A 72,089-nucleotide genomic window follows, 5' to 3' on the forward strand; every position below is an offset into this window, starting at 1 on the left:
TTATTTCAAACACTGTTACCTGGAATTTTCTCGTGCCTTTCTTTGTTTTAAATGTAGCGCCACAGGGGAGCCTGTGAGCCGGCTTCAACTGTACGACTCCGGGAGAACATTCTGTACTCCTGAACGAGCTAAGGCCCTGGGCCGCTCAAGATATTTACCTGAATTCATAATGTGTGTGTGTGTGTGTGCCATTTCAATTATGCTGCTTGTATATTGGGGGCACTTTTTAACACTTGTAAAAAAAATACACACACACACTGAGCACACACTTCATCTGTCAATGTGCACACCGCTCAAACAGGCCGGTAGTATCTGGGTTAATGAGTGTTTGTTTTTTGGCAACACCCAAGGATGTCTCATGCATGGAGCCTACCTACGCCTATTATGGTTTCTCTTAGTAAGTCTTTCAGTAAGCCAAGCAGATAAGCCCTGTGTTAGCCATATTTATTTGGATCCCTGTTAGCTGCTGCCAAGGTAACGGCAGGCATTGCAGAGTTTTGTAGAACTAACACAATTGCAGACGGTACAGACGAACAACCCCCACACCGAGAGGATAGAATGACCCAAAAGAGACTTGTTAGACAGTGTATCAGAACAGTGGCGTTGTGGGCCATCCTAGGACTGCCCTGGTATCCAGCTATCCTCACAGGCGCACTAGCACTGCTGAAGGCAGCGTTGGCAGATCCCTTCCTGTATCCTTACTCCCACAACTGTATGTCTAACAGCGGTGACTGACTCTCAGCCAAGGTTGATAATGCTAATCGTCACCCACGTGAGTTTATTTCCAAGAAATCTCAAATTGCTGAACTCGTGCAGCCTGACCGGGTGTGTGACTATGCCAAGTGACTGCTATTTAGTTTAGGCAAATGGATATTGGTTTATGTTGAAATTAGTTTTAAAAAAGGTTTTTATCCACCATGAAAGTCACATGTACTTTCAGTTCTGTTCCACTTAGCAGTAAATTGTGTCTAAACAGATCAAACCCTTTTAACCTGGCGGTACATCACAGCTATCAGTGGGATACTGAATACATTTTCATAATGCCGCTCAATAAATTACTGCCAGGACATCTATTTATTTCTTGACCTAATATGACTTCAACAGGAAGCATTGTCTGTCCTTGGAGGTCTAACATTGTATTTATTCTGGTGCGCATTAGGTGATTATAGTTGTCATCCAGTTTATTTCCGATGGCAGAAAATCTGTTGATAGATGTGATGATTAATAAGTAATTTACGTTTGCTTTTAGGCTTTGTTACTTTTCACTGTCATATTTAATTTGAAGTAAATACTATTTATTTATTTTTTGTCTGTTGGTCAGACAAAATACACATAAAAACTAAACTATGAAATGTAACAAAAATTTGCTCCAAACTCACTGTCTTTTTAATTTGCCAACAGTCCAAAACTCAAACATGTTACATTTACTGTCACATGACAGAAAATAAAGACATTTTACGTTTAGGAAGCTGAAACCAGATTATCTTTTGGCATTTTTGCTTGCAAGTGTACTGAAACAATTAATAGATTATCTAAATAGTTGCTGGTTAATCCAGCATAATGCCAGGTTTAGTTATCTGGTTATGGTAGTAGATTTTCACATGTCTTCTGTGTGGTTATTTATACGCAAAGCAATGCTTGTTGAAAATTGGCATCTACTTGGCAAGACAAGTTAAGTTAATGCAGTGTGACAAAGCAAACTTCAAAGTTAGTCCAGTTTTTAGCTCTTTTCACAAAATGCTTTGACAATCAAAGCAACTGCTGCAATATCAGCTATGATCAAGTCATATAATGTGATGATTAACTGTCTCTGCTTTGTCTTCACAGTGTAAGACTTTCATACTTAAGAATGTTTTGCACAGTTTATCCGGAACGTTTTGGTTCCCATAATAAACATAAAGTACACTCTGGTCAGTTTATTAAGGAACACGCTAAACTAATGCGGTCTTGAGGTTTAAGCTGTTTTAAAACTTAAGTCAGTTTGAGTGCCGTAGTGTGTTGCTGTTCCATTGCATTTTACTGAGAAGGGCTTATTTTCTTTTTGACCACCCCATTTGCATTAATGGATGTACCATGCTGTGAAAAATGCTGCAGATGAACATTGGGAAGACATTTCATCTGACCTTAAATGGCCAATGGTTAGGATTAATAATATTTATAACTATCTTTTAATTTATCACCTGAAACTAAGAATGTCTTTGTTTGTATCGTAAGCTTAAAATGAGCCCTTCATATCTACATAGGAAGCAGATCCTCTTCAGAGTCCGCACCGACAATGGACAAACTCCTCACTGACTCTAGAGGGGCTTTTGTGGTTTTGCGTTACCTGTAGGCCACCGTAGTTCCCAGATGCGCTTACTGAAACTGCAGTAACGTGAGCTGCAGAATGCAAAACCATCTGAATTCCTTTGCCCCCAAAGTAGTGTTATTATGGTAATGTTGGCCTCTGAGCGAGGTGAATGGCGTTACCACGGTTTTGAACTCGGCGGCTCACGTTACCGCAGCCTTGGAAAGAGAGAAGTGAGTGGAGGGGTATTCATTTGGTTACAGTCTGCACCAAATCCTACACACTGTCCCTGAAGGAAAACACATTTTGCCTCATTGCTTTTAGTTTCTCTAACGAAGCACTTGCATTGTAAGTATACCCGTACTGTAGCAGCCATCCCAGCCATCTTTTTAGAGCTATTTGTATGCAGCCCTGAGCTCCTGTGCCTGGTTGATGAAAAATGGAGTTTCACAGTGTGGTACGAGGGCAAGACAAGTAGGTGTTCGTAGTTCTGCACTGTTTGTCTGGCGGCTCTGTAGGTTGAGCAAACTCATGTTGACACACCCAGAGTTTCGGCAGTTATGTGGCAGTCAGGCCTGTGAGAGACTGCCTGGTGCTTCTCATGTCGCCGCCTGTCTGGCTCGTTATTATAGATACGTATATTGTCCCGTTAAAACCTTTTCATATAGCTGCATGTCTGAGGTCTATGGTAGATGGTTGGGAGTCTAAGACAAATGTTTCTAACGTTTTTTTTATCATGACATATCTATACAAGTTTAAGCACTTGTTTTATCAGTTGTGTGCGTGCGTGTGTGAAAATCTAACCGGTCTAGATACCTAAAAAGCTTCAAAGTTCTTTTTGTATGTTTACACAGCAACACATTAGCGGTGGGCAAGTTCCCAACTAAGTCTTGGACAAGAAAGAAAGAAGTGAAGTTGAAGACAGATCAAAATTAGCTGAGGGACAAAACACCTCTGTACAGTGGGGAAATGCTGTTTCAGTAAAACTAGTATTTTTGTTAAGTGGGAACCAAAAAAGGCAAAATGATCAAATTGACATCTAAGTGCTTTAGAAGGAAAAGCATGCTAGGAATGATCTAAAAACTGGAATAGAGATCCTGTGCTTGCTGCCAGTTTTTAGCCATTACATGCACCAATATCTATGAATCTGTCAGTTTTGGTGGATATCGGGCCTTTTTCACTATACAGTGTGTTGTTGTTCTCCACCGTCTTGTTCCTCCTGTCCACCTATTACTAATTTCCTTTTCTTTCATGTCCCGTGTTGTCTTGTATCTGTAGCTATACATATAACCAGTGGGAGGAGGATTGGTGGGGGTGGAGGCGTTCCATCTCGTGACAGGAACAGTAACATGGGAAATGAATATTAAACAATTTTGCGCACACACTCACACACTTCTCAAGCAATCAGGGTTTACTGTATTCATAGCAGCTGCACACTGACGCATATGGCAATCCAAGTATTGTGACACACCCATTCCATGCACAGACAGTAAAGTTGGCCAAATGGTGTTTTTAATCTGCAGATCTGGAATCAGGCTTTCGATAAAACAGTTTCCAGGATTTGAGTAACGCAGTGATCTTAAAGTTCCATTAAACGTGGGCTGGTATTCTTCTTCAAAAATATTTTTGTTATATTTGTTGAAATTCTCATGACATCCCGACGGCAATCAATGAATAATATTCTCTTGCACGCAATGATCACACGGAAGGAACCCTAAAGGGACAGAGTTGCAGACTTTGTGATTTCAACGCTAGATTTAGCAATTTTGGAGCTAGTGCTCCAAGCATCTTTCATTGGAGAATAGTGGCAATACTGGGCTGGGTTTTTAGATTGGATCTTTAAAAAAAATTATCTAGCATCTTTCTGGTTGTTTTTCAAGATTACTCTGTCTAGCTTTAAATTAGTTTTTTTTGTTTCCACCAGATCTAAAAAAAAAACTGTTTAATACCAGGAAGGCATAACACCTGTTCACTTTTTTAGCAACAATCTGTTGAATTTCTGTCTTCCTGTATTTTTCTTTTAAATGATGTATCTATTTGCATTGAATCAACAAGATTCAATGCAGTAAAGGGAGAAAGTATGAATAGATTATCAAAGACTTCACTGAAGCTTTTTGTGGTTCAGCTAGTTGGTGGTCCAACCACTTAATTTTTAATTTGGCACCTGGTTGTATGTTTCAGTTTCTTTAGTCTCACTGACTCTCGCTCTTTCTCCCCTTTTAAAAAAAAAAAAAAACAGCATATCGTATAAAGTGATCTTAATCTGCAAAGTAACTGATAACTATCTGTCATAGAAATTCAGTAGAATGAAAAGTACATTATGTTCCCTTGAAATATTGAAATATTCAAGTAAAGGACAAGTACCTTTTTAAAATTGTGCAGTACTGAAGTAAATGCATGTAGTTACTTTCCCCCACTGCCTAATATTGATACAGTTAGTGCCTGCTTGATGCCAGAATAAAAGTCGTGAAACTTGGTTATGTCGACTCGATGATAAACCCCAAAAGTTCTGGTCCCAAGACTCGGGAACTAACCTCAGTGCTCTGCTCTGACAGTCAAAATGTTCCTGAAGAAGTCCCTGAGGGTGAAAAGAGACACTGAACAGTCATTCAGTTCATGTACAGTCAGACAGGCCTTCAGCAAACCTTTCCCAACACTGAGCTGAAGTGGACATCGCTTCCTGTTTGAAGCGATGTCCACTTTTAGTTTTAAGGAATCATTTACTTAGAGCTCCCTTCTCCACCACTCTGTCACACCTCCTTCCTTTCCCTCTTGTCTCCTCGACTCTCTTTTGTTCTTTCCCTTTCAATGTGGATGCCAAACTCTGCTTCAAGTTATTTCTCTTCATATAAACCACAGCTGAAATGTCTACTGTGGCCTCCAGCTGGCCTCACCCAATGAAACGGATCTGTTTTAAAATATTTTCTTCCTGTTCTTTGGGAGTTAATGGTTATTTAACAGAATTACTAATACCCCGGTCTTGTGTTGCACGGTATACCGATACTTGAAAGGTAGTGTGATACCCGCCCTGCTGTAAAATAAATAAATAAGGTCCTACACCCCATTTTATTAGTAGAGGTACTTCAACAGAAGTGAATATAATTGGACAATATGGAAAGTTGGCGTGTGGTACTCAAAGGGCCAAAAAAAACATTTGAACATCCTCAAAAGCAATTTCTCTTTCCAGATATCATGACCTGGGTACTCAAGATAATCCGCAAAGCTTGTTGTGAGCAGTTTCTTGTGGAAACTATTTTATTTTAACCATAGTGCTTACACTACAGTTGAGAAGAAAAAAATATATTTTTGATTTTGGGGCAACATTTAAATAGTTGATTTGAAAGTTTTGCTATTTCAAAACTTTAAAAGAAGGGGACATTTCTTTTGTTTTAATTAATATAAAAAATTCCAATATTCAGAAGAAAATAAGATGCTTTCAAGATTAAAATGTTTATTTCCGTTATTGGCTTTCATAACCTTTTAATTCCCATAGGCCGGGAATAGTGTACTGGCTGAGGACATTGTGGGATTCAAAAGAATACACGCTAAAGTTGCCTGTTTGATGAGGCTCTGTGGAGACGTACTCCAGTCGATCAGCTGGTGTTTTCTGCCATGTATTTGAGTCCAGGACAGGAGTTGCCGTGGCAACTAGCATTACCCCTCAGGAGTAGCTCCAGTGAATGTACAGTAGCTTGTCCGTGATAAATGCTGCTTCTGGGTTTTCCATCTAGGCCGGAGAACAATGGGATCTGTTGAACAGACGGGTCAAAAACATTTTTATAGTCCAGTATTGCAAATCCCATATTTTCCTAATGGGGCTTTACAGTCTGTTCGGTGTATGGCACCCTCTGTCCCTTTGAACCTGGCTTGACACCTCTCCTTTGGTGTGTGTGTGTGTGTGTGTGTGTGTGTAAAATACAAACACATAGGAATACACACAATCAATCTAACAAAGCTGGTGTATTTCTCCCACGTAAACTCCCGTTATTTCCCTGCTAGGAAATTTATGAAAGCAGAGAAAATGTACCCTCACTATTTTTCTATTCTTAAGCCCTCACATCCCAGTAACACACTCCCTTCTCCACTGCTCTTTAGTCAATGGGAAAGTGAACTCTCCAGAGCTGTGTCCTGACAATTGCTATTTATGTCCCTCTCTCAAAGACGTACTCTGTCTGAAGGGGAAACTCCAATGTTGCCTGACCTGCTTTCCACAGTGAGAGATCCTGTCTGGTTAGAGGACAGGCGGCACTCAGGGCACTCCTTCACTCAACTGTGCTCTTCTGTCAGCGACAGTCAAACTTGACTCTTGTCATCCTTGGAAGACATTTCGGCTACTTTTATCTTGGGAATACCAGCTGTACTTTTCGCACAAAGCGCACACACACTCACACTGACTTTTCCTTTAGCGCCACCATGAGGTTGACATTTGTAAAGTGTCTTAAACGCTTTAATGGATTGCCAAAATGACGTTGGTTCATGACTAAACCCTTTTAATGAATTACCTTTCCATGAGCCTCAGTTGTACTTAGTTAAAAAGAAACAAACAAATATTAGCACGTTAACGTACCAAAGTAACTTCTGTTTATACTACGTTATTGTGTGTCTGCATGCATGGATGTATGTCATACACATGTTTGTCAGTGTATATATGGTCTGTGGGTACAGTCCGTGTGGTTATTTAGATTATGTTTTAACTTTTTAAACGTCCATGAAATACCAAACATTGCTAATGTAAATCAAATATCCTTGCGTTGTGTATCGGTTCAAACAACATGCTGTCAGCAATTTGATTGGCATCACATGGTATCTTTTTAAGTATCATACATTTCAACACATACTTTATACTTGTGAATTTATTTTATAGCAGAAAGTCATCTTTAGATGAATTCAATGTAGCAGCCATAGTTGGGATCAGTGGGGCAAAGACATGAGTGAAAGATACAAATCAGAGAATGTGTTTAGCTGAAGATGTCCCTCTTTAGTTGACGTTCCCAGGATAGACAACTCCGATGCTTTTATCCCGACCGTGGCGTCCCTGAAGCCTGGAGTGGTAGCTCGCTCACTAAATATATCCATATAAAGATTCAGATCCAGCTGTGGAAGCTCTCGAGAAGTTTGTGTGAGGGATCTGTGGGGTTCTGTGTCTTTCTTTTCTTCTCCAATTTTGTATCGCAATGACCATGCACACATTCAGAAATACCTCATCATAGAGGAGTGAACTCGGTTAACCCGGCTCTTTGTGGCGCTGAGGTGAGCCGTGCAGCCCTCGTGTGGTTACTATGGGCTGCTCCACTTAAACAGTCAAATCGGTGATTACATTTCATTGTTATATTGCACATCTCAGAAACATTTGTCCACATATATTTTAGACTTTGGTTTATGTCTCTTACTCAGGATTGCGTAGCTCACATTTCTTGATCACGAGAAGTGCATATAACTTAGTAAGTAACATTTGAGTTAATTTTTAAAAGATACAAAACATCTCCCAGTTTTAATGAGATGAAAAGGTAATTAACAACAGAGCCAGGAGGTGACCCCATGTGGAAGACTGACCGTTGTGCAAAGCAGCCTGTACTGGTAAAACACAGATCGCGTTGGCATTGAGGTCTGGCTCACTGCCTGGGGGCATGATGGTGTGGATTCTTTCAGTCTTGTGTATCAGCAGTAGGTTGGAGGTGGACAGACAAGGTCAGCCTGTTGTAAAGGCCGGCCAATTTATTACCACAGAAATATGAGTTGTATAAAAAGGCTCACATTTGACCAAGATGGTTATGCTTTGTGGACTCTTAAGAGAACAGCTTAGAATCTTACTGTTGTTTTGCCCTGAGAAATAAATGTGCTGACTACATTAATGTGAAAGAGCTACTTCACGTTGCCGTGTATTTTTTTAAAATATTTATTTGTTAGACGAGGGTGGATGGATTAGAGCTCATCTTGGGGTATTGTAGCATTGGCCCGGTTTTCAAACAAATGTAGGAATTTCATACTCTCATACTTGTTCTACTGATTGTTTATAGGGTTGTTGCCTCATTTAGCAGGTTTCACATTACACTCTTTAATTTTCCTAAAAGTCTGCACACATGAATTATCACCACATCTTATGTTAGTTTTTTTCTTTTCTTTCCAGTTGTTGGTGAGCACTGTAGGATACTAAAATGTTATGTTTTGCTCCAGGGTGATGTCAAGGGTGGAAGGGACTACAGTTGTAGCTTTTCACACTGTCAGCAATTGCCTGTATCTATTTATGATCCTCTTTCAGTTGTCAGGCTAACCACATGTTTCTTTTTGTCTTCCTTTCAGGTACTGGAGAGAGTGGCAAGAGCACCTTCATCAAGCAGATGAGAATAATCCATGGGTCAGGCTACACAGATGAGGATAAGAAGGGCTTCACCAAACTGGTCTACCAGAACATCTTCACCTCAATGCAGGCCATGATCCGGGCAACGGAGACCCTTAAGATCCCGTACAAGTACGAACAGAACAAGGTGCGTACTTTGTGTACCAGGTTCACAGAGCTAGCTCAAAGTTCAGTTCACAGATTAGAATGAACTTGTTTACTTTCATACTTCACAGTTTTGAACTAAATTCCTAGTCCCAAAGGAATTAGCTAGTTTACATTAATTTCTTCTGCTTTTTCGGATGCTGAGTGTCAGGTGTGATAAGTCTAAAAACTGGCGCGCACATAAAAAAAAACAGGCGCACACACAGAACAGTATACGCAAGCTAGGAAAAGCATCTTTCCGACTAACTACGTGCACGAATACGTTTGCGCGATCTTTGGGCTGTGACTAGCGGCCTTCACGCTCGCAACTCGCTTACTGGTCAAGTTGACTTTTTTTAATATAATATTTTGGCCTTATTTGACAGTCTAGAGTCAGACTGGAAATGGATGGAGAAAACTGGAGTCAAACCTGGAAGGTTGTGGTATTTTGGCCGGCACTGTAAGTTTATTTTGAGACTTTGGAGACGGGGGTCGGAATAGACGGTGGCTGATGTCTCCTTTGTAAATCTGAGTGCCATATTAAAAAAACAAAAAAAACAGTGTTTGAGTGTTGTTTACTCTTAACACGTTCATTAGTTTCAAACGGATATGTTCAGTCTTTTAGCAGTTCATGCAAAACACTGGTTTAAGAATGAAAATGTTCTTTTGTGATGTGTTATTAAAATGGATGTCTACACAAATACTTGCTAGTTTGTGAGGCCAGTAACCAGTAGGCTTAATTGTTCAGTCCAACACTCATGTCCAGTTCATCTCAGGCAAACTACATTCAATTATAAATAATCTGCTCTTGTAGAGTGAACTGACAACTACAAATCATTATGCTGAATCCAGGTACTACATACTGTGTATTCTAGAAAAGGGTAGTTTAAAAGTGGGAATATGAATATATAATGTCTGCTTCTAGGAATATAGCACTGTAGAATAAGTAAATGTGGCCAATATAGAAAGACATTAGACTTCCCAAGGACCTTTTGGAGTCAATAATTGGCTAAGGAAGCACCTGCCAACACCCACTTTGAGATTTGGTGGCAATCCTTTGTGAATTTCAATTTAATCTTGTATAAAATACTCAGTTAATTTCCATGTTGTTAAAGTGTGCTTTTCTTGCTTTGTTTCTTGTTCTCCCAGAACAATGCCCAGGTGGTGCGTGAGGTGGACGTGGAGAAGATTTCATCATTCGAGCAGCCCTACACCAGTGCGATAAAGATGCTGTGGGCTGACCCTGGCATCCAGGAGGCCTATGATCGCAGGAGAGAGTACCAGCTGTCCGACTCAACCAAATAGTACGTCTACGATCTTTTAATCTACTAGGTTGTGTAGATGCAGCATCACTCAATGTGCAATTGTGAAGATATCCAATGTAATATGATGTAGTTGGTTAATAACAGTTTCCAACTTATAGACGCGTGGAATGAAAAAAGTTGCCAGATGTTCATAGACCTTTTACAGCAGGTTCCTCACTGCAGTTTCATGCACTCGACCCAGGGAAGGGAAGAGAGTTGAGGCACATGGGAAGAGTCATGGTAAAGGAAATGTTGGCAGATTTATAAACGACTCCTAATGATATCCGAGCTAATTCCAACCTACATCAATCCATTTCAGACTAATATGGCTCCTTTTAAAAAGTTGAGGATTGGGGGTAAAATTAAAGCTTCTACATGTGCATACCTAGTTTTACTACTAGCTCATGCAATATATATTTGTTTCAATGTTGTTTTGCAATTGTATGGGTTTTTTACAACTACTTGACAACTACTGTGGAGACGATTGGTTTGCCGACATCTGCATCTTTATCATATGTTCCCTTCCACAGTTACCTTAATGACTTAGAGCGACTAGCATCAGCGGGGTACATGCCCACTCAGCAGGATGTGCTGCGCGTTCGAGTGCCTACCACCGGTATCATTGAGTACCCATTTGACCTGGAGAATATTATCTTCAGGTACTGGTGTCAAGCGCTGCCGATAATGTCACTGGTTGGCTAGCTACTCGACAGTTGGTCGGCCAGTTGAAAACCGTCGATGCTGCTATCTCCTGCCTACCCTATAGCTCAGCACTTTAACACATCCCTGATGGTACACTCTCAAAGACTGGCCTCAAGACCTTTCAAGTCTCGCTAGAAAGGCATATGTATTTCAAAGTTTGCTTCTTGTGTGCTAAATCATCTTTTTGGAGCAGAGTTAAAAGTTCCTGCTTCCTTGAACCTTCGGATTGAGCACTTTAGTGGAAGCAGATGATACAATTGAGGAAAGTTTTGTCTTTGGGAGCTCCCATCAAGGATGAAGCTAAGTTTCTAAGAGAGAACCTGGAGGTAGAGGTACAAAACGTCACCTAATCCCTTCATAACTCTTAGGAACGGCTTTCTGCAGTTACATCTGGACTGATCCACTTGCTTTGGGAGGGGGTGTGCTGTATCTGCCGTTATGCTTCACTTTCTCTTTCCCCTTCTGTCTGTCTTTTGTTGTCCTTCCTGTCTCTAGCTATCTAAGTGATCTGGATCGTATTGCTGAACCGTCCTATCTACCAACTCAACAGGACGTGCTTAGGGTTCGAATCCCAACCACTGGGATCATAGAATACCCTTTCGACTTGCAAAGCATCATTTTCAGGTAGAAGAACAACATTACTTTGACTAACCCCACTTCTGTGCCCCACAAGTGTTCTATTTTCATTTTGAAATCAAAAGGCCACCTTAAGTCAACATGTCACCCACAACAATCTTTAATGTCCTCATTTTGTCTGAACATATGTCCCCAGCCCATGGTATTAATTGTAGTTATAGAATGTATTAGTGTTGTTCCCAGTATAGTCTACTATTAGACAGTTTGATTTAAGAAGTCTGATTCGACTATCAGTCTTGCAGTAAAATAGTCACACTGGCGGAAAGGTTCTGATCATGAAACAAAGGATTGTTCCAATCAGGCTGTATGGGGGTACTGAAGGTATGTCTCATTTTGATCGTTAGTAGGTCAAAACAAGCAATTTGAAGACTTTTGGGAAATTGTGGTGGACATTTTTCACTTTTTTTTTTTTTTTTTTTTTTTTTTTTTTTTTGGGCAAATCTTTAGACTAAACAGTTCATTGCAGAATAGCTTATAATGAAAATAAACATTATTCTACATGTTAACATATTAACTGCAGTTTCTAATTTGCCACAGTAAAAACAAGCCCAGATGATTGTCATTGTAAGAGAAAGTTGTGTAAATCATTATGTACAGATGCTTCATGACAATGCTAAAGCGGTACGCTATGAAGTTTGCATGTTTAGAAACTAAAGGGCTCATAAAGACGCCATTTTTATAGAATAGTTTTTCTGTGTAGTCCAGACACATAGCCTCCGGGACTTGGCACAGAGTCTTAGGACCCGCCACCAATACGGAGAGCAGCTTCCCTTCCTCCATCTTTCGCAAGGGAAAAAAAAAAAGAAAAAAAGATGAGAAGATAGAGTTGGACACAGTGAACAAGAGCGATTACAGAAGAGTGTGAATCGATAGGAAGCCATCATGTCAGCCCCCTCCTACGCTTGGCAGGGCTAGAAATAACTCTGCTTGCAATGAGGTTGTGCTGAAGAGGTTCCCAGCCTGCCTGCTGCAGCTAGCCGATAGGCTCTGCTCGGCTCGGCTGTGCTGCTGATGGTGAATCACTACATGCTCTCAATGTCTCATGCTCTCATCAGTCTTGTGTTAAATGACCGAAAATACAAATATGAAGTGGGAATGAATGTAAGACCTCAGGTTGTATTGGAAAAAGAACACACTTATTGAGGTGCCTTAGTTTTGGGATTCATGAGGGTGAGTTATCATATTAATTTAATTTTAAAATGGAAGAGACTCGATGCCGGTGAGAAGTTTCTCAGGCTCAAGCTTGTGTATAATAACGAGCACATGTGGCGTTATACTGCCTCTGCTTACAGTTGACAGGGCCGTAGCTGCAACAAGGAAGCCTTTCATATACACATCTCCATTAGACTTGCTTCCTTCTCCGTTAATTGGCTTTTGAAGTCACAGAAAATGTAATTTCACTTGGCCTATTCAGCATAGGAGAGCTTAGCGTACTAAGTAGGTCACTCATCCTTGCTAGAGAAAAAAAAATGAGGTCGTCTGATGTGAAGGGGTTTTATTTTCGGCTGGCTCTTCTGGAGGACATTTGTCAATGCCCTCTCTTCTTCTGGTAGACTTACTGAGTTCACCTTTTGGGATGTGTGATCCATGTTTCACTGTCTTTTCAATGATATCGGGTGAAATGCACAGGAATGGAGACTTGAACTGGCTCAACTGATGAGTACAATCACAGTTTAATTCATCGTCTGAGATTGCAATTTCAACAGCAGTTTAGTTGGTATATATCGACAATCTGACTTTTACCCTTTCTCCTCATTCCATTCTTATCTACAGCATTAGCATTGCAGTCTAATTTTAATTTAATTTTCTTAAACTCATCGAAACAAAGTTGAACATTTCGTTAAAACACAATCTCCTACCTCGGAATTGAAACCCATTTATCAAGCTCATGATTACATTTCTTGCATTCTTCTTGATTTTCACATTTAATATTCCATCTTTTCCTCTTCGGTTTTCTTTGAACAACCCCCCCCTTGTCCTCCTCCGAGCTCCATCTGTTGCTCCTCTCATATCCTTCACATGTAGTACTTTTTTGTAGGCACTTTTAAACAAGAACATATTTCTGCTGCAAGGACTCTCCTGCATCTACTTTGGAGAGAAAGGAGAGAGGGGTTGCATTGTTTGTACACGCATGCACACTTCCTTGTAGTTATTTTCGATTCAGTGTAGAGAAGCTTTGCTCTGTCCTCTCCATGATTCATGCTGCAGATTCTGTTCATGTTTCTTCTTTTTATATTATCAGTGCAAAAGGGGTGTTTGTCTTGAACTATGCGAGGCTCATTAGATCAAAGTTATGTTTAAGTAGTAGCAATAGTGAGGGTTTGGGTGAGACTACATTGCCCTTGAAATGTATTGATTGGCCACTACTGGATACAATGCTAGGTGGAAATTAAATATTTAGGACACACTATACAAGACCAATGCCTCTTTGCACTGATACATTTTCTACTTGACAAACATAATCCTGTCTAGAAGTGACCCCGCTCCTTTTACTTGTAGCTTTCGGGTTTCACAAAAGTTCAATCTTTGAGATAATGTGATAGATTTAGATCTAATTCTCATTTCTTCTCTTATGTGACTCTTTTTCCACCACCTGTTCCATTCAGGATGGTGGATGTGGGGGGTCAGAGGTCAGAGAGGAGAAAGTGGATCCACTGCTTTGAGAACGTCACCTCCATCATGTTTCTGGTGGCGCTCAGCGAGTACGACCAAGTCCTGGTGGAGTCGGACAACGAGGTGAGACGGCGACAGTAGTTCTGATCTCTGAATGCATACACAACATTTTATCAGGCTGCATTCATAATGAGGCTTCAAGTCTTGTCATATTTTAACATGACATCACAAGACATTCTCAGGTTTTCTCTTTTAAATTCAGCATCTTAAACATCTTACAACTGTAATGTGATATTCAAACTTAAATTGAAAATATTTACATTATTTGGACAATGAAATGTTGTTCACCAGCCGCACTACTTAACATTTTTATATTAAGCATGGATCAATTGACTGTAATGTGAAAGGTGTGTCTCATTGTAAAGATCCTTCAGACAATATTCACCAGACTCACAGTGACCATCAGCTCCATAAAGTGTTTTAGCAGGTTTCAGCCTATTGTTTTGGTTTTACAGACCCTAGCTTGAATGTTTTGGTTCATTCACACGGCTCTCATAAACCTGATTTCCATCCACTGCAACAGGCAGCTGTTTTCAGTAAAAAAAAAGAAAAAAAGCTCAGATGCTTATAGACCAAAAGAGATGAAAGGAGAGGGAATATTGGGCTTATGGTGGTACAGTGGCCAGATACACCACTTAAATTGAATGCTAATGTTGCTCCGTGTCTGTTGGATGTGTAAACATGCTAACATGTTCACCATATCAACTTTCTACGGTCATAAAACGTCAATGTTGTGTTCAGAGCGTAGTCCCTCTCTCTGCAAACTCCACGGATATAAATGTCGTTGGCTCTCTCCTCTTTGACAGTTTAGATATAATTATCTCTAATAAAGCTAATGTGATCTCCCCCTGCATGCCCTCTGCTCCTGTCCTGACAACAAACCCTTTCTCTCACCAGAGGCCTGTTTCACGAAGGGAGCTCAACGTACTCGGTATCTTTTAAGTTATCTGCCTGAACTAACCCGAACAACCATGATCCCGCCAAGCGGTTCCACGAAGCTGGTTATCAACACAGTAATTCAACCCAGGTTTTTTTCCAATCTGGCTGTGTGTGCGTTCACATAAAAGGGGCGTTGTTTGCAGCATTTGACCAATCACAAACATACTAGGCAAGTCTGTCAACCAAAAGGCGCGGTTTACAAATAAAGAGAAACTAATATAAAATATGTAGACCATGGTGATCTATCCTGGTAAGAAGTGAACCTCCGTCGTGGAACTGAAACCCAGAGTTAACCCTGAAGTTGCCTCGATAACCCCAAATCCTTTTTCGTGAAACAGGCCTCGGTCATATGACAAATGGGTTTCATAATCCAGGCCCAGCTGCCTGCTCGACTCACTACATGTGCGGCAGCTTTGTGGTTAACCGTGTCAATGTTTGTCCACTCTGGCAGGAGTTTGTTAATGCACACATACTGTACTTTATCTTCACTGGGCCTGCTCAGGTTATTATACACACAAGGACATTTTTGCAGGTTTGCTTTTCCTGCTTGTAATATTTTGTGTGGTCGGCCCCACTGGACAATTTAAATTTTGTTACTGAGCTCCATTTCTAAATGCTTGACGGCTGAGACGAGGCCGGGCAGCCTTCGGGCATCGCAGTCTGCAGAGATTATCCTGTCGTGTTGACGGGCTCGAGACCGAGACTTTGACCCTTTGGACCAGTCAGAGCCTGACGAGATTGTTTCCAAACATCTTTGATTTCATCGGGTCAAGTCTGGCCGGGATCATATTACGTCTCGCCAAGACTAAAGCTGGGGAGTGATGTTTGCAAGGACTTTAGCTCAGAAAGAGGAAGAAGAGTCATGTTTGACAGCATCTCTAAGCTCTTAGTAGTTTACGTGAGTCGGTTCCCAACTCCACTTGCTCCGCTTTGTGTTGGCAAGACTGTTTTCTTTAGAGGAATACATATTATGTTTGGAACGTGCCTCGACGTGCCATTTCTTTGGGGTTGTTTTGACAATCTTGAGTGTTCCCCGACTGTATCTCGTCCACTACTACAATATCCTGTATTCTCTGTAGATGCTACATTCCAATTGATGTTATCCAGCTACAGTCCATCACTATTAATAAGATAATAATTTGTATCAGACAACGTCTGACAAACACAAAACTAATACAAGACTATTTGCTTCTCTAACTGGCCATTGCTCACAGCTAAACTATGCTACCAATGTTGGTAATCCTAACGAAAGTAACATATTATTGCAGGTTTTAATAAATAAACTTAAATGTTTCCTGTGAAATGTTTCTTTATGTCTTTGTCTCGTCTCTGAAACTTAATGTTTGTTTCAATTGGCTGCATTTTTATTATCGCTGGTAGTATTGTTCCTATCTACTGGATTGTTTCTTTTAGTTTATCTTTGAATTAAGTCCCGTTGTGGCAGAAGTCCAGGGACCCTTTCACCAAACATGAAAGGTTTATTGGCACTGGAATTTGGTTCCATTGGTCATTGCTATTAGCGCTGTTTAGCTTCAAAGTTTCATCAAATATAGCTATTGGTAAATTGTAAACAAAGTAGCGAAAGCAGCTAAAATAACTAGGAAATATGAGCTTTACTTTCTCACATTCAGACTTTCCACCAGTAAAGCAACTGGAACGCACTTTTCAACACTGCTTTGGCAGAGTTTTGGAGACACACAAAGGTCTGTTCATTGTTGGGGCTGCTAATAGAATGTTAACCCCAACATTTTTATTAGAGAATCCTGAAAATTCAATGTGTACCTTGTGAAATGTATATTAACCCGTAGCATATGTGCACAGGCCATACATGTTCAAACCTCTCCTGCGTTCAGGTGTAGAGTGAGAATCGAGCTGAATTTGAGAAGTCTTGTATTCTAAATACATCCTAACCTTGTGTTCATGTTTCTCTTTCTGTCTTGGTAGAATCGAATGGAGGAGAGTAAAGCTCTGTTCAGGACCATCATCACATATCCATGGTTCCAAAATTCCTCAGTCATCCTCTTCCTCAACAAGAAGGACCTGCTGGAGGAGAAGATCATGTATTCTCACCTGGTTGACTACTTCCCAGAGTTTGATGGTAATTTGACTCATTTTATATTGTCTGCCAATCCCTGCATGATTGTGTAGTGTAGGACCAGACCATGTTCAGCAGTGAATTATATTCAAGGACAATAATTAACTTTTTTTTACTATTTTAAAAGGTTGTTTATCATTATGAACATCAAACTGGCTGCTTCTAATCTTAACAGTGAGAGTGGCTGTATCCCAAAAGTGTCAGTATTATTATTTGCACACACTGCCAGGAACCTTTCACTTACATTTTTTATTGTACAGTGACACCATGTGGTTATGATGCTGTACTACAACGTAAACTGACATATTTGACTGAACAAGCTAAATACTATTTTTATTTATTTTTTCTGTTAAATTATACTAATCAATGACACAAAAAAAAACAATAAAGGTTAAATTATGCTTATGTGATGCTAAACAAATAATACTCTGCTCTTCTTCCAGGCCCCCAGAGGGATGCCCAAGCAGGTCGGGAGTTCATCTTGAAGATGTTTGTGGACTTGAACCCAGACAGTGACAAGATCATCTACTCCCATTTCACATGCGCCACCGACACGGAGAACATCCGCTTTGTCTTTGCCGCCGTCAAAGACACCATCCTGCAGCTCAACCTCAAAGAGTACAACCTGGTGTGAAAAGAGAAACGGAGAGGGGGAGAGAGAGAGAGAGAGAGAGAGAGTGAGAGAGCAAGACCTGCACCTCCACCCCACCCCACACACACACACACACACACACACACACACACACAATGCAGAGTCCACATCTAAAAACACACACACCTGCATGAAACGCACTGCTGCTCAAAGAGTTGAGCGTTGCTTCATTCTTTACCAGACCAACACTACCTATGTTGTGTCCCTACTGTCCACTGAGCTCCCTGGTTGTTTTAAAAATAATGGTTATCTTCTTTGTGGCTCTGATAATTGCTTTCCTTGTACAAACACAAATATAACACTCCCACCATTTGTCCCCCTCTCTATTTTTGGTCTGGTTCGGGTCTGCTCCGTGGCTCCTCTTGGTCCTCATTCGGACCTGGGCCCTGCTCACATGTTTTCTTTCTTTACACTACATTATCACCAGTGATTGTGTGTTCGAGCTGGGTAGAGGGCCTTCTCTGGGTAGACTAGGCTTTAAAAGACCAAAGGCTCTCCCCCCTTCTTATTTAACCCATGCATGCTATACACTACAGCAGGAGGGCATGAGGCCAGGCTGCAGAACCAGGACTCTGCACTTCTGCAAAGGGCAACTAATTATGATGATGATGATGATGATGATGATAGAAATATATTATCAGGCAGTGCTGCGGTGCAGTTAGGTACTTGGTTCCCCTGGGTATTGAATTGTGTTTTTTGATTTGTTTGTTTTTGTTCACTCTGCCCCAAATCAGAGCACAGAAGCTCTGTTGAATGTAAATAATGTTTTCATGCTGCTCACACAGTGAGGGCTCGACGGAGACGACTACACGTTCTCTGTAGACTTTAAATATTTTCAGCTATGTTAACTTCTTGGTTGTATTATTACTGCTTTTGATCTCCAGTTGCAATCTAATTGAATATGACTACTCCAAGGAATGCAATGCTCCTTTTGAAAGTGTTAACATACATGGTGAAACTAAGAATTAAGAGACAACACTATCGATATTTACATACTGTTTATCAACACACATTGTATCACATTGCCAAATTAAAACCACCTACTTTTTGTTTCTGTAAATATAATTATGTAGCCAGTATCCTGTTCATTCCTTAAGTGTGCAGATACTAACAAATGTATTTGGAAACCGTTTTTGCCAAAATTAAGTGCTTCAATAATTAAGCGGATCCTTCAGACATTGATGGAATAACAACTCGCTTCGTGTGGCATTTCTTCATGCCGACTGTTTGAGTCACACACACACGTATTAATTAGTACTGTGATTTATTTTCTCTGTTTTCAAGTTTTAATGGTGAGAATAATCTTCCTGTGCACAACGTGCGAATGATGATGCCAGATCAGTACAGTGCAATAGTCGGTTGTAGATGAAGTTTTTGCCCTGCAAGTTAGTTGGTCTTTGATCATCCATATGGCTTCTCTCTGTAATCCACTTTATTTTGCCATATTATTGGGCCAATGTTTGATGAACTGTAATGGATAGCAAGAGAGTAAATGGTTCTGTTTTGTATGTCTTATTTATCAAACAGATCTGAGTATTGTTAATACAGTAAATGAGACTTCCTCCCTAGTTTCAGCTCAAAGTTTTTCCAACTGAGGAGATGGGAGGAGATTTTATACTGCTGTGAAATATCAAAACAATTTTATGGACAAGTGTTCTATCTTTCTAATGATACTTCATGTATTTAGTTATCACAATTCTGTTTTGAATTGTTTGACAATGGGTGGGAGGGGGGGGGGGGGGGCTTTTCCATGTTGGGTTTGTGCTTTATGCAAATAGGAAAATGAAAACAGACAAAAAAACATAGTGGTTGAATATTTACCCTTCAAGGATGCTTGCATTTTTTTTAAATTTCATTTTAATTTTTGAAGGATATGTGTTGGATATTGGTACCAACCCCATATCGTGTCTCCGGCCTGGTAGTTGTTTGAATATTCCATTAAGCTGAACGTTGATGGGTGGCTATTTTTGTCTTCACAATGTAATTCAGGTAAGTTTTCATCACAAGGGCTACTAGCAGCTTTGGTAGAAATGACATGACTCGATGAACGGCAAAAGAGCAAAAGGTGCAATTAATTCACGAAGGGGGAGGGGGGGGGGGGCAATGAATGAACAAGTGTGTTGACATCCTGTTGCGGGTGGTGGCCGCAGGTTCAGTGAGGGAGGAATGCAGCAGTCCAGATGCCTACATGATGTTCCCGAGGGGAAGTGTGGTGGGTGTCTGGCTGTTTGTTCACCATCTTTTTGCCTTTAGAGGAGGAGAATGGCTAACAACAGAAGAAGCGGGGTTTCCAAGGTGCAATAGCACGTTTTTAGTGTCCTGGCTATCGCTAAACTAACCATCCTCTTTACTGTCTTTAATTATATGCTGATCTTCTTGGCTTTATAATATTTTCCACTATGTGGTTATGCATATTTGGCTTATCTTCTCATTGGTAGTGTTTTTGTGTTTGACTTGGGACATTGTGACCTTTTTTGTGCACATTGAGAGGGCTGAAAGGGTCAGATTAAACATCAAAGAAATTATTTCAGATCCTGCCGTACTCCCTCTGCATCCTAAAAGAGTTTGCCAAAAAGGTTTACAAAAAAGAAAAGCAGTACGATCAGAGTTTTAGGGGGACTTACACACCCTTTGTATTACTTGGCCTTGGTTTTATTCACATGTACCCAGTGTGTGTGTAATCTTCACATCTTTAGTGTAAATGTGTACATTGTGTTGATAAAGCCATTAGTTTTAGACTGTGCATCCTGAGACACTTAATGAAGAAGGGACGTGTATATTTATGCTAAGTGCCATAATTTTCCATGAGCTGAGACACCGTTGGAGATGTTGCAACGCTCCGACTTTGACGAGTCCAGTTATTCCTGCGGAGATGTCGTTTTTTTCCAGCGTGCGTTGGTCATGGGTTAATCTTTGGTGCTTCAGTAAACATTTAAAGGCCTTTTCTTGACCAGTTTGTCCCGTGTACAGGGCGCCGCTTTTCACACTCACTCGCTAACCGAATTCACAATTCAGCACACCTTTCAGTTTGCAATGAAGAGCATGTATTTTGATATGCGGATGAATAAACTAGCTGTCAAACTGTAACTGAGCTTGGAAAGAAGTTTTGTGTCCTGCTTTACTGCTGGGATAACATGGTGATGTCTGTTTGTTTTTTGTTTTTTAAACCCTCAGCTTGGCTTTTCAGGAAGCGCACTTCATTCCCCTGAACTGTGGGTTCCCACCTTATGGGCAGGTGTGTGTGGGTCTTTCTTGTAGATGAGAAGTTGTGCAGCGAATTAACTTCTGTGAGGATGATTAACAAAAGTAAGGTGGCCACGACAGGCTGGCATGATGTTGCCCTCTTTTTAAAAACTTTGCATCCGATGTCACACTGACTATTTGTGCACTCCATGCCTCGTGTAGTCGCCCCCCCTCACAGCCGCAGGACCAACACAGAAAAAGTCACATGGTTACACCACCAGTAATGAGAGCCAACAGCAGAGATGGGTAATTTCCTTTTCCATTGATTTGTACTGCATTTGCTTTGTTTTGCGTAGATTGCATTGTTTTAAAGGGTTTGTATGGCGATCCAGTTCAAAACACTGTGCCAAACCAATTCAGTCAGCCACAGAAAAGCTATGAAAACTAATAATTTGTCGTAACCTGACCCAGAGCTCTGAGGTAAAACTTTTTTGTCGATCCACTTTTCTTTTATTTTTTTTTACTCCCCCAAATGAAGCTTGTGTGTTAAGGCTCAGTATTAATGTATTTATTGAAACTTGCCAAGTGAAGGTACTGAAATGTCCATTATAATATTTTGGTGGTTATAATTGAGAGCGAGTAAGTGAATGAATGAATCTGCTGTGTGTTTACATGTCTGACATTCTCCGCTCTCTTATCCCCCCCTTTACTTGATTGGACTGTTCTCTCCCCGGGTCGAAGGCACTGAAACTGCACCACTGCAATGGGCCTGCATTCATGCAATTTACATGTCCGTTCAAGCGCGCTCGTTGGTACTCTTTGAGGTGTGTGTGTGTGTATGTATGTGTACACTTTAAATGGCTATTGCTTATGCTTGAGATCCATTCTGATTAGAGGGATGGACATACAGTGATATTAAAAGCTCTCTTTGCATCTTTTATTTTGTTTCTTTTGTAAGGTTGACACACCTTAACACGTGTATTTAGGACCACTTAAGATGACAGACTTTTTTAAAAGAGTAAAAAATAAACTGTGTAGTGGTGTACAAATTGAAAGTAATGTATTTTTGTTTGATTTTTTTTTTTTTCTTTTTTAAGTATACCAAATGTAAATTATGTACAATGTGTGCCAATCCCCTTTCTTTGTAAAGCCAGACTCTTAACAAGTGCCAATGTTGTGAAAAGTCAGAGGGCCTGTGAATTTCATGGTCCAGTTTTTAAAAGAAATAAACACTTAAGTATGTGATTAATTAACTAAAAAAAAGGACAATTTTATTCTATATTTAAGATTATTGATGAACTGCTGTTTTTAAAGATAAATGTCATTTTAATTGCATGTGTTTGTCAGGTTAGGGAGGGAGTGGGTGGGTGAGATACTGTATTCATGCAACACCCTCGTGCAAAGGGTCCTAATGGTTATTGATTTACAGTATTTTAGCCATATTTCTCTTTTGTATGTTTCATTTCAACCACTGTTGCCTGAACCTCATTCAAACATGAAAATGATTTTCATAGCCTTCTCCTTTAAATGTTTTAAATTGGAATAAAGTATGTTCCTATACTCTCTCATTGCTTCCTTGTACATTTTCTTTGGAGTGAGAACGTGTTTTTTATTTTTACATATTGCGATTTGAAGGATTATACCATTTTTACATCAACTACAAGTTGTGTATACTTTACATAACTGCCACAATTGTTCAGACCACTCTTTCATTTTTAATCAGAATCTTTCGGTTAAACATTGTACTGAAAAGAATGGAACATAATGTTCCATTCTTTTCAGTACAATGTTTAAATTAGGACTTATCACTTGAAATGTGCACATATTCTGGTTTGGTTCCCTGTAGCAGCAAATGTGATTGTCCAGTCTTTGAAAAACAGTGAATTCCTGCTTGTAAATTAATGTGAACCTCAATTATTAAGGTTTCATCACTGACGGAAAAATACAATTACAGGTGTAGCGAGAATAATTAAGTTATTGGAAAAGATCTTAAAGCAATTTCAATCAAAATACAGGGTTTAGAGCATTAATATTGAGGCAAACAACTATTTGCTGTGTAAATATTCGATTTTTTTTTTTAAATAGAACATTTTACAGAGCTTCTAAGTATTTCAAAAATTCTGACTACGGTCAAATAATGATATGACAAATATAAATGTTGTATACTGAAAACTGCATCCTTTTATGCATGCAATATTGATTTGATTAATTACATTTGTTTGTGTCCATTCTGTGAGGTGGCTGAGTCATTTACAGCCATAGACCTAACAGGTTATATTTATATACTGATACTTCTTTACACCATGACACTACACACACATCACGCCTCCAGTGACGTGAGGCTGTGTGGCGACCTGTCCACGCGAGGCGCTCGTGGCCCAGACATCAGCCAGCTGACGGCGTAGATCTGCGGCGTGTAGATCTGCGCTCCCCCGCTCGTCTACCCGCCGTGTTTCTGTGTGGGGCGTTCAGCTCTCTACCCTCCAGCTCCGGGAATTGGACTGACTTTCTAGCTCCACTGTCGCTGACAAATCCGCTGGTTCTCCTGCGACTCCTCAGATAAAACGTTCAGAGTTTAACTGAAGCCCGAACCGCTTAATTTGAAGTTGATTTGCCGTCTGAGCGACAACCCGGAATTTTGTTTTCCTCGTCCTGCCGACTCGCGCGACTTCTTTGTAGCCGTTGGACGGAACGGGGTTTCAACTTAAAACGAACCCGCAGACATTTTGTTATTTCTGAGAATTACAGCGGTTTTTTTTTTCCTCCTACTTTTTTTCATAAGCGTACTCGCGGCTGGTCGAAAGAGCGAGCGAACTGAAAAGCTTTTTTTTTAAAGGACCACCACAAAAGCGAAAGAGGACACCATTTCTCTCCCTTGCTCACTAAGCTAAATCCAAACACCGCTGTGTGCGTAACGTTTTTTCTTTTTTTTTAATTTACATGCGTTGAGCTCGCATCGCTGCCGCTCGTGCGTTGAAGCGGAAGGCTTTGCAACTGCGATGGATCATTTTGACTGACAGCTTTTGAAGAATTAGCTAGCTTAGCCAGCGAGGAGCACTTGGTGGCGGTTTCCTGTTCACAGACGCAGTAAATACGGGACAGGTACAAGCCGAATGGTCTTGCATCACCTCAGACGAGACACCGACTCTTTCACCTCGCGAACGACGGCAAAGTGCATCACTTATATTCGGCTTCATTTTTTTTTCGGGGGGGGGTCGCTAGCTCCCGTTAGCTAGTCATCCTGCTAACGCTGGACGGCTCCTGTGTTCGGCTAGCTTTGGACAAAGGACCAACGCAAGGAGACATATAAACACGGGGCACTCAGTTGATCGTGTTAAGGAAGGAAAGCAACAAACAAGGAATTGACATGATGTTTCCACAATCAAGACACTCAGTAAGTGGTTTTTAATTTTTAATTTTTAAATTGATTTTTTCCTCCAGAATTTAGATACTTCCTCCAGTAACCACCAACTGATTTACCCAGGCAGGTTAGCTAGGTAGGGACATTATGCATGCGAGTTGTTTAGTAATTTAATTAGAGGTTTTATAATAAACTGTTTTTTGGGGTGTGGGGGGGCAGTAGTCACGTTGTTTTATAACTGCAGTGTTTAGTTATGGTAAGTTCTCTAGAAGATGTGTTTGTTGGGGATTAGAGAGACACGATGGGAGAAACCCCCGTTTTATATTTAGGGTTTAAACTTTTTTTTTTTTCAGATGATGGTAACCTCCAAATCAAACAACTCTAATGAATGCTGTCATATTTCACAGCTATATGAATTTTACACCCTGGTGTCAGTGTATTTTCAATGGGGCTGCCTTCTCTGAAATGCCATAACCACACAGACAGACAGACACACACACACACACACACACACACACATATATATATATATATATATATATATATATATATATATATATATATATATATATATATATTACGGTTTTGGCTGTGGTTTATTGTAATTACCAAAATACAAATGATGTTGTCACTGTCATCGTGTGGTTATTGTACCACTCACAAAACTGTGATGTGCAGGTGGGTGTTTGTATGATTGTAAAAAAAGCACACACATCTCCTCAATTCCCCTAAATCTCAAGTTCCCATGGTAACAGATTTTAAGTCCAGGGCATGTATGTCTCAGTGATGAAGACTCTGAGGCCATTGGTCAAACATTTATGTTAAGTGACTAGAAATATCCAGTTGTGTCAGTACAGCTCTGGCGTTGTGATGAAAATAATGTGTTTTTCTGGCCAACTCAATTGGCAAGAAACTTGTCTGAAACGGAAATTTGGTGACATACCTGTATTTCCACCTCCCTAGTTTTGGCTGCCATTTCACCTTTCCCTCACAAGGGCAAATCTAACAAAAAGGCATTTGTGTCGGCCCGGCGCAGGTTAACACAACAGCGAGAAGACTGTTCTGTTGCCAGGGGCTGTGCCCTCTGCTTCTCCCTGGCAACGTCTTGTCACCACCACAAGTACTTTAGCTGCTCAAAGCGGAAGAGTTGTTTGCCGAAGCTGGAACCTGAATGTCTTTTGTGACTTGAATGGGTTTGCCCTTTGGCGGTCAGTGTGTGTGGCAGCCTGATTGTGGCACTGCTGCTGATGCGTTCCAGGAGCTGATTGATGTGTGTTCCCAGTCCAGGGCGCAGAATGTGAGGATTTGGGAACCTCTGGCCCGGCTTGTCAAATGAGTGAAATCCTGTATAAGCTGTGTTTTCTACCTAGTTCAACGTCAGTGTTCTGAAACTGATGATCTAAAAAGATCTCTTTTTTTCTACGATTTCAATTTCAAATAAAAAAAAAACTACTTTGGGCTGTGTTCTCAGCAAACATATCCTCAATATAATATGTTACTCTATTAAATTAAATCTTATCACGGCTCTGTTTTAGTTGAAATGGGAAAAGATACATTTGGGATATAAAAGCCTTCCTACTTCTGCTCAAACTCAACAGTGACCATTTCACATAAGCAATCGGTTACATGCTTTGAACAGTAAGAATAGATTTCTTTTTGGTTGTGTTTTAGTCCATGTCACAGTATTTGTAATGTATTCGACACACTGAATGCGGTGTGACACAAAGTTAAAAGCATTATGGGATAGCAGGTAAAAATAACAAGGCAAAATTCAGTTGGAAGGTTTGGTAATGATTTGCAGAAAGTTTTTTTTTTTTAAATGTAGTGGAAAAGGAAGTTCAGTCTCTATTATTAATTTCAGGGAATCACTGGAGTGAGATTCCACTTTAGAGCCCACGTTTCTCCACCCTCCTTCCTCTGGTTTAAGAGGTGGTGCAGTCAGCTCCTGATGGGGTGAGAACTCAGTCAGCTTCTCCAAGGTGAGAGAGGCTTGGCCACTCCCGCCTGCATTCCTGTCTGATAGGAGGTTATTGTTTTAATCCAATTGAGTGCCCTTATCCTGCTTGATTTGAGTATTAAGACCCAACACACATAATTAAAAATGGGGTTGGGGAATTTAAGATGTCTGTTCAGTCGTTCTGCAGCTGCTTTGGTCTCAACATGTTCCAACAAGCCATTTCCAACCCTCCACACGTATACCTGTATACCCCCCCCCCCACAAATCTACTGTAGCTTTAAACATAAATATACCGTGCACGCACACCCACACACGTCTTCCCCCTTCAATTCCTCTTCTTCCTCAGCTGCAGCTGCTGTCACAGGGGCCCGAAGATGGGGAGAATGTGTGACACTCGTATAGATATGAGTGTCAAAGATAAGGAGCTGGAGGATGAGAGAATAACAGCACCGCCTCATAATAACAGATGATGGATCTCTCAAACTTACTCAGTCAGCACAGAATCTGCTTTCCCCCTATTTTCCTTTGTTCTCTCTGTAGTAACATTAGTGTTAAACTTATATATATATATATATATATATATATATATATATATATATATATATATATCTCTCTCTCTCTCTCTCTCTCTCTCTCTCTCTCTAATAAAAGACTTATATTTCCACCAGGTTATGCACAATCAAGGATTCGCTCATGTGTGATGCGTCTAATTTAAAGCAGCAGAGGAAGCTGTATTGGCGCTAGTGGGGATGTGTGGTCACATTGTATTACAATAATGTTAAGGCGTTTCCTGTGTGAATCATAGAAGACGTTCCCTTTGCCTGACCACTTAAGGCAATTAACCGTATTTTGTTAATATCAACTGTATGTAATCTGCCTCATGGCGTTTAGCGGACTCATGTAGAATAAGAGAAATATGTTTCTGTCTCACACTGGGTCATGCCATGTTTCCCCATTTGTATTGTAGCTACATTCTTTCCAGAGATGCTCATTACGGGTTCAGTGTCCTCTTCCTCAGGCTGACATTTTGTTTGTTGTATTGGGTACATATCGTGTGCTCAAACCTAATAGTCATGCCTAGTGGAAGTGCTTACTTTTTTTATTTGCCAGGATTTGTAAAAAAAACAAACTGTTAACATGACGAAATCGCAATATCGTTATTTTATCTCGAAAGCAAAAACTATAAGCAATGAATTCAGACTTAAGTTTATTTTAGATAGGTGTCCCATTTAGACACGGTAGACCACGTGTTACGAAGGATTTGTGTGTCTTTTAAGTCAATGGGTGCATTTTAATCCACTGTCGCCGGTTACGGGCACAGTTCATTGGTTTAATAGGAAAAAGCCTCATTTGATAGCGGCACAGTGCCTGACCCAGTTGATAGCATTTGCCATATTGTTTGGGTGTTGATTAATCCTAATGCAGCTTCAATAAAGCTGGCTGCGGCGTGAAAGTGGAGCAACAGAAAGGCCCGGTGCCAAAGCCGGAGAGTAGCGCAAGTAATATGGAGGCAAAATCTCTCCAGTCCCCTGAGCCCATGCTCCACTGTAGAGATGGCCACAGGTTGTACACACAGACACACTCCCTCCTCCTCCTGCTTGTCTCCCTTTATCATGCGTTTCCTCCCAGATCTGATGTAGTGGTGGGAGGGTCAGGGGCAGAGGGTGCACAGGCATTATTAAGCCCACTTGAATTAACAGGACAGCCCCCAGCCTTTTCCTCTAAAGCCTCCAGCTGGGGGGAGCTTAATCCCCATGGTCCCCTGTCTCGCCCATTAAACAAACTCCCCCCACCACCCCTTCTCTGTCGCTCCGCTGCACACACACACATACACACACACACACACACACACACACACACACTCACAAACGCGTGTGTGTGAGCAACAAGCTAGGCTGTGTGTGTTTGTCGGTGGGGGGTATTAGACATTGAAGCGCGCACACGCATTCGCACACAGAAGAAAGCACGAGCGCAGCATCGAACATACACTTTAGCTCTCTTCTCTGCTGGTAATTATCGCTCTAGTACATGCAAAGAAATAAAAGGATTTTTCCCTTTCACTCATCAACAGCAAGGACACGCACACACATACGGACATTCTTCCCAGCCTCAAGGGTCTTATCTGCTTTTTGTATCTGGGGAACAAATTGAATGTGGGGCTTGACACACGCAGACCAGCAGATGTCTGGGTCGTTAAGGTTAGGCCAGCTGATTAGCATGACAAACAGAGCCCCGCAGAGCCCCCAAAGACCCCCACCCTGCAGGAGGCCCTGCTGTTGAGTGGTCGAGTCGAGGCCATGGGTCACAGGTGATGTTGATTTTTGTGAAGGGCCACAGTGGATGATTGTCAAATTGCTTTGGGGTTGGTTGAAAGAGAGGGGTGTAGACCGGTGCAGCCCTTCTCTTCTTGAACACACACATACTGACTTGGACTCAAGTAGGCAGAGAAGTTACATTTGAATACACATTCAAACACACTGACTTATACCCCTTCATGCAGAAGACCGGTGTACCCTTGTATGCACACTTTCTATTTAAATAGTTTTTTTTAAGGCCGTTTGTGCCTTTTTACTCGATGGCGCCAGTAGAGAGATGATGGGGAAACGTGGGAGAGAGAGAGATTCAACAAGGGTCTCCCAGCTGGACTAACCGGGGATGTGATTTGCAGTTGTCATCTTAACCCCATAAACACAGGGTGCCCCAGGTATATGCACTTTCAACCTGTGTGACTCCATACATGAGACTGTTGTCACAGGTAATCACTAGCTGGGCTTCCGCTACTGTAACTACGATTACAGTGGGGCGTTTTGGTTAGGAACAAAGCTCACCAGCGACAGCTGTTGGATAAAATGTGATCGCACAATAGAAAAACAGCAGGTGTAATTTCAGTGTTCATTCTCCTTAGAATTTAACTATCACAAGCACATGTTGCCTCACAAGCGTAGCTAGCTATTCAAACATCTAGAAGCCACAGAGGCTAGCAAGAAGTTAATGTAATGCAGAAAATGGAAAGGTATAATGACAGAGAAAACAAGACTGTTGGGAATATCAACATTTTCCTCAGACATGATTAAAAAAAACTAAAATAATAATATACTTGCTTATTGTGCGCAAAATATGAACTTCCATGGCCTCCGCTATTTCTGTCAATGTCAGCAAACACGTCGCAACTCAAAAAACATTTGATTTACGTGGTTGTGAATACCTCAAAAGGCTGAGGGAGTCATATGGACTGTTCTTGGAAAGACACAAAACAAAACATAATTTGGTGACGGGAATAGACAATTTCAACGAAATTCCATTGCTAGGCAACAGCTTGGGTCCATGTTACTTCCTGTTAATTGATGTGCACTGCAACCAAGAAATACCTAAAAGAAGGAAAGGTAGTTTAGTCACTGACCTTGCATTGGTCCTAAGCTGGTATTATTTTTGTAATAGAGAATATTTGTATATAATTAACCAACCCTCAAACTATTCATGTTTTTTTTTATTAATGTTCAGGATGGCTAATATTACTAGACTATTTTCACGCGCGCGCATTCTTTGCACCATCCCTTTGGCGTTCACAGCATACACCAGAGCAGCTTCTGGCTTGGAGGAAATACTGGTTCAAGGCGACAGAAAACATGTCACCACTCTATGAAGGATTCAGTCCCTGCTGGGCCAATCAGTTACACAACTTTCACCTGTGGTTATTTGTTTTGTTGGACAAAAATAGCTATTAAAATAAAATAATGCATATAGACTCAATAAAATCGTAATCAAATCATTTACAGATTAAAAGACCACATAACCAAGCTGTGGCATATTCATAAGGCGCCGGCAAGGCCAAGGGAATACAAGACTGCTTAGTGCGTGGTTTATTGGTGTCATGAGAAAAAAAACATACTATGTAAAATAACCAAGAACTTTGTCAACATTAATGTTGCCATGTAATGAGAAACCCTGCTTTTCCCTTTCATATTGATTCAAATGTTATATCTCTGCCTCGGTCGTTTATCCTTACACAAAGTACCGCAGTGATCAGAAAGAACGTGAAATATAAATAAAATCAGATGTGACCTGAGTTGAACCATGTTTTTGGTTTAGCTATTGATGTAAATATATGTGTGTTTCTGTGGCTTTTATGGACGCATGTGTGCGTGTACACGTCACTGAAGAATGTTGTGCATGAAGAGAAAAAAGTAGAATGTTAATGAGTTTGTGCTTGTGTGTTTACGTACACGCTCCCACACGCAGTCAAGAGCTCATCGGGGGGGTGGGGGTGTTTTTTGTTTTTTTTGTGTGTGGGAGTGAAGATGGGGGTGTGTGTGGAATGAAGCGGCTGCATCAGTATTCAGCAGTGGCTCCCTGCGAGGAGTGTGTGGGAGGTGGGAAGGAGGGAGGGAGGGAGGGAGGGAGGTTGGTGGTGGGTGGGTGGGGCAGCCCTTCCTCAGAGCAGAACGGTGCGATGGGCTGGAACAAAGCGGCACAACGGGGGGCTGCCGCGGCCCGCCTCGTCCAGGGCCCCTAGACCTGCCAAAACGCAAGGCGTTGCACCAGTTCCGACAAGAGAATTAGCTGCTCTGTTTGTGTGCCTCAGAGCAGGAAGGCCCCGACTGAAACAATGTGCCACCTCGTCTCCACCAAGATCTCAGCCAGACACCATGAGGGTTCACAGCAAGGCAAAGAAAACCTCCCTCGTTCAGGGGGGTGAGGACAGACGTCCACTTTGAGACAGCACTGGTTTCTATGGTGTTGTATTCACACTGCATGTTGGCAGGTATTGTCACCACCCTGCTGTGTGGTCGGTGCCCTGCTAGTCCTGAGTGCAAGCGGTCCCATCCTTATTAAACATGCTTGATATTTGCAACGGGACACCCTGGTAACTGTGCCACTCAGGCTAATTACTTCTCTTTTTTTTTTTTTGCTAAGGGGTATTCAAATTGGAAATAGAAGGTTAAAAAACAACAACACCACGTAGGGGTCGCATTTGCTTGGGCGTGTTGCTACAGGTACTTGTAAGAATGCAGTGTCCAGGAAGTCCATATTTAGCAATAGATTTAAGAATTGGCGAACACCGAAACGGAAACACTGCACAGCGGTATACGATACTACAAGACATTTTACAACTGGAATGTCACCATTAATCCCTTTTTGTAAAAAGCGTTTGAGAGAGAGAGAGAGAAATAGTAGAATTACACCGTTCATGTCACAAAGTGTTCTACCAGAATATATTGATTTGGCCAATGCAGGGGCTTGCTGGATGAAATGGCAGTGTTATTGCAAAAGTGTTGTCTTTGTCTATATACTGAAAGGCCTGCTGTCATAGAGAGAGGGACGCGCTAATTATTAAAAGTTTAAATCTTTACTTTCTCACCTCTGCACTCCTGGCAAACTGCCCGAAGTGGACTTGGTTGTTGGGTTGTCGGTTTCAACAAAGTGTCGGCCCATTCGTCCACCTTCCAGTGAAGGGAAAAGCACGCTAAAGCCTCAACACACAGTGAGCACCCTATAACTACTACAATTTAAACTGGAACTTTAGTGCGGGCGTCGAGCAGATGAAACGGAAGTTCCCTGGTGTCAGCCACATGCCGGCACTCCAGCTTTCTGCTTTCATTGTTCACTTATTTGTTGCGAACTTTGGGACTAATCTTCCTTCCCTGCCTCCATGTCTTCCCTTCTTCCCGGCTGTTGTAAGTAATAACCTTGGTTTTTACAAGCAGGCATCAATCATCCGCACAACCGTACTGGGTGTAATCTTAAAGCCTCCCTTCTGCGAGGCTGGCTTTAATCTCAGCCATGGTCTCCAAACCTACAGCCCTGTCGGCCTCACCACTTTCCCCACTCTTGACAAATTGCCCATTTCCCTTGGCTTTGCAATCTCTGCACTATTTTCCTGTGCGTGTTGTGTTACAGTATGCGGGCCCCCACCTTGTTTTGTGTGTGTGTGTGTGTGTGTGTGTGTGTGTGTGTGTGTGTGTGTGTGTGTGTGTGGGGGTAAAGTTTATGACATTTCCGCGTGTCTGTGTTTGCAGGGCAGTGTGCCTTAAGTGTCACGTTTGTGTGTGTTGGTACTGCGCGCTTGACTGGCCTTGCGCAGGGGGGTCAAGAAGACGGTCCTGCAGAGTGGGGAGGGAGACCGCGCCAAGCCTATGTTTGCAAGGGCACTTCACTCGAAGTGATAAACGTAGAATAATCCTCTTTAAAGCGTCTTAACGAGGTCAAATCTGTTGGGCTGAAGGGGGGGAGGTGTGTCTAAGTGTGTGTGTGTGTGTGTGTGGGTAGTTGGGATAACGCCGTAGAAATGGGGGTAAGCCTTGGCTTGGTTCGTGAGAGATAATAATCAAAATCAAATTCCTGGCCCAAACAGGATTAGGCTCTCCCTGCGCTCTAAAGCCCCTGTCCAGAGCGGCTGAAGACACAATCCTATTCCTCAGCTTCCTCTGATACACATACACACACACACACACACACACACATACACACACACACACACTGAGCAGCTAACGTAGCAAGGCGCACTTGGCCCAGACAGAGTTGGCCGGGTAGAGCTTGGCCGCGGGCCAGTTAGCCCTGTCCCTCTCTCAGATCACTGGGCACATACGCTTTAGTCCAAACACTAATCTGGGATATTTAGATGGAATTGTTTGGTTGCGGCTATTCTTAGACGGAGGATGTGATCTTGTTTGGTGCTGGTGTATTAGCAAAAGGCTTAAGCCCTCAACGTCTGGCTCGGTAAATCATGTCATGATGGATTTTTGCTGAGCGGTTTGCCCACATGTTAAACACATACCCCACATGTTGGAGTCACCAATACACAGAGACAGACATAAGTATTTCCTTCAGTAGGGTGTCTGCTACACGTAGACTCTTATTTTAGAGGAAATGAGCCCAGAATTGATGGGAGTATCTTGATATGGTTTACAGAGTTCGGTTGAATTACTCTCACCCTATCTAAACACCACTTTCTGGACCTGCTTTCAGCCCTTTTAACAAAAGTATTTGTCTAAACAACTCACCTCTAGGCTTGAATTTACTCCTTTTAATTTCTAACCTCTCCACCAAACTCAAAAAGACAAATGATTATTTTGCTTTCAACAGCAATACTTTCCCTTCTTCTCGGTCATTGCGTTATCTTTGAATAGTAATGTGTCTGGGTCTGAGATGGACAGAGGAGGTAGATGGCTCAAATGGCATCCATGGGACTGTTTCTATGGAGCAAACGGACAGCCTGGCGTTGAGAAATAGGCCAACCCTGTGTAGATCTTCGGCATTCATTTAAAAGTGGGAGAGAGAGAGAGATAACATCCAGTCATTAGTGAGTGATTACAATGCCACGGCCCTATCCCTGCACCCAACACACAAACACACATACACCACACTCCAACTGAGACGTAAACAGCCAGGCAGGGCTCCAGGAAATACAATCCCCACACTGCCGCAACCCTCAGGCAGGATTTATACTGAGGAGGATGTTTTCCAATGCATCCTGCTGTTATTGTCTGTGTGTATTGCAATTGTCTGTGTGCTCTGCTTGCGTCTAAATACTCCACTGGATGTATGTACTGTATTCATGTATTGTGTGTGTGTGTGTGTGTGTGTGTGTGTGTGTGCCCCCCCCCCCCCTCCTCCCCCAAATCTACATCCCTTCCCATCGCCATTGTCGACTGATCTATGGAGCAGAAACAGCCTTAGCCTGATTCTTATTTAAAATAGACATTATGTTTCACAGTAGATTTCACATGGATTGGACCAGATGATGAGGCCAGGAAGGGTGGGTGGGGGTGTTATGAGTGGGCTTTGGGTTGGTGGGTGGGGGATGGGGGTGGGGCAGCAATTTCCTGAAACGATGAATCCCATTTATTCGCTGAAGACTGTCTCAATTGCCTCACCAGCGCACAAAGCTTTTTAATGCTTTAATTACGTCTCAAAGGAGCAGGGCAGAATCAAATTAGAGATTGTCCTACATTTTGTGTGTGTGAGATTTTGCATTTGAGCAAGAGTGTGTGTGTGTGTGTGTGTGTGTGGGCTGTTGTATCCGTGTGTATGATTCATGGCAGTGAATATTTGTTCCTTTTGGCAGCCAAGAATCATACATATAGGTTTATCACACCCCACACACAGATGCGCACACACACACCTATTCAATGTTGAGGCTCTCTGTTTTACACACACATCTTTCTCTGTCACATTCACACTGTCTTGGCTATTCCTCTGTAACGCAAACAAAAGGCTGCACACAAACACACACGTTAGCCTAGCCTCTCGCTTGCAGAAACACATTTTTACTTACACGGCGTGTAGGCACCTTTTTTTTTTTTGTCACAGCAGATGGCACGTGTCACAATATTACGGCAGTATTTCATTAACATTATGGGCATCCATCTGTTGTGGGCTCTCAGGCCCCCACATAGCACCTTGTTTTGGTCACTGACGGAGAGAGGGATAATAAACATTGTTAGCTGTGTATATTGCGTGGAGCCAGGATAGGCCCGCATAGTCTGGTTGCGGAGTGGCAAACATATCAGGACAGCTCTGTGAGAATCGTCCTTCAGACTCCTGGTCTTTACTGAATGTTTTATCCAGGATTTAGGCAGCTTTGTGATGACCTTGATTTAATAGTAAACTGTACATCATTAGCAAAACAACACAATCTCATATGACTGTTCCAATACTTGTGTCTCTGGCATATCTTATTTATATGTATGTATGTATGTATGTATGTATGTATGTATTTTAATATTAAATTGTTGCGGTTCCCTTCCCGTCCTGTTAGCAGGGTTGTAAACTAGCAGGTTTGTAAGCTAGCGTGTACATTAACATCACCTCCAGCTATGCTTTCAAATTATTATCAGTATGGCCACATTTAATCTGTGGTCAGAAAATACATACTTTTTTTCTGATCAATGTTTGAAATCTTTGAAGCATTTCAAGTAGAAGGTGAAGTGTGACAGTTATCTTGTTGCCCCAAGCAACCAGATGCCGACTACTGTCAACTACGTTTTTTAAGACTGGTTGCAACCATTACACCCGCGTTAATAAAAAAAAAAGCCCGAAAACCATTTCATATACAACATATGTTTGACTATATATTCGTGTTTACGTCACTACACTTATACATGGAGTGTATTAGTACTTTGTCCACAGGAATATTACCATTAGCCCCAGAGACCGGTCGGCTTAATGCCACTCCAGAGGAGGACAGAATCTGTTTGTTGTGAATGCTCGGGGAAATTGAGAATGAGGTGCACTTTTTTTGTTTTACTGTCCCATCTACGAGGACATAAGAGATATATTCTTTCATAAAATTACTTCCTTTTATGTTTATTTCTTTTCGCTGGAAGACGATGCAAAACTTGAGTTTTGCTTCAGGAAAGGAACCTTTTTTTGTAGCAGATTTTATTTGCCAAGCCAGGAGAGAAGCAGAATATTTTCTTAAGATCAGGCGAAGGTGAAGTAACCTGTAATTTCATAATTGAAGTAACAGGCCAGTCCTCCAAAAGTCCAAATGTATTAAACAATTCACATGTTTTATCTAATGGAAATATCCTGCTCCAAACAATAGTTGTTGGCAATCGCATAGTCAAAAAACGGGTTGCTTTCTGCCATACGGTACACAAAGAGTGGTACGTTCATTTAAAATTGAAAGTTCTTGCTCTCCTTCTCTTGCTCTCCTTTCCCTTGTTGTCTTCTGTCTGTTTTCCCTTGTCTCCCTCTGTATTCCCAGTGGAACAGGTTGCCCAACCTGGGGCTATTGACCAAGAGAGACTTTGGTATTTTAAACGTTTGCATACTGCGCTACACAGGAAGGAAATCGGATCTAGGGCAACAACTTTACCCTCAGGCACAGGGGGGGGTAACCTGTAGGCAGACACACACACACACAAAAATACACTCGGTGTGTTGAGAAACCATACGAGTACATGGAAACGGTTACTGCAGTGTGAGTTACATGGTTGCCTGTAGCTAAGTGCCTTTTGTTGACACAGGCTCTGTGTGGTACAGACCCATATATCCGAGCTGTTGTTTGCCGAGTTCGGTCCATGCCATACCGGCCGAAGTGATAATGGAAAAGGTTATTCTGCTTTACAGTCGGTGCTTCTGTCTCAGAGTATCGGCTTTGTTTGTGTGGATTGGGGCTTCTGTGTGAGGCGGATGCATGATAATGTGAGCACCTCTCATGACATTTGAAAGCGTAATGGCTGAGGTCACTGGGCTTGTCACTGTTTTGTGTGAATGTATGTTTGTTTTTGTTTTTTAGCTATCTGTCTCTCTCTTCCAACCTTTAATGCATCTTGTAACATAATCTAAACTATTACATTTGATGTACAAACCGATATATTATCAATAGTATATGTATTTTCCCCAGACTGCTTCACAAAGAATTCATCCCCAACCCTAAACCCTGTTGGAGCAAAGCACTGTCTACTGAGCCAGAAAGCAAAAACTAATTCATCCTTTGAAGTAAGCAGGTTCATTCCTGCAACCTGAAGCAATCCTGTTGCTTAGCATATTCTCTGGCCATGGTTCTGTGAATGCGAAGCAGCCTATTTGTAGTTAAAAATGAAGCTGAGCGACATGCTGTGGGGAGCAGGGTACAAAGACAGGTCATTCCTAACAGCGGCAGGCTAGCTTCCCGTAAGTGCAGCAATCAGATTTCTGATGGCGTTTTATGCCTGCGCGATCGTAGTGGGAAAATGTCGATTCTTTTTTTTTTTTGTGTGTGTTTTTTTTCTTCTTCTTCCTCTTTCCCCACCTGACCCATTATGCAGCTTGCTGAGAAATAATGAGATTTTGTCCCTATTTGGGTTTGATGCTGGCTGTGCTCTAACACACAACCAGGCCATCCACTGCTGCCTGGGGAATGTAGTGTGGACAGAATTACAATAAGGGCTAATGGCAACATCCAGGCTAGGTGACCGAGCGATGGTGTAACTCACTCTGTGAGGCCCAAACCAAGTCTTTCTGACATGACGAGAGTGTCATTTGGTGTACAGTTTTATCCAATGTGCCTTTCAGTGAACACTCAAAGTTTGGAAGGCCAAATTATGAAATGAACCACTAACCCTCAGTAGGCTAGTGCTGTGTTACACAGGACATTGGACACCATGCACTCGCAAAATAATCAAGTTTGATTATATTCAATTACAATTTTGATTAATTAATGTCCAAACTGTCTTCTTGATTAATTGATAATAGTCAATAAAATGGAAGGACATTCTGAAAAGTGCTTCCCATAATTTGGTAATGTCTTCAAATGTGTTGTTTTTCCAACCAACAGACCAAAACCCCAAAAATATTCAGTTAGTGCAATTCAAAACTTAGGAAAGCAGCAAATCCTTACTTTGGAGAGGCTGTAATCAGCAAATGTGTGCATTTATTGCTTCAAAAACAATACATTAATACGTTAAGCGACTAATCATTTGATCTGTATGTCCACCCGCTTTTTTCCAGTTTGCTACGTTCAAGTATTGTAGTCATTTATTTTTCTTTGCAGACAGCAAAGAAGAGAGACAAGGAGAGAGGAGTCGAGGCAACAGGCATGTAACAAAATGAGACATCCGTCCTTCGGACGTTGCGTCAATTAAATATGACGTGTGGCACAGCTGCGCCATCTGTCCATTGTTTAGTTATAGCCCACCGCTGTGTTTTATGATCTGTCAGACGAGCATAACAGTGCTCATGACAACTTAAATATTTCATTTTAATTACATTTTACAATTTTGTGTGTATATTCCAGCTGTGTGTCATGCCACTTTCATACGTCATGGGTGCCCATAAAGTCTTCCGCAAAGGATACACCTGTGCTCTGCTCATGGCTCCTCCGGCAAGCCTCCTCTCTCCTCAAAATGCATTTTGGGAATTGAGACGCTTAAGTAGATTTGCGGGTCACAGACAGGAGGAGAGCAGAGATGTGGAGGCACAAAATGGAGAAAAGATCAAATTGGCAGGTGTTGCATTTGTTGTAGTTGTGCTGTGTTGATGATTAGGAAGCAAACCATAGTTTTTGGGTGCATTGTTTCTTTTGATAAGTTTTTTGTTGTACTTGCATTAATATGGAATGGTACCTTACATTTACTCCACTTATGCTTCAAAACAAGGACATCTATGAGTGAACAGTTGAGTGTGATGGCGCAATGTAGGAATTTAAGAGACTTTTTATTTGGAGCTAAATCTTTTCAAAACATCCAAAGACTCAACGGCAATTTCATTACAAGAGAAATGTCTAAATGTGTGTTACCATCATTATTTATACTAGAAAGATGTACTCCAGAATGAGCATGTAGGTTTACTTAACCCTAACTGAATTATGAAATAACAGTAAGGAATGTTGGAATAATAAAACACATTGGATTATAACTTAAATGGACTGTTACAGCTCGCAACATATGCTTTTGTTCGTTATGTCCGTGGGTAATAGCTCTCCAGGTGGCTTCTGCACTGTTAAGTCTCTGCTGGAGCCAGAGCAAGGACAGGACGAGTCTGGGTTATGTCTATAGAAGGTTAAATAGGGGTGTGTCGACATCCATTTATGGCTAATTATGTCTGTGTGTGGGTTAGGCTTGTGTGCAGGCTCATAATTTCACAGTAATTGAGATATATAACAGAATAGTGCATACGCAAGGGTATAAAAATTTGTCCCGACACAATGGTTTGCTTTTGTGCATGTACAGTTTTAGTCTTGAATCAACACAGGGATTCAAGCATTTGGGCCCTTGTATGTGGAAACATACTTGCTAACCGGTTTCCTCGTAATATCGTAGCCGTTAAACTGCGTCAAATTGAAAACTGCTTGATTTCATGTTTTTAATCATTTCTCTCCCTCTTTCTCATCTTTGTCTTTTCACTCGATTTTGACTTTGTTTTTGACTCGTATTTTTCTCTTTGGCAGGCTTCATCGCAGCAGCTGAAATTCACAACCTCTGACTCCTGTGACAGGATCAAGGATGAGTTCCAGTTCCTCCAAGCACAATACCACAGGTAAGAACAGAAACACTTGCACATGCACACAGATACGCAAAGGCACACAAATACAAAGGAGAAGCAGTTCTTTGAAATATGTAGCGTATCTCCAGGCTATACATGTATCACTTAGTGTTTTCCTTTATGGCACACATTTTTGAAGCGGTAGCCACGATGTTAAATTGCAGATCTGAGCTGCAGTATTGCTGCCGTATCTTAGGTTTTAATGCGAATGTATGGCTTTGTTCAACACTTAATTTCACATAATGTTGTCCCATACACTTGTAAACTGTCCTGTGTTTTAATTTAACAGATATTTCCTAGGAAGTTACCTGGAAAGAAATCTAGAATTTTACACGCATTATAGGTCAAATAGAGACTGTGTTCACTTTGCACTTTCAATTAATAAATTCCTATTAGATGCTAAGCCACTGTTACTTTTGGTCAGTGCACAGTAGATCAGATTAACACGTAAAACGGTGCATTTGTCTACAGGCAAGCACAAAACTCAACATCTTCATATTTACTTTATTTAAAATGTAGCAGGTGTTTCAAGAAAATTCCTCTGGACATCAATAGTTGCTTATTAACTCGACACTAATAAACAACTAAAGTAAATGTAAGAGGACTCTCTGTCTTTATTTACCCAATTTGTATCCCAAATTGTTTTAGTTCTTCCCAAAAAACTTAACATTTTGCTGGAGATTGATGGACATAGCAGTCAGCTGTGATAAAATGAAGGCGTCTGCCATTGTTCCACTATTCCTCAACTCCACCACCACACTGCACACCGAGGCAACATCCTTTATTGACTCATACCTAAATCAATCTCGTTTACCCTTGCCCATTGATCGTGCTTTACTGCTTAAATACCGCTACAGTGCCAGTAGTCTGAGGCACTTCCAAAGTGCCTAGTTTGACCTCAACTGATCTGTTTGATAGCAGTTTTAAAGAGGGGGGACGCCACAGGGTCTGCATCTCTGCGAGAGATCCTCTCTTTGTGAGAGGGGAGTCTTTGAAGCCCGCCTTCCTTCCTGAGGAGGTTGTTTTGTTCCTCTGTACCAAGAACCTTCCAGAGGCTTGCCTCTGCCGGTTACAGAGACGAGCGAAGGCAGATGAAAGCCTGACAAATTGTCTGCAAAATTCCTGCTCTGGTCTGATCGCTCTTGTTTGCGGAGGATTCTGAAGCAGCAATAACACCCGATGCGTCTTTTTTTTCTCGCCTTTGGTTTTTGTAATTCCCACAACGATGAGCAGCACCGTTTAACCCTCTTCAGAGAGCCAGGGCGCAGTTGAAAGAATACCTTTTTTGTCTGAGCATACAGAACATGCATACAGTGCCTATTGACTCAGGAGGGGGGCTTGGGAGGGGTGAGGCGCTTGGGAGACACAGACGAGGCTTTGTAGCGCTTTGCTGCTGTGCCGTGCTTGTCTGTTGCCGAAGCCTTTAAAAGGCAAATGTACCGCAGGCGATCCCCCGGGTATAGTAGCAAGCATTGTAGCTGTCGCTGTCTTCCTCCGCCCACCCCCTCCTCCTCTTCTCCCACCTCCCCTCCACTCCCCTCGTTCACATGCATAAATAGATCAGGGAATACATAAATCAAAATAAAGATGACAGCAGGAGCGATTTAGAGACGGAAGAATCGGCAATAAAACTCCATCAAAGTGTCGTTTGAGAGCAGCGGTGCAGGCCCGGGGGCTGCTGAGCACCAATCAGAGGAGGCGCAAAGCCAATCCCAGGTAGGCTGGCAGCGGGAGGCCTGTCGTCATGACAACCCACCACACAGCCTACGCATGTACACGGGGATAGCAGGAAGGGTTTTATGTAGGAGAGAAGGGGAGGCTGCTTATCCACACACAAGAATAGGTGGCAGAAAGAATTTGCCCATCAACCCCGACAAAGAAGCACACACCCCATGACTGTTGATCAAGTTGAGTATCGGTCAAGCGTACACGATCATCTTGTAAAGTGCTCCCATCGTAGACTGTATGTAAAGATGGACATGGTCAACATGCCCACTCAAGTTAAAACCGCTTGATTGCCCCGAGATAGTAAAAACAAAAGGCATCTGGTGTATTACTGTTAGGCAGAACAGTAATGGCATGATTTAAAATTGTCCATAACTTTTTTCTGCATTTGAAGATCATTTTGAATAAGGATGATGGCATATGAGGCCATTGCTTGACCTCATTACATTTTAGAGGGAAGAAAAACAACCTCTGAGACTTTTGTGATGGTAATTGATCACAGTGAATGAGTGACTGACAGAACACATCAGGATGCTGATATTAGGCTGTTAACTTTTGCATTTGAAAAGAGGGTCTGTGTATTGAGTGAACTGAAAAATGAGGGTTTTTGGGAGCACCTTGAGTGCTCAGGAGTCCTGTAATGACCCAGAATGTGACTGTGTGCTCTTTTTCTGAAATAAATATTTCAAGCAAAAGTTTCTAAACTGGGGTGGCATGGTGGGACTGTCAACATGCAGAAAGTATTCCCTACAGCCGCGTCTTTTCTGAATGGAGTTTGGAGGGATTCCTGGGTTCTCTGATAAATTGTCCTGTGAATATGTTGTTAGCCCACAACATGTCCCCAATACATGCTGAATAGGCTCTATTCCCTCTGCAGAGATAGAACGTGGATGAATTCATTATTTCAGTATGCTGCGAACAACAAATAAGACAAAATAAATACCAGTAGACAGAGTTTGACCACTTTAAAAAGTTTGGCACTCAATGTCCTTAAGCCTTAAATTATTTTGAATTGAAGTTTTTCAATGTGGACCGCAACAGAGATATTTTTTTTTCCAGAAAGCAGTTATCCACTCCATTTAAAACTCAAAAAACCTTCCACACAGGTTTTCTCCAGAAAAATTGGACAAGTAGAATTTAAGCCAAAGAACAGCCCATCAGCAATTATAGTTAAATAAGACATATTCCAACTATATACTATGTAGTACATAGTTGCTTTTGTTTAAATTCTGAGTGACAAAAAAATGGTTTTAGTAAAAACGGCGTATGCAAAAGTAGCCGATGAAAGTATAGCACATCATAAAAACTCCTCCACTTTAATTTACTGTCGCCTAGATCTTTTATGGTTACTTTGATGTTCAGTTACAGATTTATTTGTTAATTACTTTGAGTTTCAGGTTCAGTTACAGATTTATAGAGGCTATATATTGCGGTTCCCCTCGGTTATTCAGATTGATTGTTATATCGTCTTTTGACGGTTGTTAAACTTATACTGACGGATATGTAAAGCATAAGCACAAGCATGAACTCAACTCTTTTAATATCAAATAAGATACTTATTTATAGATCTTTCAGTTCTAATGTCCGTCATCATGTCCAATAAACCACGATGAACACTCAACCAAAACTGAAGTTAACCACAGCCAACACTGCAGCTGCTGCGATAATTATAGAAGAAGCACAATACTGTGTGTATGCGTGAGCTCACATTATTGGCCCCGTGTAACACCGTGTTCAGTCTGCCAGTTAAGACTAACAGCGATGAAGATTCAGGCAGCGCTCGCTGTAATCGAGCTGTCATTCCCGCAGACAGCTGAGAAGAACATCCCAGCATAAATATACACACCATCAAACAGGTTTCAGACTTATCCTAAATCTGAAACTATCCACCGTGTGCCTGCGCATATCTTTATTTGATCGGAGTCTTATCCTGTCCTCACATCGGATGATGCCTTCTGAGACTGGCACGTCGTAACTGGCTGCTTCAGTCAAAAGGCATAGAGGGGAATTTTTTTTTTCTTCCCCTCTGTCTTTTTCATTTGACGATCTGGGTGACTTGTTGACGCGTCCTCCTTTGTCCTGTCGCCTCGCGTGACATCAGCGCTGACATGATTACAGCTAATGGCTGTCACAGGGACTGGGTCGCAGGAAACGCTCCCAACACTATATTTAGACTTTTTTACTTCACTGCCTCTTCTCTGATTTAGAAAGCAGACATTTTGGCTCGACACCATATCTGGCGTTCAGTTTGACCTCCTCCTCTCAATTGACACCTTGTCAAGCTCGGTGAAACCGCTGCCACCGACTAGTAAAGGTGTGCATGATGACGGCGCTAATGATGATGATGGAGACGGTGATGGGGATAGAGATGATAATGGTAGCCGAGATGATGACAATGGAGGATGGTGCTGATGATGAAGGTGGGAGGCAGTGATGAGGGTTGAAGTGATGATAAAAGTGATGACAGTGCCGTTGGTGATGATGATGAAGGGGATAGAAGTCACCTGGTGTCAGCACTTTAGAGAGAACACTGTCGAGCTTACTAACCTACTCTGACTCTGCTCTCCCTCTCTCCCCAGTTTGAAGCTTGAGTGTGACAAGTTGGCCAGTGAGAAGTCAGAGATGCAGCGCCATTATATCATGGTGAGTGAAGCTCTGTGTGTGTGTGTGTGTCTGTGTTTTGCACCAGAGGTGATGGTTTGTCATCTTTCTACTGTGTTTGACCAATGTAATATTTGATTCTTACATAAAGATGTTGTTTATATTCAAATAAATTATCTACTGTTCTTATCTTCTCACGCTCTCTTTTAATTAATACTCTTTTAAGTGCTCTTTCAGTGCAATTGCTCTCTAATGTCTCTTTTCTTGCTGTCATTTTTATAGCGTTGGCCATCTGTTCTATGTACTCGCTCAAATTGCAAACACTAAGACAATTGCTTAGATCTTGGAATGCCAAGACGCTGGTAAACACAAGTCAGACTGGTCAGGAAACACGAGCTGGCAATCTTGTATGTTTTAAATTTAAAGGGCCAGTGTATAGCATTTTTTTAGGTTCTGTCAGCAGAAATGGAATATGATATTATGTTTCCATTAGTGTTTACTCACCTGGATCGTAGAATCGTTGTTTTTGTTCGCTTAATGAGCCCCTCATGTCTACATAGACCTCACCCCCTCACAGACTCTGCCATGTTGCATCGCCATGTTTCTACAGTAGCCCAGAATGAACAAAACCACCATAAACCGGCTCTCGAGAGATCATTTTGCATTTTCACATTACCTAAGGCCCACACTGCAGTACCGTGAACCACAGAGTGCAAAACCGTGGTACCACCAGTCGCCGTCTGACTTTGCTGGCTCCAAAAGTTGTGTTATTTTTGCCACGGATGGCTTCTGAGGGACGCAAACAGCAGTCCTCTGCCTTTTTTATATTAATTATGTAATGTGTAATTTACTGGCAACCACTCTCTCGCTTCTTTTGAAGAAGCAGAAGTTTACCGAAGTGTAATGGAGGAAGAGTGCTTACAACACTGAACAGGTGCAGAGCTTTTGAAATGAGCAGCCTAGGCAGTTGCCTTAATTGAAGGCCTCTAGTGTCTGTAAGCGGCACTGTGGTCTCACAGCCTCTAGCAGGCCAAAGAAATCATGAGTGGTGTCCGTCAGGAGCAAAGAAGGAAGTCAGGTGACTTTATTATAGTGCCACAAAGGGATGAGGTCTGGGAATTAAAACTCTGCAATTGTTGAAAAGATATTGAATAAAAGACCAGAAGCAAATCATTCCTATTTCAAACCTCTTCTGCATATCAGCTGCCATCTATTTGAGCATAGCTAAAAAGTTCTGTCAGGACGAGTGCACCCTAAAAAGCACCTGAGCAGACACCGAAACCTGCTGAATCAGGAACTGCCCTATTCTGCCTCTGACTTGCTGGTACTCGTTTCCTCCATTGGTTGCCTTTGTCATAGTTGAGAAGGAAAAATATTGGTGAACTTGCAAAATAGATGGCACAGATAACAGTAGAGGAGGAGAATGACGCATGAATTGTTAGACCAATGATGGGCGTGTACACACATTCTCCATCGGGTGAGTCAGACGCCAGGCTGGTTTCTTACTGACTGTCGATGTTTCTTTTAACCATGGCCACAATCTTTCCCTTCACAAATCTTGTGTGTTGCCTTGTTCAGTCTCGTGAAGTTGGCCAGAACAATTTGTTTCTTAATTTTTCAATACTTTCTTTTATTTTTGAATTCATTTTATTTTACTATGTTAATGTTAAGCACCAAGGAACCAAAGAACATGTTTTGTATGTGAAACCTATTCGGCAATAAAACGGATTCTGACAATGATAACATAACCGACAATGACCAAAGATACGACCATTGTTGCAATAAATTGCGACTGTCCTTGATTATTCTCTCCCTTTGTGTTTCTGGAGGCACTGTATGTGAGCAATATCTCTCCCCAACCCCCTCCATTTCCTCTCTTTGCCCTCGTCTCTCTCCACACATACAGTCACACACAAACATGCACACATACACACAGATGTGCTCGCCTGCTCTCTGCTCCACCTCAGGGCTAATCTCATTGTTGCTGGCCGTGGCTGTGTTCCCGTCTGATGTTTTGCCTCTAATTGATCCTCTGACTGGCTTTAATCTCATCTAATCTGTGCCGCCGCACTGCTCTCTCCACCATCAGCCAGCCGACACACACACACACACACACACACGCTCAGATCCACACTTCCTCTGTGATTCAGGCAGGTGCGAGTGCATACGATCTCTCTCTCACACACACAGTCATTGTCGGCCTGATAGCATCCGTTGACACAGATAAATATACACATTTGGACAGGAAAGCACAATCTTGCAAAAAGATCTGATGGAGACCTGATGCCACAAAATGTTCTGTTTCTCTATTTAAACTGACGTTCACAACTAAATGTATTTTATTTTACGCTTGGTATGTTTAATTACTGTAAATTATATGGATTAAGGTATAAGTTGAATTGAGATTTATTTGCAGAAACCCAGTGTCCTTAATTTTACATACTTTCTTGGCTGATCGGGTAAATGTCCGGCAGGATGTGTGCTAGCCTAAAGCCTGGCATTATCAGTAAGGAAGGAAAAATGAAGGGTTTTCATCATGGTTTGAAGTGTAACGTAGAGTGCACTTGCAGCTGTCTGTTTTTTGCCCAAAAGAGCAGTATTTTCTATGACTGCTGTCCTCATTATATATTTTTTTGTCTGTTTTCAAGAACGCCGCTTTCCTTCTATTTCACTTTGTGACCTAATGTGTGCATGTGCCAAAACCACACGCTGAGAAAACAAGACAAAGGCATGCAAAGAGTAACTAAAAGATTGATGGGGAAGTTCAGCTCTGTCAGTCCGTCTATCTTATCTGTTCTGTGTACGATTTAGCCCCTTAAAGTCAGCAAAATCCAGTATTCATAATCTATTGCGATCTGAAAAATGAAAAACTCACTGTGTATAAGTGCAACAGTCCATGCTGCGCAGTCCAGCCTTTGTAAACCGCACCGACTGGCTTTTTACCTTATGCAAAGTGAGCTTCACTAAACAAATAATCATGGTACCAAACTATCTGAACACTATGGTCGAAGCATTTTGGATATAAAACCACAGATGTAAAAAAAATTAATAAAAATGTTTAGGGCGATGTCATAAAATAAAAAACAGACATTTGAAGCTTTGTTCCAAAACCTCAATTGAAGCTTGAATGTCAACAAAAAAGAAGGAAAATGAATGACATTGGGTACAGCCCTACTGTTTGCTGCCTTTTTTTTTAAACGCAGCTGCCTGCTGGTTACAAACAAAAAAGCGACAACAAAATCTGAAGTCACCTGTGGAGTTGTCACTCAGTGAGACAGCGGAAGCAACACTAACAAACGAAACAATTCTGCAATGTATTTTTTACGATTTAAGCTTTATGGGCCTCGCTTTTTCCAAACATAAAATGTCTTCCTCTGAAACACAAAGGGATCTTCCTCAGTCCGAACCGTCTTCAGATTCCTCTCAAAATTGAACTACGAATGCAATATGGCGTTTCCCTCCCTCCCTCACAAACTCCTAATGCACACCCTCACTCAAACAAAGCCACGCCATGCACATACACACACACTTTCAATCGCACTTCCACTCCATCAGGGGCAGGCCTGGCCTTGTATCCCCTCAACAACCACCTCCCTCCCCCCACTCCTTCTCTAATAGCGTATCAGGTTGCCCCACACCCCCGGCCAGCGGCAGCACCTCCATTTCCCCAGCGCTGTAATTACTTTAGGGAGCTTCCGTGTGGGCGCGAGCAGCTACAGAGAAAAGGTGTGTGTGTGTGTGTGTGTGTGTGTGTGTGTGTGTGTGTGTGTGTGTGTGTGTGTGTGTGTGTGTGTGGACACGCATTCACCTACAAGATGGTGTGAGATCAAACAGAAAAAAAACAAGTGTGTTTGTGTGTGCGCGCATGTGTGTGCGTGTGAGATCGAACCGCAAAAAACAACAATTGTGTGTGCGCGTGCGCGCAGTGTACATTTGTGTGAGAGATCTGTGTGTTGTTTGTTTTCCAGTGACAGAGCCAGTCCCCCCTGCAGACAGAGTGGGTGATTAACAGGGTTGACGCCTAGAGGGTGGCCCTCTCATTAACACTGAACACACACGCTCTTTCTCTACTCTTGTCTTTTCTCACTCAGTTTCTTTTACTATTTGTAGCCATGTGTTTTGTTTGTCTTTGTATGCAGGTGTGTGTTTGTGAGTGGGAATACGTTTAGAGTTGTTAGGATGTCAAAGATGTGTAGTAGGGTTTGGCGATCGTATTTTTTTTCATATCGCCCGATCGTGGTTAATTAAGATTGCCAATAGTCGATCCGATCACCATAGGGTGGCATGGCTCAACATCTGACAAAGCTTTGGAATAATAGAACCTTCTGGCTTTTTGCAAGCAATGTAGTGAAAGTTAAGTGAATAAACATTTTTTAAAGAGAAACGCATCTATTTAATGGCAATGTCTCCTCCATTCAAACCGTTTCCTTTTTAAGAGTCTGGAACACAATCGCAGGATTGTGTTCCAGTTAACATCATAATCCAAATCATATCCATAACTAGGGCCGTACTGAATAGTTTGAAGCTTCATTCATAACTTTGACGTTTGTATTATTATTATTAATAATTTAGAGCAGCGGTTCCCAAACTTTTTAGGCCACGCACCCCCTTCTACATCCCGACCGGGTTCACGCACCCTCAATCCCCCACACCTTAAAAAAAACGCAACAGAGCCTATTTATAGCCGCATAAAATCGGACCAATGCGAGAACTGTTTGCTTGCGCGTGGCGTTTGTTACAAGATTTAGTCCGCTGTATAAATTTCAGTTACACAAGGTGTCACTTTTAAAGAGCAATAAGGATGGCGAGGACACAGGCTCAGAGGCAGATTGCATTTCACATTTATTTAGTTAAACACAGTAAGCCACGTAAAGAACAAAGAGTGGCACATGCGTAGGCTCAGAAACAGATATAAATAAAAAAGGAGGAGTCCATATGAGGATTTTCACATGCAGCACAGGTGGCTCAGCCTGTCAAGTCTACTTGCAGAGAGTAAAACTCACTCTTCTTCACGCGACCGACTAATGTTGCCAGGATGTCTTCGGACAAAGCATCGATGCGGCGCGAGACAGTGTTGTTGGACACCGGGATCATGTCTAACTTTTTAGCTTCTTTCTCTCCAATCATACATTCCACCATCTATTTAGCAGCTGGCAAGCACACGTCTTCGCCGATTGTGTGAGGTAGACCCTTCCTTGCTATTCGGTAACTGAGCAGATATGAAGTCCGTAGTGAGTTTTGTAGACCCAACACATGAATGAGACTGCAATTGTTTTTGGCTGTTTTGTGACTCTTCCAATTTTGATCTAAACAATGTAAGGGGCTTCTGACTTGCACTGGCATGCTTGGTGTTCAGGTGGCGGCGCAAATAAGAGGGCTTCAGACAGCTGTTAGCCAGAACCTCACTGCACAACACGCACTGTGGATTCGGGCAATCTGCATTGCCAATCCAAGTGAAGCCTAGACCCAGATAATTGTCATCATATTTCCTCTTTTTTTCCCAGTCTGATGCTCACTCTCGTTTCCTCTTTTTTCACCTTGACTCCGCGATGGGCCTCTGTGCTCCCGGTCTCTCCCCAACGCACCTCTCCGTTTCTCTCGCCTCCGGTTCCTCACTCTCTCTCTGTCCCTCTCCTCTTTTATTACTGATAGCTTCAGATGTCCCACCTGACAGCTTCCCCGATTTCAGCCAGTTTAACATATTTTCATGGATGTTGCTGAATGAATGAAATGACGTTAGGTGCGCAAGCTAGGCTAGCTAGTGTGTACGTAAAAGACAGTCTGGCGGCCGGACCGGAAGTGCATCTATTTATTAAATTGTACGTTTTTTTTTAAAATCTAAATCTTACAAAGGGAATTTTTATAATTAAAAAATCCTACTTAATTTTTTTTTTTAAATGATGTTTAATATTAATTATTACACCATTAGACCACCATTACATTTTTCCTCTACACTTTGGGAATCCCTGACTTAGAGATACATTGTGTGCAGTAGTCCACTTTCTTATCCCCTCTCATTCTCTTCCCCGCTCTCTGATTACATATAAATATGTGTGTGTGTATATGTAAAGTCAAGATGACGCACTATTTAGTTTGTTTTCATTAACAGCGCTGAGCAACTACTAAATCATACGTCCATTTTTTTTTTTTATGCCAGCTGATAGACAATTTGAGTCCAGTTTTAGTGTTATCCAAATAAGCATCAGCTGTACAACACATTGTACCCACAGTAAAGGTTCCATAATGAAGTGTTTGCATTGACCTTCTGTGCACAAGATTGTCTGGGAAAAGGTTTATGATGCTTGTGTTATAACTTTATTGCTTTGTTTTACTCTCTCCTCTTTTCCAGTACTATGAGATGTCCTACGGGCTCAATATTGAGATGCACAAACAGGTGAGTCTGTTCAATCCTTTTAGAAAAAACGTGCATGTCCCAATCACATAATGTCTGAACCTGCTGCAAATACTGTATAGTTCCCATGGATAATCCAAAGAGAAGTCTATAAGTAGAACATGAGATGAGCTTTTTCACTAAACTCGGTGTTGACGGGGAGCAGGGGATAATTTCATTTAGCATAACTTCTCTCCTATGCAGCGGCCCACCAGGTAGGCAATATTCCCTTTGATGTTCTATGAGGAAACCAGCAAGAGCCACAAATTAGGGCTGCTCCAATTTCAGAACAATTAGATTTTTCTTTGATTTTTAATTTTTGTATTCCTTTAAACTTCTGCCTGCCATTAGTGGTTCATACTTTTAAACTTGGTGATTTGTCAAAATGTCGAAGACTATCAGTCCTTCAATGCACTCCGTCAATTTCAGTTTTTCTTACTGAAGATTCAACCATGGAAATTTCACGGCCATCAAAACCTTGGAGGTGTTCCAGCTTCCAGTGACTTCACATTGTCTATGCAACGAAAACAAAAACCTTTTTTACTTTCAGAACCTTGAGCGTCCAAAATAACTTCTCTCACGTTGTTATTCTATTGACGCAGACACAGCTGTGCATTCCCAAACCCATTTTCTCCCACTGTGCACCTGCAGCTCACTGATTGGCAGGTGTGAATTACAGAGATAATCTCCCTTCACTTTGGGAGCATTCAGGGACATTTGAATGATGTCACCTGAGGCTGTGTGTAGAAATGCAGGCGCCAAGGGGGTTAGCTGTTCTGCTGTTGCCAAATCAATTTTAGTTCACTTTATCCACAGTGATGGTGAGCATGGAACTGTGTATAAGGGAGTGAATCTTAGTGGAAGCTTTATTTTAAATTGTGCATATTAATGTGGCAACATGTCTTAAATTACAACGTTTTGCATAAAATCAGAGGAGCAAGCCCACCCCAAAAAAAAAAATCTGTCAAATTCAGTGAAGACAGTCAAGCTAGAATCAGTTGGCCATTTTGATGAAGAAAGGAAAAGGCAGGGGAGGGGTGAAGAGCCGATATCCATACAGTTTGTCTGGCTGAAGCTGGGGGAGTAATTTATGCTCAGCCTGTAGGAGGGAGAGAGCGATGGGCCTCCAAAGGGCCGGCCCTTATCGGTGACCTCGTCTGGTGCTGCCCATCTCCACTCTCACACACACACACACACACACACACACACACACACACACACACACTGTCTTATGATTGACGGCGCACACTGACAGCCATATTGGAAGAACCGAGTATGCTTTGACAAATGGACACACACGCACAGAAGTAGAGGCTTCCGTGATTTAAAGACCTTCACATATTTGCACCCACACAAACTGAGGCAGGAAGACTGCTGTGATGCATGCAGGACAAACACACACACAGACTGTTACAGGCACACATACACTGAGTTGTATTGTGCACTTCATCCCACCCTATTCCTTTATCTCACAGGAATGATATTCGCAGTCACAAGTGTGGTTGTGTGTTTGAAGTTTGTGTATCTGCTATGCATGCATGTGTGTTTAAATGTGTGTGTCCAGAAGTCTTTGTGATTTTGTACATTTGCTCGCACATTGTCCCATTGGCTGTCAGCAATTTAATAAAAAAAAATGTGAGTGTGCATGTATCCCCCTCTATTAAGTGTGTGTGTGTGTGTGGCACGTGTTCATAAGCATTTTGTGGGTTTCTGTTGATGCGCACTCCTGTTTTTGTGTGTGCGTCCTTGCTTTGTGCACAGTATGAGTGGGTGCGGAGAATCTCTAGTTCCATTAGAGAGTTGAAATTGAAGGGGATGTGTGGAAACGAGTGTCGAGGAGCATTCATGTCTAGGCCTATTGTGCACAGCCAGTGCCCCCTCCCCCCTCTTCTGCTCCTCCTCCCCCCCTTCCACCTCTGTCTCTATTTCCCCCTCTTTCTTTCTCTCGCACTCTCACACATTCAATTGCTCCCTCTTGATCACTGTCCCACTCAATTCAAAAAATATCTGTTCTTTCTCTCTCTCTCTCTCTCTCTCTCTCTCTCTCTCTCTCTTTCTCTTTCCGTGTTTTGTCTTGGTGTAGAGAAGCAAGGTTGAGTTGTGGATTGAACTGGGAATATGTTGAATGAATCCGCATGGTTGCTGGGTCCCTCTTTGTCTTTCAGTTCTGTTTTTCTTCCTCCATGTTTAGTCTTGGATGCGTGTCCTGCTGTATGGCAATAACTCTTCATCTATGTTTTGCTTGCGTTGTATACCGCGTCGGCGCTTTCATTACATGTCTGAATAATGTACAAGCAGTCATTACACGCGCTGTACTTTATTCCCAACTTATTTAGACCTGTGTCTATAAGTTGAACTGCAGAAGACCTCTAGGCTCGTTGCTCTTTTTTGGCTGTGTTGGCAGAAGTATCTCGATCCATAAGTAAAAGTAGTGGAGCTGAAATAATGTCCATTAATTAATTGATAAGTGGATTATCTGAACTTTAATACAAAACTATGTTGATTATTAGTTTTAGTCATTCCTAAGCAAAATTATCAGTATTAAAAGTAGGCAGAATGGACCTTGGTTCAATATCCACGGTCAAAGTTTTACATTATCATGTATTCTTATTATAATTATATCATATGCTATTGGATTATACAACTGATATGTGAACTTGCAAGCAGCATTTTAATGTTTTAGCTAGTTTAGTTGGAGCTAACCGGATTTACTGTAAATACATTTTGGTAGTTGTAGTGCAGTAATAATGACTATTTCCTTCTGAAATAATGTGGAGTAGGTAAAGTAAATACTCTGGTTAATACTCTGATAAATATGACTCCAGAATGCTGAGTACATACACTTTTGTTTGATAGGTTTAAGCTTTTTAAGGTATTTCACAGATGATAAAGAGCTATGGTATCGGGTTGTTTTCTTTGCAGGAAGCAGAAGCTCATTCAGGGACAGAAGCAGGACACCCTGAGGAAGTCTGTGAAATGTTAGGTTTGTTTAGGCTGCCTTCCATGCTTCCTTGAAACATATTCTTAGTCTGCTTTCCATGTGAGGCGACAGTTTTCAAATGACAAAAGATCATTTAGAGATAGATGAAAAGATCAGATAAAAAAAGGTTAATATAGTCAAATATTCGAAATTGACATAAAGACGCAAAGACATCCTCGCTGTATTTGTGCCCGAGCCCACTTTCATTTTGATGTATGTTTTATTTTCCCACATGCAATGCTCTCGTCAGTGAATGTGTGCTCCAGCAGCACTTGAGGAAAGCTGGAAAGAAGCAGAGTAAAATGTAAAGGCAGGACAAAAGAGAGAGCGTTCAGACAGATAAAAGCTGAGGGAGACACAGAGAAGAGGATAATGGAGAGCGCAGATAAAAAATGGAAACGGAGGCTGGATTGTGGGGGGGGAAAGAGAGAGAGAGAGAGAGAGAGGCGCATAAAGGGCACTGAAAAAGAGAAAGAGCCATAGTTAGCATGGAGCGAGTCCCGCAGAGACATTTTAGAGAGACATTTTAGAGATGTCAGGGTGTGTGTATGTGTAATGATGAGCGGATAGGAGTGAAGCGCTTGATGGGGAGCTGTGCTCTGCATGCCTAATGATGGTTAGGAGGGCCCCTCTCTCCTCATCGTGCCACGAATTAGGCTCTAACACAATTACTGCTGCTTTGCATATCTCAGACGGATTGGATGATTACCAACCAAATGTGATAATAGACCTGCATGTGAGAAAGATAGAGAATGTGCAAGATGAGAAAGAGGAAAGTGTGTGTGTGTGTGTGTGCGCATGTGCTTGCATGGGTGAGTGTTACTCTGTGTGTGTTTGCGTGTGCGCCCAAGAGTTTGAGAGAGTATAGAGTACAAGCAACTTAATTAATGAGGTGAATAGAGGGATTTTGATATGTCTGGGGTGTGTGTGCGTGATGCAAGATATGTGTGCCTGAGTTTGGGAAGGTCAGAGCAGATGTTTCCCATACTGATGAGCGTGTGGTTTGAATCATAAGGGTTTAAAGGATAAAACTGGTGGCGTGCTTTAGTTTTTTCTTTGTCAACAAATCTCATGGAAAAAGACCAAAAACTAAAAATGGATTGACTCATTCATTTTTATTATTCACACCTGTGTGTCTTACAAAGTAAGATTGTAAAAATGTTGCGCTCCAAACCGGATCAGGATGGCTTTGGTTGTTGTTTCCACTCCTTTTCCATTGTGCACAAAGAACGGCACATGCTTAGTATTAATGTGTCCCAGAAGCATTGAAACAATACAGAGTAATAAACACATTTCACATGACTTATTGAGGCTGAATGCAAGTGAAAAGGGCACCGTTTCTGACCACACTTAAAAAAAAAAAAGCTGCCATTTGTACTCCAATTTGAGAGGTTTTCCCCAACCCTGCTGCTACGTAGCAAGCATCACGTTGGCTGGTGATAATGGTTAAACAAATCTAACGAGAGTGAGGGAGCTGTCAGCCGAGCATAGTACGTGCACACCCACATAGTCCTGAGAGGAGGACAAATCGGGCGAAACACCTGTGTGGGTGGACTAATGCTCGACTTGACTTGGCCGGGAGACAACTTCTTTATCTTTCACGTCATTCCTCTATCTCTCTGCCACGTTTACAGTTGAAGAGGGCTCTGTGCTCCGATTGGTTAAAGTCACGGTCGTGAGGGACACAAGGCTGACGTGTTAGTCCCTCTGTCAGGACGTTGATAGGTGGACCAGATATGGCACCTATTGTGTTTTACACTACGTGGAATAAAACGATTGATTGAACCAGCCGACGCCCACTGTCGTTCTGACCGTCACTGGCTGGAATCGGGCTGCTCTCGTGTAGTTTGGAGCAGGCATTAGGGCGTGTAGCGTCCTTAGCAACAGTGAGTCACACTGTTGCTCTGGCGGCTTCATCATGATGAACATGGACACTGAAGTTGCTCTTGAATCAGTCTCATGTACACCATGTCCCCTAGAGCACCACATGTGTATTCTTCTGCATCATTAAATAGTCTCCAGCTCTTGTTTGAGTAGCATTTGCCTAAAAAATAGGAAACTCCTTTTCGTGACCAGGCCAGAGATGTGGTTTTGGTCTTTTCTAAGAATTTGTTGGCAATAACTCAAATGTAGCGCACCGCCCATTAACTAAAAGACCTCTCTTTCCGCAGGCTGAGATCGTGAAGAGATTGAACGGGATCTGCGCACAAGTCCTCCCCTACCTGTCTCAGGAGGTAAGCACACACACTGACACAACGTCCTCACTAACCCTCTGACCCTCAGCACAGTTTCCTTACATCCTGGAATGAGATCACCCTCATTCCCGCCTCATTACCTCTCCACCTCTTCGACCCCTCGCTCAGCATCCCTTCCTCCACCTCCTCCTCTTCTCTCCTCCCGTCATTCATCATCACTCGCCTCCCGTGTTCCTTTCCAACTCACTTTCACTTTATTCCTACCTCCCCCACTCTCCTCTACCATATTCAATCTGTCCTCCCTGTTTCCCCTCCCCCTCTCTTTTTTTTTTTACTTCCTCCTCCTTCCATTTATCCCTTCCTCCTCCACCATCTCCTCCATCCCACTTCTCTTTTCCCTATACATGTGTGCGTTTGAGTGTGTCAGCGTAATAAATGGTTGTGTGATTCAGATAAGCCATGCTCTTATCTGCCCACCAGGGCGTTGACCTCCACCCATTACAGCACACCAGCCAACCATCCATTCACCGGTGTCACACAAGGCTCTTTTGTGTGTGTGTGTGTGTGTGTGTGTGTGTGTGTGTGTGTGTGTGTGTGTGTGTGTGTGTGTGTGTGTGTGTCTGTGTGTGTGTGTGTGTGTGTGTGTGTGTGTGTGTGTGTGTGAGAGAGAGTGAGTGTGTGTATGTATGACTGGATGAATAACTGAATGGCCGGAGGGGGGGTGCATCACCAGAGAGGGTTGTCGTTCTCAGTTGGGACTATTGATATTGATCTAACCTCTCCATCTCTCCCCTCCTCCCCCCCCAACTCCCCTCTCCTTGTTTCTGTCTCGCTTTTGTTGTCTCTCTCACTTTCCCTCCCTCGTCTCCACCCCCAACCCTCACCCCACCACCCACCCACCGTCTCCAGCACCAGCAGCAGGTCCTGGCAGCCATAGAGAGGGCCAAGCAGGTCACCCCCCCAGAGATGAACTCCATCATAAGGGTATGATGTTCCAGCCTTCAGCCCCCCTTGAGGGTCTTATGATGGCTAGAAAGCACAATTATTGATCACTCATATATTCTATTGTTTTCTTTAATGGCCTTAATGTATTGGCTTACATTTTGAAGTAATTAACGTCTATATTTTGAAACTAGTTGGAAAACTTAAGTTTTCCCTACCTTAACTGAAATTGGTCAGATAGTGACTCAAATAGGTATTGGAAGCCATTCTTTTAATTAATAACAATTAAAGCACATTTATATCTATGTATTTGTTTGTTATATTTTGCTTTACAAAGTTAGAAAAGCAATGTTTAAGTCAAGGATCAGATCAGTGCATCCCTACTCCACCCCTTCCCTACTACATGGGCACAATTTTGAACATTAGAATAGCAAGTTAGCTAGCTTGCTAAATACTGAATCAATGCGGGTGGAGCATTAGCCAGCTAGCTGTAATCCTTCATCTCTGGGGCTTTAATGTTAGCCAGCTACACTTCATCAATATAAGCCTTGTAGTAGCTAGCTTAGCTACTTCATCATTTTACCAGAGGTTTAGTATTAGCTAGCTGAGCCACTTCATCATTTTACTATGGGTCTAGTGTTGGCTAGCTTAGCCACTCCATCACTGTGATGCATGATTCAAAGCGGCGCCTTGCCTTTGTCTTTGTGCCTACTGCTTCAGATACAGAGGATACTGGTCTGCATAGCCCTGCTTTTAGGACTGGAGCTGCTCTTCTCAGAATCGGGAGCCACAGGACTCCATTTTCTGTTGCCCATCTATATTTTCTTTCATAGCCGCTAATATTATACTTAAACATCAAATATAGGTCAAGGACGAGGAGCATATGAGCTCTGGTTTGAATGTAAAGCAGAGCTGTTCACTTTGGAGGTGTAGCTTGTGCAAACTGGGGCATTTGGATACAGTTTATGAGAAGTCAGTCTGGATTGTTATAAAATCCACCCACTGATGTGTCATGACGACATGTGTGTGTGCACAGCAGGGAGGGATGAGAAATGATCAGGCTTGGCAGTAACAATATGTCTTTCTTTATGTTAAAATGAAACGTGTATCCCAAGGTTTTTGTATGTGTTATATTGTGGAGCATGTGTGTCATCTATAAGACATTTTTGTACAGTATTCTCCCGTCTTGCTTGTTTTCTCGGGGCTATATAGATTGAAATTGCATCTGTTATAAATAAGTTATGTGTGCTGCAGACTTTCCATCTCCTACCGAGCATGTATTTTAGCGTTGATATGTGCCGTCCATCTATCCTATTGTGCCTGAGCTATTAGCACTGTGCCTCCGGGCTTATATATTACACATCATTTGTGATGTATAATAGGTCTGTGCATTGCAGATTTTGCATTTCCCTCAGTGTTTTGCAGTGATTTGTGAGTCGGGTCTATCCTGCTGTGCCTAAGTTGTGTCTGGTTGTCTTCCATGTAGCAGCAGCTCCAGGCTCACCAGCTGTCTCAGCTCCAGGGCCTGGCCCTGCCCATGACCCCCCTGCCGCTGGGCCTGAGCCAGCCAAGTCTCCCCGCCGTCACCACCTCCTCCGGTCTCTTCTCCCTCTCCTCCCTGCTGGCCTCCCAAGCCCAGCTGGCCAAGGAGGAGAAAGCCTCACGTGACGGAGTCGACAGCCACCGTGAGGAGGACGGAGACAAGTCTGATTAGATGGTGTCCCCCATTCAGCTCCGCTTTTTGTCCAGAGACCTGAATCCCTAGATCTGAGCCCCCTTGGCCTACAGCCTCTCCCCTGGTCTCCCTCTTTCTGACCTTAGCTAACATGGGCTTCAATCCCATCAACACAGCTCCAGCTACAGACCCCTAACCAACTCCCTTTATTGGGAGGGCTTTGGCACCCGCCCCTTCTGCCAGACTAGTCCTGATTGCTTCATATTTACCATACATAGGTTGTTTCTTCCCCCCTCCCCCCTTCTCTCTATTGCCATCAGAGTGTCTCCTGTGTCTTCTTTAAATACTGTATCTCTTTTTGGCATGTGATTAAGCTTCAGTTACTATGTGTTTATTATTTTTTTTATCAGTACTGCTTTCTATTTCAGTTCCTTCCTGTCGCTCTCAGTTCTTATTCCTGTTTAGGTTTCTGTTTTTTTTTCTCCATAACTCTATTCCTCCACTCGCACCCACCACTTGCTTCTGTTCTAAACTGTTATGCAGGACTGATCTGTGACACTGAACTGCAGGCTAAATGTTCTTTGGCAAGCCGTAATATTATTCAGAAACAACACAGAATTCCTACGAACTTCATTTTCCCAACAAAGAGGTCTGACAGAGATCTGTAGTGTTGATATTTTTTGGCAGTACAGATTGCATGCATTCATTCCAAGCTACAAGTTGGCTTTGAGTTTAAACGGTGGATTGTTATGAAGCAGAGAAGTGTTTGAATAGTGCCCTCGTCCCGGCTAAAGAGAGAAACATCTCACACACACACACACACGCCGAACTAAAACACTGCTGCTTTGTTATATTGGGAAGACCGCTCCAGTTGACAAACTCAATTTATATTAAGAAAGGAAAAGCGCTTTCTTAGAGCAAACTTCCTGCCGAGTAGTTAACAACCCCACCTCAGTAAGTATCCACCCCGACTGCTTGCCTGACCCTGTGTGTGTGCGTTCGGTACGATGCAGCCAACCCGCACTTCAACTGAAAGGCAACCTTTTCTTCGCTAGTTAAATGAACAGAGATGCTGCTCGACTCCTGCACCCTCCCATTCACACTTTGCATCTTTAATGTGCACTATTATTAGAGCAGGCGCCGAGGGGAGACGGTGTGCATGTTGTGCGTTTGACAGCAGAGGGCAGTGTGTGTCTTCCTCCTCAATGGGTTCAGAGCAACAACAAAAAAACAAAACAGGACAATGACAGAACAGGCTGTTTCACAAGAGGGAATCGCTTATTCATCCACTCTGTGTACAAACTTAATATACAGAGACTAGACTGGTGACATTAATCTCTGCATGCGGTCAGTCCCAGTCTCTGTCATGATCCAGTTCTTGAGAAATAGCCTCTGATCTGTTTTAGGGACCATCTCGGTGTGAAACAGAAACACAACTGCGCCCGTGCTTTTGAGCCGTCTGTAATTTCTGATTTAAATACGGTACATTTTGATTCGCTGTACAGATTTGTCACATATCAGACCAACACTACATAATTCAGGCGGTATTACACCTACGTACGACACTTGAGTGGGAAATTTCCATGACCTAACAAAACAATATCAGTGCAGCTCACACAGATGAAAGACAAGCGTCCTCTACAGCTGCTTCGGTGAGTAAAGACTCCCCCACAGCCTCACAGGCCCTGTTTTCAATTAGCTCGTCCGGTTAGGCCCCTCGTCAGGTGGAAGTTCGGCAAAACTATGCTGGGAATAATGTGATGTCACCAAACTGGCTGTGTTCAAAACATCCGTATCAGAACTTTTATAGTGCCCTCCAAAATACTCCCACGTTTGGGGCGTCCTGGTATGCAGCACGTAGCATACCAACTGAAATGGTATGAAGTTGTTCTACAAACCCCCAACACAAACAGAAACACACACACCCTTTCTTAGCCTCCTCTCTGAATTAACGGCTACACGTGAGTATGAATTGATTAAAAAATATTAACAATCCTTGAATTTGGGAAAAGGCCACTCCAAACGACCTTTGGCTTGATGACAATAAGCACATTTTTATTACTTAGGAGATTCAAAAAGCAAGAAAAGAAAAAATACAAATTGCAGGTTATGGCCAAAAGTTCAGACGACATATTGTTGGTGACATTGGTGGGATGACTCCTTCGATCACGCTCTTTGTTGTGTGTGTATGTGGATACATGAACTAGGTGTGTATAAGTTGTACAGGTTTGATACACACAGATGAAACGTGTTGCTGTTCTTTCTACAACTTAAAGCTAACATGCTATTCTGCTTGTGAATTAAGCTGCCAGCACATCGTCCTCCCACATACTGTACGTGTCGAGCTACATGATGTACTCGTCATGATATGCAGAGCGTGTAGACACAGCGGCGTACACACACACACACACACACACACACACACACACGTCAATGCATGTCTGCTGGGGAAACGAGATTGATTTTCTTTCTAGTCGAGACATTTTTTTCAAAAGAATGTTTGGTCCAAACTTTTCTGTGATCAATGCACTTGTTTTGTTTTTCCCTCCTTATTTGTTTTTAAATATTAATCAATATGAACTAGAACGAGAGTTACAAAGCTGACGTTATAAACATACAAATTAAATTCTATGTATTTGTTCAAGTAGTTGGAGGCGCTTGCCTCTGTATACAGTTATACATAGAAAGCTTTATGTGTATATAGCTGCATCTTTTCTTGTCTGTCCTGGATGATTCTTGTGCTATTGTGTTACAAAACTGATGTGACACCAGGGGGGAAACTGCAGTACGTTGACCTTTTGCCCTTTGATCCCTTTTCTCTTCTCTGACCCCCATGCCCTCTACTCCCACGCCACATCCCACCTTCCCGACTTTTTGCCCCCATAGCGTGAAGCATTGTAAGCGTTTTGAGCTTTGTAAAGGTCTTTTTTTAAATACTTATTTTGTGCATAATGTAAAACCTGAAAGTGTGTACTTTGGCAAAAAAAAAAATGTTTTGTGTCTGAAATCATAGCTTCATTGAAACGACAACAACAAAAAAAGAAACTATTAAAAAGTACAAGAAACATTTACTATAAATAATATGAAATGTTCTGCAGTAAGGAAGGACTTCTGGTGCCTTACAAATAAAGTCAATCAAATCATAAACTCTTCTGTGACTCTTTTTGTCTGTCTGTGTGTTTTGGTGGTTAGACGACCTTCATTGTGATGAAATGACTAATCAAATTGTATTCCTATAAAAGCAAGAAAGTGAGCCAAATAAAATGTTGTTAAACATCGCAAATTGTAGGCAGGTATTGGTTCTAAATCATCTCATCCAGGTTTGAGAATCTACTTTGTTGTTGAAGTAAGGTGATCTATCTATCCCAATTTAGATTTTGAATTTCCTTTTGGTGGAAATGTTCTCTGGGCGTAAAAAGATCTGAAGAAACGGACAAACCATTTGGCTGAAAAGTGAGGTTTTCTTATCACACCATACTTAGTCTTTGGAACCATGATGGGACGACTCTTCTTTTTTTGTTCTATGTAAAAGTCCCTTGTGCCCAAAGTCTAAATAACGTATGATAAGAAATTGGCTGTATCTCAGAAACAATTTGGTATCAATGAACTCACAAGTTGAATATAAAAGATGTGCACATGTGCATTATGGAGCGAAAAAAAACAATCAATATGGAAGACTGATGTTAGCATCAAGATGTTGATTACTTTAAAACTGCTTTTACCTGTGACCTAAACATCTCTAAGTTGTACTTTTGAAAGTTTGCCCACATCATTTCCATATCAGATGAGTTCTTTTCCCTTTTATTAAATATGGTCACACTGCAATGGTAAATAAATGCATGGTATTTTAGTTGGCAGCAGTGAAGACCAAACATCAAGGTGTAAAGGACTCCAGATCCATGATTTAAAGCTAATTTGTGATAATTTTGGCATCTCTGCAGACTAAGGTGGTATTTCCAAGCACTAGAGTCCCTTTAGAAAACAAATTTGACTGCAGCTGGGTCTGGTGCTTTGCTCCACTCAGTCCTGGTTCTGGTTCCCCCGTTTCCTCCAGCAGGCCCGGCAACACGGCCTGGGCCTCCAGCAGTATAGTCCCAAAGCGGGGGCCGGCGGCGCAGCTCGGCTCCTGGCCGGAGGAGGAGACTTAATGCTGCCGGGCGCTTAGCTCTCATCCTCCCGCCGGAGCTTCTGACTGCAGGTCGAAGGCCGCAGCAAAGTCGTATCCGGGTCTGTTCGCCGTCGACCGACTGCTGCTGGAGTCTGAGCTTCTGTCAAACCCTGCGTGATTCACTGATTATGATCTGATCCTATTTAGCTTGATACAGAACCATGAATTCAAACAGGATCTCTCTCCCTTCCGGGTGCCCGAGGGTTCCTGTAGTTCACATTGGCTCCACCAGGAGGAAGTGTTGATTTACGTTTACCAGCACCTGCTCCTCTGAAAGCAGCAGGTAATTGCTCTAAGGTATTCTTACATGTGCTTCAGTGTTTGTGTGTCTCATTCAAGAGGGAGCTTCCTGTTCTTTTGGCTGCGTTGATGAAGGTTTATCTATTCAGCGCCGCGTGTACCCAGAATTGATGTGACATCTCGGAGACGGTGGATCACGGCCTGTTTGGCACCTGCGCGTAATCCTCATTTAGATGCTCAGTCTAATACTCCTGAGACATAACTTGGCGTGTTGAATTCACAGTTCATTCATTCACACATGCTGATGATAGGCAGATTGATGCACATGCAGTGGATGTTTTTATTAATTGTTTTTTCTTCTTCTTCTGTATTTGAATGACAGCACATCCTTCCTCTTCTAGCTCCTTCGTCTCCCTTTCTTCTTCTTCCCTTCTCCCTCTCTCTCTCCTGTTTGCCTTTCCCCTGTGTGTGTATGAGTGTGTATACGCTTGCCTGTGTGTGTTCAGAGATAGAAAAGAGAAAGGCAGGCTTGTGAAACCTCAGAGCTCCTGTGGTTGCAGCCCTCCTTCCTCTCTTCCTCCCCTCCTCTCTCTTTCATTCTCCCTACAGACAGCTCTGGATCTGACACTTGAATAAATATGAAAGTGCCCTATTTTTTCTCATTCTGTCTGAGGATTCACACGCTCCTCACAAGCAGCGACGCAGAGGCAGCGGAGGGGAGGTTTTCTCTCATCCAGTCATTTTCTATAGAGCACATTAGAGCCTGTGGGAAAAGAAAATGATAAAAGTTCCACTATCACAATCAAGTTATTTAATTAGTGGCACCTCAAAGGTTAGCGCTGATGATTCTGCATTTATGTTGTCAAAATCCCATGAAAAGACTAAATTTGACAATTAATGTATCCTACTAATAATTAATTATTGCCTAATACAGCTTATTTCTCTGTGCCATAGATATTTACTGTTGTCCAAAAACTCATCAATGAATCACTTGTCATTACAATTAACATAGGCACTGTAGTTTATTTTAAAGGTGACATATAATGCTAATTTTTAAGGTTCTTTTTTGTATTACGGGTTACTACTAGAACATGTTTAGATGTTTTAATGTAAAAAAAAACACATTATTTTTCTCATACTGTCCGTCGGAATATATATAATATTGTGGTTTTCACCCTATTTCACCCGCCTATCTCTTTAAGCCCCACCCCTAAAACAACTGTGCTCTGATTGGCTTGCGGGGAAAGATTTGGTGCACCTTTGCAAAGGTATATTTCTCGAGCTGTGGGTGGAGATACTCAGATGCCGGTTGATAAATTCTAATGAGCCTGCATGTGTCACAGGAAGGGGACCAGGCACCTCAACCCAAACTGACTGGGTTGTCTTATTTCACAGTTTGTGGGTTGGCAGGAACTCAAGATGCCTAAATGTATGTGTACAACACTTAGGTGAAGTGATATGTCCCATTTAAGTCATCTCCCCATACTCCTGCTGTAAATAGTACTGACAGCAAAAACATTTTTATTAATCTGCATCTGAAAACGGTTCTCAATATATTTACAGCTGTTTGAGCATCCGCTAAAAGCAATATCGCCCAACTGTTTCAATAAACTTTGAAAAAAGGAATCTATATGTCCATGTTTTTATGGATGAATGCATTGAACCTTTTAATTTGATAACAAAACTATTTAAAACAAATAAACGCCAGCCTTATCCTTTTAGACAAGGGGTCACCAGATGAGTGAACTGTAATGTTGGCTCTTGGTGCTCTACTGTATTTCACCTTTGGGCTTTTAAATTCTGCCAAATGAAAAGAGTCCAAGAAGGAAAATGACTCACAGTGCCGCATGTCGGCACTGCAGACACAACCCGTGATTAGGGGTCACGAGTGGACATTAAAGAAGCGAAACCTTCAGGCAGTTCAGGCAGTCAACTCAAGTCAGCCTCTACGATCACGTGGCGTATGATAATAATGGCGATGTACTTTTCACACCGTGCACTTCACACCACTCACCTAAAAGCTAAGCTGTCACTTGCTGACGAGGCCGCTGCTCTTGTTAATGCAGACTTTACAGAGCTGCGCTTCTACCACAGCGTCTACCTGTGTGAGTGTTATTGTCACTCCCTGCTGAGCCCAGGGAGTGTGACCTGTCACAAATAGAAGTTATATTGTGATGCATTCAATGCCAGTTGGCCGATTGAACTTCATTTGAAAGAATCACTAGTTTGGAAACCAAACCACTGCTGCTGAAAATACATGTGCACTGTGTATACAGTCTTGCTAGAAATGCACAAGAGGGCTGCACTGGAGAACAAGGTTATGTGTGTGTGTGTGTGTGTGTGTGTGTGTGTGTGTGTGTGTGTGTGTGTGTGTGTATGATGATGATGATGATGATACGGTGAGGGAGAGAGCGACAGAGAGCGAGAAGCGTCTTGATTAATCATGATTGACTCATTCAGAGCCCACTCGTCTTTTTCCACCTCGCTCCCGCTCTCCTTTATGGCTTGATTACGGAGCGTACTCTGTCTCTCATTACCTCCCCCTCCTCCATCCCTCACTCCTTTTCTCTCTCTCCATCCGACGCTGCACCGGTTTATTCATCCGTCCCCGGGAAAGGAGGCTGTCAATCTCCGTCTGCCGCCTCTCCATCCTCTAACCCGCCTCACGTCCCTCCATCCATCCGTCTATCTCTCCCAGCCATCACTGTCACTCCTTTTACTCTCTTTACTCTTTTCTTCTTCCGCTGTCTCACCCATTTCTGCCACTTTGAGATTGTTATATACATTTTCTCTCTTTCGATGCCCCCCCAACCACCCCTCTTTTACCTCATCTGCTCTCAGGCGGACTCAGAAATGGTAAAAAGCAAACACCCACATGTTTTTCTCTCACCGTGTCTCTCTCTGTGTGTCTTTGTGTGACTCTCGGCCTCAGCTGGAGGAGCAGTCAGTGTTGACACAACCCGGTCTCATACAAATGCTTCCAGAGATGCACCATGGGAAACCGTCTCTTGGCCTGCTTTTCTAATCTTGTCTTCTCTCTGTACAGTTCCCCGTTGCATGCACACACACACACACAAACACACACACACACACACACACACACACACACACACACACGTCATGCTCAGTGTGTGTTTGTTTATATGTTTGTTTAAGGCATATGCATGTGTGGTGGCATGCGGATACTGTGTGTGTGTGTGTGTGTGTGTGTGTGTGTGTGTGTGTGTGTGTGTGTGTGTGTGTGTGTGTGTGTGTGTGTGTGTGTGTGTGTGCAGCAGTTGGGTTTCTCCAGCAGCAGGAAACAGAAAGAGAGATGAGAACTATTCAAACTTTAATGGAGTCATATGAGATACAAACAAGCTCCCTCTCCCTTCTTCACTCGCTGTCTGTCTTCTCCTTTGCTGACCTTCCGCGTCTCCCTCTTTCTCCTTCTGATATTTTCATCTTTTTTTAAATTCGCTCTAACCTTCTGTCTCTCCTCTGTTCTCTCTCTTTTTTTCTTCTCTCCTTGCTCATTTGTTATTCTCTTCATCATTTCACCCTATTTCTCCCATTCGTCTTCTTTAGTTTTGTCTCCCATCTCCCATCCCGTCTTCATGTTTGACTCATAATGGTTCTTGCCTTATCTCTATTGCTCACCGTCTATCTCTGTCGCTTGTTTCTTTCTTTGAATCTTTTTTGCTCTGCTGCCTAATGACTGTGCTTTCTTCAGCCGATGCCTCATCGCCTTCCTTTTCTTTCTTTGCATCTTGGAAGCTCCAAAAGCTGTCTAAGAACGTTTGAGCACGTGAGTGTAAGAAATAGTTAGAGACATTTTGAGAAGCATTGATTTATTTAATTTGTTCTATAGAGCTGGAGCCAGCACATGTTTAGTCTAGCTTAGCCTAGCTTAGCTTAGCATAGGTTAGCGTAAATATGGAAAACAGGGAGAAACAGCTTGTCCCGCTGTCTTCAAAATTAAAAAATACCAGCACCTCTAACTTCGTCTACATGAACAGAAACAATAAGAACAATAGTGTCTGGTTTTACGTGCTTGACAAACAATAGTTCATCCTTCCACCCAGCAGCCTCCTGCTATGGCACGGGTTGCCAGACATGAGCACATGTTTGGTTTTGGTGACTGTCCAAACACAATGTTACCAGAACTTGCTGTCCTTACTATGACAACAACACTTCAGGAAAGAGTCACTGCACCCAGCTGTTCATAGAAATAGAAACTATCAGAAATAGTTTGAGCACAAAACTCTCCCTCGAACCACAAATGTATGTTTTCTGTATGTAAGATATAGCTAAGCACATCCTTACGCCTTCTCCATGGTTAAAGGAAGAAAAATAAGCTTGAAAGCTCTTCTACCGAGAGTTAAAGCGGAATTAAATACATAGCTACAGCTAGGAGCTAGCAGACGGTTAGCTTGGCACAAAGACTGAAAAAAAGGGAAACAGTTGTGTAAATCTAACAAAATCTACCTGTCAGTACCTCTATAGCTTAAACAGATTAAACAATATATTGTCTTTATTAACAGATTTCAGAGGTTTCACAGAGCCGTGCCCACTGCTTCCATTCCATATGCTAAGCTAACATAAGCTAACTACCTACTTATAGACTTGACGGTGGCATACATTTTCCGATCTAACTCCAAGCACGAAAGCAAATAAACCTTTTTCCAAAAATGTTGAACTGTTTCCTGAAAGAAAAAAACAAATGCAGTTATGATGAAAGTAAACAAAAATAAATCAAAGTTCCAGCGCACACCAGGATACTAGGATCCAAACTATTTTATTGAGAGATTATTCCTGCACATTTTGTTGTTGCTTCATCATATTTTCTTTGTTCCGACAAAGAAACATGTAAAACATGGAGCTCATTCTTTCTTTTTTCATTTGTTAATGACACAGCGTCCATCCTAAAGTATCCCTGCGTGAGCTGGAACTATTGTTTATTTTTTACTGTGGCTTACCTGCACCACCTGGCACCCAGGCGAGAAGCACATGTCACGGAGGATCTTCAGTTTCTTTGGAACAATTATGATTTCATCTGGTGTTTCTCACCAAAACCCATTGCATGCTTTGTTCCGAAATGTGTCAATTGCATTACTGTCCTTTTTAAGCATTTACAAAGCCAATATTTGAGACCTTACATCCACATCTACCTGCTATTCGGCGTAGAGGTGTTTGTTTACACGTTACTGACAGCAACTGTCAATCAGGGGAATAGTCGAAAACCATCAATGGGATTATTTCATATTTTAAAGGGACACGTGACATTGATACTAATTCTCATTTGTTTATTTCCAATCATGTTTCAAACTACTCATTTAACCCCCAACAGTTCTGTATAAAGAGAATGTTAGGATGCTCTGAAGTTATTTTTCTTGGTTCAATAACAGCAAAACTAATTTCCTTTTTCCTCCGGGGTCCTTTTTTTTTGTCTTCCTATTTGATTTTCTTCTTGATTTGTGTATACCTCCCCTCTATAGTCTCTCTCTCTCTCTTTATATATAGTCTCTCTACCCGTACTGGTAATGTTTTTCAGTGTAGAGCCCTCCCCTGTGTGGTTAGTGGGCTGTTACCCAGCTGCCTCTGATACTTCCTGCCTGTCACTTCCAATCCTGGTGACAGTGACCTAAAGCACACACATGCACACACACGCACACACACGCACGCACGCGCACGCACGCACACACACACACACTCACACTCGCACTCGCGCCTTCGTCTTGTCCTTTCCTGACATACCAGCATTTAGGAACATTATTTAGTCGCCTGTCCAAAAGATATACATAAACATGCACGCTAATGTTTTTCACACGCATGCTTGCAAAACCATTTGTACACACACACACAAATACACACACGTACAGAGACACGCATCCAACTGCAAATGCACACGTGCAGAGGGACACACACACACACACACACACACACACACACACACACACACATTACTGGCACAGCAGTGAAGGAGACTCCCCATCGCTAAAAGCCAAATTCATTTAGCAAGTGCTGTCTCTCTCTCTCTCTCTCTCTTCTCTCTCTCTCTCTCTCTCTCTCTCTCTTCTCTCTTCTCTCTCTCTCTCTTTCTCTTTCTCTCTCTCTCTCTCTCTCTCTCTATTCTCAGCCTGCTACATTGCTCCTCCTTGTCGTCTCCTAGTTACTAGAGGAAAAAACTGATTTCTTTCTTATTCTTCTTTCATATTTTTAACGGTCTCTCTTCATTCTAATCTATTCTCACACTTGTATGAAACAACTCTTACACAATAAACAAAATAGAAAGAAAGAACTTATTGTTGAATTTTGTTGAGCAAAGCAAAGTCAAAGTTCATCAGTTTCTGCCAATATTTTACAATCATACGAAGAGAAATCTATTGACAGTGACCTCAAAATACCACAACACAATGTAGACACATAAATGGATGCGTGAACAAGGCAGGAACCTTCTCACCTGTTGTTTTGTGAAGTGCTAACTGAGTTCTCCCCAATATATTGTTGTAAGAGTTATGGTTTCATGTAAAATTACAGATATTTTACCACAAATATAAATATTCCTTAATGGTATCTCTTTGACCTTCACACTCCTCTATTTGTCAAATTCAAATATTTATTGACAAAAAAGTTAAAAGAAACTGTACCCCTTGCAAGAAAGTTTTTCTCATATTAATCTTAACTTTCTCTCACTTTTTGACCAGCATAGACATGCTGAATGAATGATGAATGCACTTGTGAGAAAAGGAGCGTGCATTCATGGTAATGATAAATTAACATAATTAAAGCACCAATTATACCATGTAAGGCTACATCTCATATGTCCTGTAATTGATTTCTTTTTTTTTTAGAAAAATCTAAATATGAGGAAATTTCCTAATGAAATCCCTCGTACAAGTCACTTCAGAATGGATCTGTTCGTATGAGGGCTTCTTGCATGAGGCCCAGTGCATCAAAATACAAAATACATGAACAAGTGCTGCTTCAATGTTAAAATGAGCAACCACACTGACAGGTCTGCAGATTGTCATAAAGTATTGTTGGCATGCATGATGTTTGTTGACAGGTCAGGGGTTCATGGCCGCCCTGTCCCGTCTATCACTCCAACCTCACACCCCGGGCCCGACCTATCCCATGTGCCCCGGCTTTGTCTGGTGTTTCTAGAAAGCACTTTCATCCTGATCCTCATCACTAATTCATTTGCTTATGACCTCCATCCATCAGCGCTAGCTCAAGTATGAAAACACCTCGGGCTAACTCACTACAATAGTGGCCTGACTTCCTCTTCACGCCATGAAACTCAGGCTGTTTCTTTTGCTCGTCCCTATCTCGCTTTTATTTTTCTCATCGCCACCTGTCTCCCTGTTCCTGTCTCCTCTTTTGGTTTCCTGCCTCTTATATTATCTGTTTATACTGTTCTTTCCTCTCCTTCTCTTGTCTGCTTTTCTTCTCTCGCTGCATTTATCTAATGCTCGCTCCTAAAAGCAAGCATTACAGTGAGTGCCAAAGACAAGATAATGGTCTGCTTGTAGTTACTCTCCTAAATGCAGTAATGCTAATGTTAGATCCTCTCAGCTCGCCTGTGTGCTTCACAAATATATTCCTGCCAACTTGTACTTCAGAATTATAATCGTGTTGGCTTTCTATCTTTTCCTTTGTTGTTCATATTAGAAAATTACACTGGGATTTGTACAGGGATCAAGGTTAAAAACGGCTCCTCATGCAGTGGAAGGCATTTAGTCAAGTTTGAATGTTTAAAGAGTCTTTTTTTGCCAGCTATGGTCTGTTGGAACCATTAAAAATCTTTTGTATGACTTTATAAATACATGGTTGTCAGGCTGTAAACTGTTAGCGTTGCTCAATTACTGAAATGTTGATTTTTATGTGATACAAGTGTTTTCAGCTGTCATCTATGGTGTATTAACTGAGTCTGACCCCACTGGTGTTTATCCATGAAAGTGGCACGGCTCTAACGTCTGTCTGTTGGTCCGTCGTTGATCCACCACATTGCTCTAGAAAACCAGATGGATTGCCATGAACTTTGTACAAGTATCCACCGTGCCCAGATAATGAACCCGAATGATTTTGGAGATCTTTTGACGTTTCGTCGAGGGTCATCATGAGTTGTATAACTTTGGTGATCACCTGACTTTTCATCCAGTAAACCCTCGCGGCGGCCCCATGACCTATTGGTTGAGTCACATGCCAAAACAACTGCAGGGCCTTTTCTGCACTTCGTCCTAACTTTTGGCTTTTCTCTTATCAAAGATATCCAGCTACAGGTTGTCTTTATAACCTTTTGACTGGAATGTTTTTAAAGCTTTAAAGCCTCCCTTGCCCTGTAGAGTTGTGTCCGACCTAGTAATGGAGAAAACCCGTCAGCTAATGGTCCACAGACGTTGCAGCCTACGGGGGCAACAGACAATTTTTCGGGGGTTTCGGATGGTTTAGACAGCAGATATCCGGATAACGGATAACGGATAAAGCATGTCCGGGCCAAGACTTCCTCTGCCATGCGCCTGTCATTGTTTACAGTCGAAGTAGCAACTTGAGGCACGAGAATGTAGTTGGAGTCTAGATCTACAAGAATCCAGTTTACACGCAGTGAACAGTTCGTTTTTTTTTGCTCAAGAAGGCTAAACCGTCGTTCAGCATTAGACGATGGGTTCTGACTTTCTGTCCAGTGCGTTGGTCTCTTTTTACCGGCACGCAATCAAGTGTTTGGTCGGAACGGGAACCAGAACACTTCACATTCCAAAATCTTGCCATGTTTCTGCTCACAGATTCTGCATTCATTTCCAGATATTTGTTTATAGAGATAAGTCACAGAGTATGTTTGTTTAAATCCAATAAAGCAGAAACATTAGATTATTTTGAGAACATTTTAAATCCTTATCTAACACATGGAGTAAACTGTACGACATCCTGTTGCGTGAGGTTAAGACAGAGACGCTAAAAGACTCAACACATATTTTTTAATTGACGAGAAACCAAATCTAAGCCACTTATTTTGTATTTTTGTCAGCCTTTCATGTGACCTAAATTAGACTTTGCAATATGAGACTGAAACAAAGACCTAGTATGTGATGGTAGCATTCCCATGTAGCTAGCTATCTCCGGTTACCTGTGCAGTCTATCATTCAGTATTGCATGTAGGTGGCTATTAAAATAAATCGTTTCTCCACAGTGAATCCTCCGTCAGATAAATTACTCAGTTGTCAGTAGTAAATATAGCAGGCGTCAAACGGATGGGATGAAGATGGAAAGCTAAATCTTCTTGGAAAACGCTTAAATTGGACTCCCGGCCTGTGTTCATGTCGACCTCCTTGTCTTTGCGTTTCTGCTTGTCTCTTTTTTTTTTTTTTCTTGTCTCTCTCTTTTTTCCTCCCCCAACATGTTTTTCTCATCCCTCTTGCCAAGTCTCCTTCTCTTGTCGTTCCACTACCTTTCTTGCGTTCTTCATTTTTCTCTCTTCCTCCTTCACCCTCACCGTCCCACTAGTCCTTCTTCCCTTCCCTTCCTTCCTTTACTATTTCTCTCTGCTGATTTCCCTCCTTCCTCCCCCTTCCTGCAGACAGACATATGCAGCGCTGTAAATGGCAGAGTGCTGTGTGGTCGTGATGTGGTCTGGCTGTGGTCGATTTGCTCTGCCACTGCGGTTCATTTTGCTCACCAGCCTGCTGCTTCACCCCGTTTGGACCCGGCTGGCTGCCTGGCCGGCCGGGCCAACGGTTGAATGACTGACTGCTGCGTAATTGAAGCGGTGGAGCAAATGCACGCATGCACATATACACATCCTACCACGACCACAAGCCTGTCATAAGCTATCCTTGTGTCGCTGGAGACACAGCGCAGCCATCAGTGTCCAGGCGCTGCTCTGTTTCCAGCTTAATGCTCCCTGTTGTCTAAATACGGCGACAATACCAACAAACACCGTTTATCATCCGATAA

General features: G+C 42.1%; 2 protein-coding genes across 3 annotated transcripts in view; both read left to right on the plus strand.

Moving 5' to 3' along the window:
- LOC306738690 (guanine nucleotide-binding protein G(q) subunit alpha-like) overlaps positions 1–19,327 on the plus strand; it is a gene marked incomplete at its 5' end in the record, with an annotated part of 23,896 nt that extends 4,569 nt beyond the window's left edge. The window contains 6 exons of one of the 2 annotated variants that reach the window (XM_079220579.1): positions 8,588–8,772; positions 9,918–10,072; positions 10,603–10,731; positions 14,017–14,146; positions 16,967–17,120; positions 17,561–19,327. In XM_079220579.1, the coding sequence (XP_079076705.1) occupies positions 8,588–8,772; positions 9,918–10,072; positions 10,603–10,731; positions 14,017–14,146; positions 16,967–17,120; positions 17,561–17,751 (944 nt within the window). In that variant the 3' untranslated portion in view covers positions 17,752–19,327. Of the gene's footprint in view, positions 1–8,587; positions 8,773–9,917; positions 10,073–10,602; positions 10,732–11,269; positions 11,399–14,016; positions 14,147–16,966; positions 17,121–17,560 lie in introns of both variants that reach the window. The other variant, XM_079220578.1, reaches the window with a different exon arrangement.
- Positions 19,328–24,313: 4,986 nt separating this feature from the next.
- tle5 (TLE family member 5, transcriptional modulator) lies at positions 24,314–57,787 on the plus strand (the record flags this gene model as incomplete). The annotated part of the gene is made up of 7 exons (XM_079220410.1): positions 24,314–24,346; positions 39,145–39,233; positions 43,544–43,607; positions 49,915–49,959; positions 55,108–55,170; positions 56,041–56,115; positions 57,560–57,787. Exons 1-7 carry the CDS (start codon positions 24,320–24,322, stop codon positions 57,785–57,787), a joined length of 591 nt encoding a protein of 196 aa, XP_079076536.1. The 5' UTR covers positions 24,314–24,319.
- Positions 57,788–72,089: the final 14,302 nt, after the last annotated feature.

Source organism: Taurulus bubalis (assembly GCF_910589615.1).
Source record: "Taurulus bubalis genome assembly, chromosome: 7".
Lineage (NCBI taxonomy): Eukaryota > Metazoa > Chordata > Actinopteri > Perciformes > Cottidae > Taurulus > Taurulus bubalis.